General features: G+C 36.7%; 4 protein-coding genes across 4 annotated transcripts; 1 reads left to right on the forward strand and 3 right to left on the reverse strand.

Moving 5' to 3' along the window:
* Nucleotides 1-4,220: 4,220 nt before the first annotated feature.
* LOC129946177 (kelch-like protein 26) lies at nucleotides 4,221-13,872 on the reverse strand. The gene is made up of 3 exons (XM_056056262.1): nucleotides 13,695-13,872; nucleotides 4,905-6,114; nucleotides 4,221-4,846 (listed from the first exon to the last, which is right to left on the reverse strand). Exons 1-3 carry the CDS (start codon nucleotides 13,821-13,823, stop codon nucleotides 4,383-4,385), a joined length of 1,803 nt encoding a protein of 600 aa, XP_055912237.1. The 5' UTR covers nucleotides 13,824-13,872; the 3' UTR covers nucleotides 4,221-4,382.
* A 3,712-nt stretch (nucleotides 13,873-17,584) lies between these two features.
* Nucleotides 17,585-19,825, forward strand: LOC129944145 (aladin). Its single transcript, XM_056053344.1, has 6 exons — nucleotides 17,585-17,849; nucleotides 17,926-18,248; nucleotides 18,321-18,447; nucleotides 18,538-18,689; nucleotides 18,747-19,120; nucleotides 19,353-19,825. The coding sequence occupies exons 1-6, from the start codon at nucleotides 17,733-17,735 to the stop codon at nucleotides 19,688-19,690; spliced, it is 1,431 nt and encodes a 476-aa protein (XP_055909319.1). The 5' UTR covers nucleotides 17,585-17,732; the 3' UTR covers nucleotides 19,691-19,825.
* LOC129944144 (maestro heat-like repeat-containing protein family member 1) lies at nucleotides 19,702-41,288 on the reverse strand. The gene is made up of 13 exons (XM_056053343.1): nucleotides 40,846-41,288; nucleotides 29,802-29,979; nucleotides 29,571-29,739; nucleotides 29,313-29,502; nucleotides 26,588-29,255; nucleotides 26,395-26,533; nucleotides 26,210-26,334; nucleotides 25,944-26,148; nucleotides 25,231-25,886; nucleotides 24,851-25,163; nucleotides 20,518-20,652; nucleotides 20,345-20,447; nucleotides 19,702-20,268 (listed from the first exon to the last, which is right to left on the reverse strand). The coding sequence occupies exons 1-13, from the start codon at nucleotides 40,901-40,903 to the stop codon at nucleotides 20,126-20,128; spliced, it is 5,082 nt and encodes a 1,693-aa protein (XP_055909318.1). The 5' UTR covers nucleotides 40,904-41,288; the 3' UTR covers nucleotides 19,702-20,125.
* A 2,565-nt stretch (nucleotides 41,289-43,853) lies between these two features.
* LOC129945861 (protein CWC15 homolog) lies at nucleotides 43,854-44,870 on the reverse strand. Its single transcript, XM_056055802.1, has 3 exons — nucleotides 44,608-44,870; nucleotides 44,126-44,543; nucleotides 43,854-44,063 (listed from the first exon to the last, which is right to left on the reverse strand). The coding sequence occupies exons 1-3, from the start codon at nucleotides 44,736-44,738 to the stop codon at nucleotides 43,929-43,931; spliced, it is 684 nt and encodes a 227-aa protein (XP_055911777.1). The 5' UTR covers nucleotides 44,739-44,870; the 3' UTR covers nucleotides 43,854-43,928.
* Between the last annotated feature and the right edge of the window lie 27,219 nt (nucleotides 44,871-72,089).

Genomic DNA, 72,089 nt, shown 5'->3' on the forward strand with positions numbered 1-72,089 from the left:
CTGTCGAAGAGGTTTTAAAAAGGTTCTGAGTAATGGAAAGTGGGTGCATGTTGCTTTAACGATAAGTTTTGGAAGCATTCAATTTCACTCAGTTTCTTATTTCCCACTGTACAATGCTGCGTACGTGGGAATTAAATGAGCTTAGTATATTTTGTCTTTACAGTTTCAAATTCATCCCAAGCAGAGGGATGTAAATCTGAAAACGCATATTAGACACTAAGAGTACAATCTTCAGCGAAGCAATAATTGGAAACAGGCGATTAGTTTTAAAAATAATTAAGGGCACAAATTGAAGCCCTGGCATAAATCAGCATATTATGAATCTTAGAATTGAATCCACGCTAAACAACGCATATTGAAAGATTATAAGCAATTCAAGCGTAATTGATTCCAACCAAACTAAATGAGCTTAGATTTTTATATAATTTTTTATTTATGGCCGATTAAATTTTTAGTTTTCCGTTTTTGTTTTTCCGTTTTTTAATATTGTTTTAATTTTTTTTTTTAGAAAATAACACAAAAAATAACAATTCAATTTGAGTCTTCAGGTTAGCACATTTCACTTCATTCATTTTTTTTAAAGCTTTTAAGCTTTGAACTTATTTCTTAACTTATACATTTTGTAACTAAAACATAGTTTAATAAATTTAATAGTGTGTAGATCCTCCCTTGTTGAAAATGACCTCATAAATTCGATTAGGAAGCTACTCGTACAATTTTTCAATATAATCCAAGGAAATGGATGACTAAGAGCGTTTAATGCCTTCGATTAGTTCTGGTTTGTTGGAATATTGTTTCTCAGACTCATAAACTTTACGAGCAAGCAACCCCCACACGTTTTCTATTATATTAATGTCAGGTGAGTATGGCGGCCACTGAATTAAACTTACATTTTGTCTCTCAATCCATGTCTTAACGACACGGGATGTGTGGAGCGGAACGTTGTCGTGTTGAAAATGCCATGGTAAGATTCCAAACAAATTTTTGAAATGGGGAAAACCATTTTCAAGTACGTTTTTGTAAGTACATACTTCCATTCATATTTGCTGTCAAAAGTTGTAAGTCGCACGTACCATAGCAGGAGATGGCTCTTCACACCATCACACCCCCCACCATCACACCCCCCACCCGACTATGAAGGCGATCCAACTGGTGTTCCTCCTTGCGAAGATCGTGAAAGTAGAATTGTATCCGTCTGGACCTTCTAAATTATTTTTTTTTTCATCAGAAAAGACAACGTAGCGCCAATCTGAACTCCAGTGAACACATGTGCACTCGTGCAAAATCCAATGGCATTGCCTTTCGTTCCCCATAAAGTGGGGGTATCTTCTTCAATTTAAGTCGTTTTAAGTGTCGAGCATTCCATATCACACTTTATTGTTGATAAACTCGCTTGAACACCTACATTTGCTCTAATCTTTGCTGCCGAGTTGTGAGAGTTGGATGCTTCTCTCAAAGTTGCTCTTTTATCAGTCTTAGAAATCACTATATTACTACCGCCTTTATTATTTTTTCCATATCCTGACTTATTAATCAAGAATTCGGATATTACTTTTCGACTTCTACCGATTTTTTTCGATATTGAACTTATGGACAGCCTTGAATCCTTGTAGGCTTCAATTTTAGCTTTCCCTTGAACAGATAACGAGTTTCCTCTACCCATATTAATTTTAATACACCACTAAAGCAGCAACAAAAGTGCGGTTAGCCTACGCGTTTAACTCTTTAAGATAAACTTAAAACAATTTGCATGTGCTAACCTCATGACACTAAATAAACGTCACTTTTACATAAAAAATAACATAAACAGTATAACAGGATCGTTCCATTGCATGTTCTTTTTGCCAGTGAGAGAGTATACAAAGATGAGAAAAATAGGATACACAATGTGAGCTACATGTTGAAAACAACAACGACCAGATCAGTTCTATTAAGCTTATGAGGGATGTGCCAACCTGATGACGAGCAGTGTATTACGTGGACGAAGCAGTGATCCGTTTTTTGTTTCAATTCGTTTAATCTTTCAATACCGTGTTTCATTTCACGTTCATCCAGTTTGTAATTTGTGAAAACTTCGAAGATGCCCGCAAGGCTATACAAAAGTATATTTATGATTTGTGGGAAGAAAGTTCCTTGGAAATGGAACCCTAATATATTTTTTCCAAATAGTACATACAGTGGCGAGCAAAATAATAGCAGTTTAATGGGCTAGAACCTATAATTTTTCATAAATCAATAACACAGCCACTTTTTTGCAACAGTACTGAATTTTCGCACTCACAGTAATTATGTTTACAGGTGCAAGTGATAATTTAACGGTAAATTCTCGTTGCTTTGTTTAAGTGGCGCTTTGTGTAGTGTGATTCATTATTTTAGGCGAGCAAAATAATAGCAGTGATTTACAAATTTAATTTAAATAATTGTGTTTTAATTTAACTTTTGATTTCAAAACTGATAAAAAGTAAGTCCTGTTATTCTATTTTATATTTCCAATAAAATTGTAATAAAATTATTGAATTTATGAATTTAAACTGGGTCGAGGCAAGCACTGCACACTGGAGAGGAGGGAAATTATAAAGAAAAAACTTGTTTTGGAAGGCAAAACCTATAAAAAGATTCAAGAACTTCTTTACTGTTCGGCGAAGATGATACGAAACGCCATAACTTTTGAAGGAAAAGCAGATTCGAGAGGACGGAAGCAATCTCTTACACCATCTTTTAAAAAACGTGTGGTTCGTGCGGTGTGCATTCGGTGAGGAGAATACTAAGGGAGCATAACCTAAATGCTCGCAGTCCAAGAAAGGTTCCTCTTTTAAAAGAAAAACCATGTAGTTAAAAGGATGAATTTTGCGCGCGAGCATTTAGGATGGGCTCTTGAAAAGTGGTAAAGGATCTCGACAGTTTGTGAGAAGACCCCCGAACATGGAATATAACCCCAGTTACAAAAAAAAAAATAATTAAGCATTAGGGATCCAGTATAATGGTTTGGGGATGCTTCTCCTATTATGGATTTGTCACAATATACTGGATCAAAAGCATTATGAATCAGCACTCTCACGTGGATATCCTTAAAAACAACATGCTACCATATGCCGAATACGAAATGCCACTCAAATGGGTTTTCCAGCAGGATAACGACCCAAAACATACCAGCAGCCAGGCAATGGTTCTAAGATAAAAGGATTGAGGTCATGAAGTGGCCTGAACAGTCTCCTGACTTTAATCCCATTGAGAATCCTTGGGCAGATATTAAAAAGGAAGTATTCAAGGCAAAACCAAAAACTAACAGGGAGTTATGGAGCGTGGCTGTGCAGGCTTGCCAATCAATAACACCATCAGGTGTCAGGGACTTGTGGAGTCAATGAATCTTAAGGAGTTTTACTTAAAAACATTTCCAACACCAAATCTCATTTTATGTTTTATTTAAAATAATTTTCCTGAGGGTCTATGTAGTAATACAAACCCTTATTGACATGTTCTTTTGATCACAACGACTCTAGTATACTTCTTTAAAAGCTGTAAAAAGAAAAGAGGACAATAATATTCAAGTGAAAAAAAATCGTTTAAATTCTCGTCCGGAACTCTCGTACTCTAAGCTTCCTCATCTCAGCCATCTGTGAAATACAAACCTCTAGTTGGAATATCTTGGTGGCTGTGGTTACCCAAGATCGTGAGGGAATATGGCAAAGTAGTGGCGTCTGATATACCCTTACTTCACTACGTTCAGAAAAAAGCTAAAAAATTAACAAGCCACTCAGATTCCTTGAAGAATTGTTGCTTTAGTTCTTCGGAAAAGTGTTACATCCAAAATGAATATTATATCCCACAGTTAACGGAATATTGTCAATACAATCGTCCTCTTGTTATCTGCATCTCAACAAAGCTACCATTATCACTCTCAATTGCAAAGAAAAAGCATATTCAGTGAATTTTCTTAAAGAGGTTTTGCATTTTAAAGCTTTTGAGGACAAAAACTCAATCAGATTGAGACGAAAACGCTCTATTTTCCATTCAGTGACTATTTTTGTTGACCAGACTATAGATAGAATTCGCTCCTCAACGAGGGTTGTAGGCATGCCTTAACAGGTCTGCAGAATTTTATTGGGATGATGCTATACACAGTTTAGAATTTTAACGTAAGGTTAGCGAAAGACGAGTTTGGAATAGACTATTTCAATCCATTCAAAACTGTAGGTCTCCTCCATCCCTGACATGACATCTTTTTAAAGTATAAATACAATTAAGATTGTACATAAAATATTTATAAATATTATTTACAATAACACAATTAATTTAAAAACAAACCATAAAAGGCAGCTATAGTCGTTGTTTTGAAAAAAATACCTACTCTAATATATACTGAGTATTTTCTATTCTTTATTTTATATACCTTCTCGACAACGTGGTACATAAAATGTAGCACACGTACACTCCCATGTGGGTTTGGCTCCTTCCCATTCTGTTAGTGTAGACCATTCTTTGGCTAAAAGATCATAAGTTTGAACGTTCGAAGAGCAATTTATTGTTTCGTCCGATAGCAGTCCACCAACAAAGTAAATTTTATTTCGTACCGCCGAAATGCCAGCATGGAACGTAGGAACTGGATTTTTAGTTTCCAAATACCAGCTGTCCGTGCCAACATCATAAACATCGATATCGTCGATTAGAACCCTCGTTCCGGTGTTCGGATCTTCAAACCAACCGCCGCAGGCATAAATCTTGTCATCAATGGCCAGCATTACATGGTCTGCTCTCGGCTTTGGCATTGGGCTCATTTGCTGCCAATTGTCACTGTGGGTGTCATAGCGCCAAAACGAAGATAACACCAAATGTCTATCAATTCCACCTGAAATAGAGAAGACCCAAAATTAGGCACTTACAATATGATGGTGTTTAAAACTTACCTGATATGTATAAAAAGTGATTCTGAACAGCTCCGGCGTGTTGACTTCGATTTTCTCTCAGTGGCTTTATGTACTCCCATGTATTAGCTTCTACATTGTATTTCTCACAATTCGACTCTCGTCGACCTTCGAGCCAAGTGTCGTCCGCTCCCTCGATTTGGTCACACACTCCCCCAACTGCGTAGAGGAAATTTCCAACTGCGTTCAACGAAAATCGACACCTTTCCGACTGTATGGGGGATATCGTTGACCACTTGTCCTTAGCAGCACTATAGCGAAACCCAAACCCGTGAATGTACTCCTTCAGACAGACATCGTACGAGCCACCGACAACGAATAGATCATTGCCCAGAACCGCAGTTCCATAGTTACATTGTTCGATGTGCGGAATACAAGTGAGCTGATGCCACTTCCGCTCATTGGGCAGAGCAAAACTGAGTTGATTGTGTACTCCATTTATATAGAAACCTCCAATTTTGACTAGCGCCAATTCCATGCCTCGAGTATTTGTCAGAATGTTGCTTCTCAGGAGATCACAGTTAGAATACTTTTTTTTGCAGGACTTCTTTTGCTGAAAACCCGCCGCCCGCATTACATTGAAGTACGGCAAATGCTTATCCTCATCAACAGAAGGAAACACCGGCCAAATCTTAAAATCAATTGTATTGATTTGATCGAACCGGATTTTTGTGAAGAGTTTCGTAGCATTTTCTAAGGAAACTATTTTCTTCACACAATACTCGGCTACAATATGCAGAACTAATTCTTCCGAACAATCAACAGGATAATCACAGCTAAGAATATACTCAAGCTGTTCGCAGCTTAGATTATCCATGTCTGGAGTTTTAGCGAATTCCCACAGATGAGCACAAATAAATCGGTAGGTTTTGTGTTTGAGATTATTCAACGAATAGAGATCAGCTAGTGTAGCTATGTCGACACAATTCTCCATGTCTATTTGAGATTCTAGGTAAGTGGAACAGGAGTGAACGACGGCATTCATTTGAACATGGGTGGCAGCTGCTAGGATATCTTGAATATTATTGCGATTTAAATCTAATTTCGATGTGTAAGCGTACTCGAGTAAACTGTGCATACCGCGGACGGGTATGTCGATAAGTTTTATTTCGGATTGTTGGGCTTCTTTCATGGGATCTGTGAACATGGCGGCGAAATAGTCGCTGCATGCCGCCAGGACAACTCGATGAGCCTGCAATTATTAATAGAAGAGTATTGGTTATTGAAAAGAACTGCAAATACCTCATATTTGAATCATGCTAGTCGATTAGACCGAAATATTTTACATACAATTTTTAATGGGATGTGAAGTTTGATTATTTTTTAAAAGCTTAAGAAATCTCAGCTAAACTTTTTCACTTTTAATTGAGTTAATTTATTGACCGACTTGTGTAATTATTGTGATTAGTGGAAATATAGTTTTAAGTCGGCTTTTCAAACTTTTTTTTATTGAGATTCTAGACTTTCGTCTTAATGAAAACAGTTTTCTTCAATACAAAGACACTATCTACAAACAAATGTTTGGGATGCCAATGGGCAACCCACTTTCTCCGACTATTGAAGATCTGGGTTTTGGACCACGTTTAAGATGAAAATATTTTGACGACATATTTGCAATAGAGGATTAAAGAAACATAGACAAACTACTAAAAACTCTAAACGGATTCCACCCACAAATTCATTTCACAATTGAAAATGAGTTTAACAAAACAATATCGTTGTTAGATGTAAAAATCTACCGTGAAGAAAATCGTTTGCTTTTCGGCTGGTATCAAAACCAACAGCATCTGGAAGACTAGTAATTTCCGATCAATCCAAGCAAGGCATATTATCATCAATACTGCGTCCAAGAAAAAAAGTCATCAAAATCTTAATGGTTATCCTTCTACCATAATGCGAGGTGTCCTTTTAAAACACAAAATGCAAATTCCACGAGAAAATATTGATGAACCCGTTAGAACGCAAAACAAAACTTTACCGACTGGGTAGTTGGGTCGTCGCAAAATAGCTTTGTTATTGGAACTGCCTCAACAATCTTTAACCACTATCGCAGGTCTAAGGATGAAATAAGTGATGCAAAAGTCGCTAAAATATTGGAAATAGCCGATTCTCTGGATGCAAGAATGCTCAACGGAAGCTGCAATAACGATAAAAATGGCGAGTATACATTTATTTGAGCAACATCGTGCTCAGCAAAAGACTATTGGTTTGTGTTTGGCAAATGGAATACAATATTGTCAATGATTTTGGGATAGCTGAACAGACTTTTTCCGAAGATACAACCAACAAAAACAACTGAGGCTGCTTCCCAAGCTGAGATGGAAAGACAAATTTCTTAACATTTATCGTTATAATTTAAATTCGGAACTTGCATCACATATGTTGCATAACCAATTACAACTAAAGGACCTGACTCAAATGATACTCAAAGCTGTCCCGGCAGGTGTAGAATTTTTTTTTTTTTTTTTTATAATAAGCGCACACTCAAGGGGATATATTACCCTTATTATGTAGACACAGTGTGAGCACTAGGAAAGGGAGAGAGGGGTTGAAAGGAGATGTCGGTGTACATTGGTTTTGAATTCCTGAATATTGCAATAGCTGGGAAAGACAGAGTGTGGTAAGGCATTCCACATTCGCATAGTACGGCTAAAGAACGAATCTCTATACTTGACAGTACGACCGAAGATGGGCTCGAGGGTATATTGATGAGCATTCCTAGAAGCGCGAGTATTACGGTTGAACTGTTTAAGGGGAGGAATGCAGCTGGCTATTTCTCTAGAGCATAAACCATTAAAATAACGGTAAAACAGGGTGAGACAAGAAACATTTCGACGATGTTCAAGTGACGTAAATGATGTTATGATGGTAATATCACCAATCAATCTAAATGCTCTACGTTCAATACTATCCAAGAGGCTTAAGTAAGTTGCAGGAGCACCAGCCCAGATATGGGAGTTATACTCAAGCTTTGGACGTATATAAGACTTGTAAATAACAGCCAGATCAGAGGGGGAGAAAAACTTCTTGCATCGCTTTAGAAAACCCAAACATCTTGCGGCATTTTTGGCGACATCGCGTATGTGATCGTTCCACAAAAGGTGGTTGGTGATACACATACCAAGAATATCCAGATGTTCAGTTTCCTCGATGCAAGTGCCATTTATGGATAATGGCAGCGGGGGTATATTTCGCTTTAACGATACAAGACGGCATTGCGTTTTCGAAGCATTAAATTCCACGCGGTTTCTTATTCCCCATTGTACAATGCTGTTTAGGTCGAAATTTAATGAGCTTATCATATTTTGTCGTTGCAGTTCCACATCCGAAGAAGAGGGGTGTGAATCTGAAAACGAATATGAAAAGCTAAGAGTACTATCGTCAGCGAAACAATGTATTGGATTAGATGTTGCAGACAGGAGATCATTAATAAAAATGAGAAAGAGTGTTGGAGATAGAACAGAGCCCTGGGGCACACCAGCATTTATTTTGTGGTTTTCAGACTTGAATCCATCCAATACAACTTGTATTGAACGATTCGAAAGGTAATTACTAATCCAATGAAGGAGGGATTCATGCAAACCGAAAGCACGCATTTTCGATAAGAGAGCCTGATGCCAAACCCTATCAAATGCTTTTGAAATATCAAGTGCAATAATCTTACTTTCTCCAAAGCTATGTAAAGATTTGTTCCACTGTTCGGTGAGATGAACCATGAGATCACCAGTGGACCTATTGCTACGAAAGCCATACTGTCGGTCATTAAGAAGCTTCCGTTCTTCAAGATATTTCTTGAGCTGATAATTAATCAGCGTTTCCATGACCTTGGAAAGAAGGGACATAAGTGCAATCGGTCGATAATTAGACGGTGAGGAAGATTCGCCTTTTTTGGGAATAGGCTGGACAAATGCGGTTTTCCATCCGCTCGGAACGAGACCTGAGGAGTAGGACAGATGAAAAAGCTTACGCAGTGGTTTTGCCAGCGATGAAGAACACCTCTTCAGAACAATAGCGGGGATACCATCCGGACCAGCAGATTTGTGTATGTTAAGATCTTTTAGGACCCTCGCTACGGTACGAGTGCGAAAAAAGATTTGCCCACTCACTGGCAGAGTTGAATTGGCGGAGAACTGCCTAGCAAAGAGATTTGCTTTCTCTAAGGAGCTAACAAATGGAGTGTCATTCACAACGAGCGTAGGGACCGAGGAAGAGGAAGAATTCCTCATATTTTTTACAAATGACCAAAAATTTGTACTGCCTTTGGGACATTGCAGTATTTTTTGCCGTAATTTTTGGTCATGTAAAAATTTGGTCCGTCGAATATGGGCGTTGCAGGCCTTCCTGGCTTGCTTGAACTTATTCCGGTTTTCCTCAGTTGGATTGGCTTTAAAACAACGGAAACTTACCTTCTTAACCCTAATAACCTCTTTACAGCTCGCATCAAACCATGCGTTTTCCTTAGGTCTGATGCTTTTAACCCTATTCGGGATAAAAGTTCTCATTCCTAGGAGAATCAAACTTGTGATCATATCAGCGCTGGCGTCAACGTCACTATCGAGGAAGCATAGTGACCAGTTAAAGATCCTAAAGTAATTATTGAGACCGTCCCAGTTGGCTTTCTCGTATTGCCAAACGGTTCTCTTAGGAGCTCTTTCTTTAACTGGAGAGTTTTTACACGAGAAATTTGCTGATATGACACAATGGTCAGATGTGCCTAGAGGAGATAGGACACTAATAGTGTACTTACCAGGGTCAGAGGTAAGAAACAAGTCAAGAGTGTTTTCTGCTCGACCTACCACGTCCGATATTCGAGTGGGCTCGTTGACCAGCTGAGTTAGGTGGTTTAACTCAGCGAAGATCTCAGCACACACTCCTTCTGGTGTTGACTGGCCCGAATGTTGAAGCCATGAAGAATTGTGTACATTGAAATCGCCCGTAACAACGATTTCAGTGCGAGGATAGGACGAAACAATTCTTTGGATGGAATCAGACAAAGCATCAAATTCACGAGAAGTTGATACTCTGTCTAGATTTGGGCTTCGATAAAGGAAGCAATAGTGAATGATTTGCTTATTCACGGAAAATTTAAACCACATAAAATTGAAAAAAGAATTTGTGCAGGGACCATATTGTGGCAAAAACTGATAAGCAACTTAAAGCAGTATGGGAGTACACAGAAAGAAAATTCGATCTAAGCCCACGAATATTACAATAATCTACCCTGAAATTTCCAGCCATTGCAAATAAAAGAAACACAAAAACCAAAACAGACGAAGACTATAAGAAAAATATTACTGCGTTGAACCACAGAATGCTATTCGATACACGCCACTACTAGTGTTATGCCTTAGTAGTGACAAGAATCGAATCCGGCCCTGTTAATTCAAAACAGTAAAATTTTTGTTGTCAACAATCTGATATCAACGATGACGTAGTCTGTGTATCAATTGCATTAGTTATTAAACACAATGCAATTTGATACACAAGCTAAGCCATGCGACTGTACGAGAGAAGGGGAAAGTGAAGGATGGTAGAATTTAAGGTTTATAATATTTTTAGGCAGGAATGGTTTGACGATGACTGCCTAAAAGCAAGAACTAAATCTTTCGCTTTCTTTAAGCTGCTGAGGAAATTCAACATATCTTTTTTCAATATAATGTATGCCAATACAAAATTTGAACAACTCTGCTTTGAAAGAAGAAAAAGTCTGGAGCGTCAAAACATTAACGTTTTAAATACGACAAAGTCATCCGCAAAATTTTGGAAAGCCGCCAAATCTATCAACGGAAGAACCAATTTAATTGCTGTATCACTGAAAGCTCTGAACTCCGTATTTATTTCGCGAAATTACTCAACGCGCCGCAATTTGCACCGCTCCACAATACGCAGCTCCGTATTTCAAAGATGAATTTCTTGATGCACCATTGTCGACTAATGAGCTAAAAAATGTAATTGAAAACGCCAAAATAGGTAAGGCTCCGGGTGAAGGCCGAATTCCAGTTAGGTTTTTTTAAGAACTGTTCCATATGTTCAACTGTTCCATTCTTATCCGTATTTACAGAGGAGTTCAACAGGATTTTTGAGAGCGCAGACGTCCCTGAAATCTTCAAGAGGTCATTAATATACCACTTCCACAAAAAGTGGGTCTTATGATGTACCGGAAAATTATAAGGACATCTCCCTTTTAGTACTCTATATTTTAAAAGGCTTACACATTGCACTGAAGAAAAGAAAATCTTAATCCATTTCAAGCAGGATTTAGAAAGAGCTATTCGACTATAGACCAAGTATTCAGTTTGATTAACATTGCAGAGGACTTCAAAAGAAGGAAACAAAAACTTTACACCTTTTTTGTAGATTTTCGGGCTGAGTTTGTTTCATTTGCCGGTATAACGCTTATAAGCTTTATAAGCTTGGAGTATGAAGTAAAGTCGTCACCCTTGTCAGGGCGATGTATGAAAGTAATGTGCCCTACGTACGGGATGGGTAGAATATATCTGAAGAGTTTACAACAGAAATGGGAGTTAAACAAAGCTGTGTGTTGAGCACACTACTATTTGTTTTGTTTATTAATGATATCTTGGGGGAGGTCGGAGGAGGAATCCAATTCGGAAGTACTCGGATACCAGGACTGATCTTAATGATATTGTTTTTTATCTGAATCGATGGAAGGAATGCAGCGTATGGTGAACAGACTGGAGACATACTGTGAAAATTGGAATCTGTCAGTTAATTTACAGAAGTATAAAATTATGATATTTCGGGGCGGAAGAGGAAGATATTCAAATAATGAAAAGTGATGTACAAAGGTGAATATGTTGCAATTGTTCGAGAGTACAAATACTTAGGGGTTTTAATAACATCTAACCTCAACAGAAAAAAGCATTTTGAGTCCAAGCTAGCGGAATCGAAAAGAGCAGTTTTTTCTTTGTGGAAACGTTGCATCGTAATAAATTTATCGAGCATAGTTCAAAGCCAAACATTTTTCATGCGATAGAAGCTTCTATAATGCTTTATGGCGTGCAAGTTTGAGGGTATTGTCAATACGAGGAGGTGGAAAGATTCCCCAGGTATTTCTTAAAGCGCATTTTTCGGCTACCAATTTGCACTCCAATTTATATGCTACATTTGGAAACAACTGAACCTCCATTGTTCTTAAGGACCTTAAAGCTGCATTTTGACTACATTATTAAGGTGATGGAAATGGACGAAGAAAGATTGCCGAGACAAGTACTCAAAAAGATTTTGTCATCCATGGGTAATCTAGTCAAAAAGTGGGAGGAGTTGGCTCTTAGCTTAGGTGAAAGCATCGAATTTGTACCCGGTATAAGCCCTTCGGATCTAAAAAACAATTTTAAAACAATAATAGAGAAGTTAAGCCATGTCGCGTATAGAAGTTTCATAGAGGAAGCTCAATCTTCGCAACATAGAATGATTCACAGACAGCTAAACTTAGATCTCCTCCTAGATACCTCCTCAACCGTTTCCTCATAAGTATGATAAATGTTATATTTAAAGTTAGAGGAGAACTATTAAATTTAAATTACAATCCACATCGACCAGATCTGCCGATCCTATGCGACCATTGCAATCTTAATGGCAATCTTAATGAGAGATGTACACCACTTCATTGCAAGATGTCCTCTTTTGAAAGAGTTTCGTATAAAATATTTTTGGGGCAGCTGTGGTGGAATTGGCCGAAACATTGGAAGTTCTGAATGGAAAAGTAGGCTGGAAAATTGTATATAAATATATTACAACCGCTTTGCGCTATAGACAACGTATCCGCGAAGGAGACTTTTAATTAAACAACTAGGTTAATTATACAAACAACTTTAATACATTGTCAATCTGGTAGACGGCCAATGGCCAAACCATATTTAATGTGTTGTTAATTATATAACCATTTTCAAATGGCCAGTCACAGCATTGTATGCGGTCATTATCCAACTTTGAAGGCGTGGAAGTTCTACAGACAGAGAAACATGTTTCGAAACAAATGTTTCAGTAAAACAATGCTGAATTATAATTTTAAAGTTCTCTGATATCTGTTTAGTCTACTCGATGCAAGCACTATGGAAAAAGGAATTGGTAGCAATTTAAATCTTTGATCCAAATAACTATGATTTTGTTGGGTTAAATAAATGTTATCCTTTGTAACCATATCTGCAATATAGTCTACTTCCCTACGTGACTAGTTCAAGATTCTGTAGATCCCAGTTGGTTTTCTCTTATAACCAAAAGGTTCTCGTAGGAGTTTTTGATGTGCCTAGAGAAAATAATACATCTATCGCACATTTATCATGATCAGCGGTAAGAAACAAGTCCAGAGTGTTGCCGGATGCACCTGCATCGTCAGGTTGTTTACCTCAGCAAAAATCTTAAAATACCATGAAGAATTATATACACTGGAATCATAATAAAATGATCTTATTGCGAAAAGCTAATAGAACTTTCCACTTATAGGAGAATGAATGAGAAATGTGGACCAAATCTAATACAGCTTTCATTCATCCAAGAAATATCTAAAAAAGAGACCAACAATTTGTAATGTAATGATTTCTTCAAAAAGCCTTTATACTTAGGAACTCTTCATAGAACAACGAAGAATAATTATTGGTAGGCAACAGTAGACCAAAATTCCCTTTCTCTTTTATGAACTTTTATTACCATAAATTGGCAAAATATGTTGACCTAATTACCAAAAAAAACTTTGTCCATACCTGTTTATTTTTTTGGTAAACCTCAATTTCATCTCTACTAGAAACTCACCTTGAAAGATGAACCTTCAACCAACAATGTAACATCCAACAGTTTGTCGGCCTTCCGAAGTTCATTTAATCCAAGCATTAGAGCCTTTGAATGCGTCACCGCATCAACTTCATCGTTCATGTCCGCCATAGTTCCTTTTTTCCGGCTTTTATTATGAATCTAGTAGGTAAAACAAATGGAACACAATTAGCTTTCTTGATCGAACCCACAATAAAACTCACCTAATTGTTGTGAATCAGAGGTAAGAGAAACAATTGACAAAAATATTTTTTAATATATTTTGAAGCTCAAAGCATGGGCACATTCCAAAGAAACTCCAATGTCCGTCTCTTTCACCTGCACTAAAATAAAAATAAAATTAGCCCCAGATTCTAGAAGTAATAAGAACACCAGACATCAAAAAACAAATAAAATAATAATATCTATCAATAAAACCTGTTTAATTACCAGCCGACTTCGTTGTTTTTTATTATTATTATTTTTCTTTCCTTTTCTTCTCTTAGTCTTAAATTTGTTTGGAATTGCGGTCTGCTTTGATTTGTTTTGAGATAGCACAGAAAATGGAGCAGTTACTGATTGGAGGAAGGTCAGGGAATCCGTCTTATCAATTTAGCGAGTTGATTCACACATTTTTAGTGTAAAATTGATAATGATAAGCTTGTTTATTTTATAAAATGCAAAGTACAAAATAATCTTTCTTGGGTTGTTGATATGTCCGTCCAATTCCAAGTGAAGTGATGATGGATGTTGATGTAAATGTGGATGACCAGCAGCAGCAGCAGCTGTTCACTGATCACTCACATTTTTCTTATTAACAAAAAGCCAAAGAAAATAACCCGATTATTGGTGTACACACCTGAAAATTGGTGATCAAATGCAACAAAAGAAATACAAGAAATAACAATATGAATTATAGAGCTTTGGAAGAAAGTATGAGTAAACAATAAACAAGGAATGTAAATTCTTCAGATAATTTTCTTTATTTAATTGTTATCGAAATGCAAGCAATAATTTACAAAACTATTCTATGAATTAAATTAGTTTTTTTGTTTTTGTTTATTTGATATTTGATATGTTTTGTTTTGATAATAACGTAAGACGTAACGTAGTAAGGTAGAAAACAAAATATATATCATATTTTTATAATTCACAAACAGGTGGCGCAGAATAGTAATAAATGGCCACGTTCACATAAATCCAAAATGGCTCTATTTGATATTCCTCAATGCAGAAATGGCTTATAGAGGGTTGTTAAATTTTAAGGCCCGATGTTGATTTTGAACAAAACACAAATTATTTAAATATTTATGGTAATTTATTTTTATTGTGATAACATTACTTACTTTACTTTAGTTGGTGCTACACTGCATTGTGCACCTGGGCCTCAAGTAATAACTTTCGCTAGCTTACTCGATCTCTAGGTTGCTGCCTCCAGTTTCGAATACCAAGTTGATGTGCGTCGGCTCAACTTGATCACTCCACTAGAGATGAGGCCTGCCTCTGCTTCTTGTTCCCACAGCCTTGGCGTTGGATATATTACGGGCTGGAGCTTCAATGTTCATTCACTCGACATGCCCTAGCCATTTTAAGCGTTGTACACGCAGTTTTTTGACCAGCTCTTATAACTCCTGAATAAATCTTCTCTGCCATATGTTACTTTGCCTGTCGACACAAACCAGACCATAGATCGTACGCAGAACCTTCCTCTCGAAGATACCAATGTGATCCTTCATCCAACTAGGAGAGGGTCCATGCTTCTGCACTATACAGCAAAACTGGTATGATTAAAGTTTTGTAAAGTGTCTCTTTGGTACTCCGCGATAGGGCCTTATTCCTCTACTGCTTACTAAGGCCAAAGAAACAGCGATTAGCAAGGGTAATTCTGCGTTTGATCTCCGCTGATGTCATTTGTAAAATTAACAGCAGTGCCCATATAAACAAATTCGTTTACCACCTCAAAGTTGAACCTGTCAATTGTCACATTTCGACCAAGTCTACGGTGTGAATCGACTCTTTTTGACGACAGTAAAATTGTCAGCGTTTTAATGTCAAGACCCATTTTCTTCGCATCAGACCCTACATTAGAGAAATAGTATTAGTATGGTTCAATTATGTATGGAACAAAATTTCAGCTAAATGGCGGCACACCTCCATCCAATGGTTGAAATTTTAAATGATGCTGAGGCAGAATTGAGTTGCTACGCCGTTGCCACCATTCTGACCATTGATGAAGCTTGAAATGGTCAAGAGGCTTTAGTTATTGATTTAATTGCACCTTTGTAAGTGTGTCTATGCATAATGTTCACCAACGACGAGCGAGAGAGGTGCAATTGTTGGGCACGACGGAAAATTGGGGTGGACGGCTCTTCAGTCACACTATCGCGAATATTAGCAATATTTTCCTCAGTCCGAGCCATTGTTGTTTTCACATCTCCTACAACCCTTGCACGATTTTTTTGATTGTAAACATATTTGGACGATTAAATTTACTGACATAATCGTCATTGTTTAAATTGAAATAGTCTAAGATTTAGAAATGACAAATAAGATGCAGAAGAAAACTTGAAGCATAGAAGTGGTTCACATTCAACATCGGCCTTTAAAATTTAACCACACTTTATAATTAGTTTGACAGTGAATACATGCTTCTATACTTTGTTAATTTTAAAATAATCAGTCTTTTTGAAAACGCCTATTTTATAACTTAGGCAACTCGTTGTGGTTAGATGAACAAAGGATCTTAATCGATTTCTTGTCTTCAACATTTTAAGCTTCATCAGACAAATGCTAAAATGGAAAGAAATCAGTTTTCAAATTTGCTTTCCTTAATATTTATAAAACGATTTTCTAAAACCTCATTTGAAGTTGGAAATCGGGGAACATTTAGTAGAATAACGAATTGGATCTTTCGATTTTTTTTTTAAACTGTTATGGAAGTACATTTTTTGGCCAAAGGCTGGAAATAGAAAAGGTATTGTCCGTTATAATAAGGTACAGAGATTAAGCATGCGAGGGCACCCCTATACAAACGGAAAATTTCAGAAGCCCTTTTCGTGTCAAGAAGAATACTAAAAGTAGATATATTCGGGGTTGAATCTTCTCAAAAAAATTGTTTTCACAGATAAAAATATTTCAATTATAAATACAAATACATAATGGATATTATCTGCTAAAAGAAAGTAAGAATAGTATTAAAAATGGTGTTTTATTTTTCAACAAAAATATTCTGAAAACGTCCAACTCTTCAATTTTTCTATGGCTACTTTCCTGGTTCTATCTGAAGTTTGGCGAAAAAGCATTAACTAAATTTTAGTTCGAGTTGAGTATTACCCTTTAACCTCAAACCATGGTCATTTAAGTCATCGAAATTGGGGGCTCTAAGAAATATGATTTTAACATTGTGCTAATAAAATCATTCATTGCAATTGATAGTCAAATTTTTGCTAAGTCCCCTTTAACAAGTTTGACACTTTTTAAAGAAAAAACACAAACAGCATGTATTGGATATCATCGGGTACAACGCAATCAGCTCTGAACGCTACCCAAACTATATTCAACTGAGCACTGCTACCAAAAACACTCTATATAAAGATATAAATCCTCGGTAGACATCTTGGTTTCAGCCTCGGAAATCAGCCTCATAAACTTTTTCATAGTATGCGTGTAATTTCTCCTCTAATTTATTAAATTTCCCCAAAAACCTCAGTAAGTGTGTCTATGGATGCGTGAAAACACGTCAATTTTTCTCGTTGAATTCGTCCACATTACAAATACAACAATGTAAACAAATGGGTTTTGGAGGGTGATACGTACGAAGGATTTATATCTTTACTAGAGTGTTTTTGACTGCTACAGGAAATTCAAAATGCGCGGTTGTTGTTTGACGTTTCTTCATTATCTGACTATTTTAGTTTTAAATTAAGCAGAATTCGCCAAATCGTTAAAATCATTAAAATCTTTTAAAGAATTTCGTAAATTTTCCTTGATATATTTTAAGTGTGATTAAATCAGTAAATACTCGATTGTTTTCCCTTTGCGATGGTTTCGCTTCAGGACCTCTCAACCTTGGCCTCGCCAGGAAATGTTTCTGTTTGTGAAAGAAGCGGCCGGCTTTGCTCAGTGCCACAAGTCGAAGTCAAAGGAAATTCTTATGTGGTAAGCATTTCAAATTTTAACAAACCACGAAAAATTTATTACTTCATCACGGTGTCTCTAAAATTCTTCCTTCAAGTTGGAATATTATCCAGAAATCAATATCAATTGTGAGATCTTTAGTGCATCTGCTGTAAAACCAGTTGATTCATACCGATCTGTGATGGTGCCAGTGAATGAAAGAGTAATTAAAAGAATCACAAGAACTTTCTTCGAAAGTGGCTTCTTGGAAGCTCTCAATGAAGCCAAAGATCCGGCTACAGCTTCTTCAAGTCCAATTATATCATCAGCTGCCGAATACACTTGCCGGGCGTTAGACTTCTTTCGGAAAATCAAACTTATGATTTTTCCATATCTCAAAGAGCATGGCATTTCAAGCATTGCTAAGTACTCAGAGACGAGGTAGGTAGTAGGTTACATACAAGTCTAATGAGATATTCAAAAATTCTATGTATTTGTGTATAATTTCTATAGAGACTGGATCAGAAGTTGCATTCGATATATTGTTTGGCATCCAAATTGTTTTAAGATCGCTGTTGCCGGATCTGATGATGTTATTCGCATTTATACAGACGAACCAGCTGCAGTTCCTGTTCTTAAAGTAAGTTTCATTATAATTAAACTAAACGTATCATTTTCTGGAAGGATTTCCACTTGATGTCTGATTTGTAATTTCCTTTTCTCATTGAAGAATCCCCTTCAAAAAGGTATCACTTCAATGGCTTGGAGGCCATACAGTGCTGCTGAATTGGCCGTTGGTTGTCAAAAAGGGCTCTGTTTATGGACCATGGACAGTAATATGCATATAACTCGATCTTCATCACAAGCAGTGTTCCTTAATCAGTAAAAAAAAACATCAAAGTCCACATATGAATTTTTCTAATTAATCTCTTCCAACAGTCCGAATCACAGCCCAATAACTTCGGTTCAATGGAATTTAGATGGTACTCTGCTCGCCACATCCAGTATTGGTGATACTGATGTTGTCATCTGGAATGTCGACAAATCGAATAGCACCACACTCAAACGTGTCGGTCCTCCATGTTCTATTCTCAAGTGGTCTCCCGACGGTTCGTGTTTGTTCTCGGCAACAGTGGGAAATGTTTTTCGTGTTTGGTCAGCTGACAAACACTGGGAACCAGAACGTTGGACAATTTCCAGTGGAAATATTCAATCTGCCTGCTGGTCACCGTGTAGTTCATTCTTGCTGTTTGTCACTTCTGAAGAACCAACGCTCTATCGACTGCAATTCTTCGAGGAGCAGTTATTTGCAAGTGAGTAAAAAAAAAATAAATGGTTACATCTATCCGGCTGTTATTTACTATTAGCACGAAACCTAATGCTTCTTTTAGTAAATTAGAGCCAAGAAAAAGAGGCAAGATACAGGTGAGATATTTCACAAGCTCAGAAATATCTTGTATAATGCTGCCGACAGGTCTAACTTTGATTCTATTCCAGACTTATCTTTCAGAGAATCCATGTAATAACGTTGCTAATCCATTTCAGCTTCAAACTTACCCAAGCAAGCTCTACCTATTGCTGATTTGACAAAGTTCACAATTGGCCATCGTGAAGTTGGTGGTCAACCACAGTCGCTGGCTTGGGATCCCAATGGTCATTTTCTGGCTATAACATTCAAGGACAGTCCATGCATTGCGATTTTCTCTACCTGCATCACCAAACACAATCTTAGCATTTCACCGTCCTGCTTCTTAACCGGAATCGGAACCGAATATCCTTCGTTTATTTGTTTCCAAAGCAAGAACCGCAAGAATTCGGATAGTGTTTTGACCATTGGTTGGTCTAGCGGCCGCATTCAATACTTTCCATTTGTTAATATGTAAAATGCATCGCATTTAAATAATTTTCAGTTTATTTCATTTTATTTTATCACTTTGTGTATACATAAATAATTTTTGTATTTCTTTTTTTTATATATATAGGTTTTTGTTCTTAATTTAATAATATGCATAATATATTTAATTTTGTTTATAAATAAAATAATTTCAACAAAAAGATTAATTGATTTTTTTTACAGCTAATACACACACAAAGCTCATTGGCTTGAGCGCGCATATTATAAAGAAGCTCTACTTGGGTTGTTTTTGTTTGTTTTAATTTTTGGTCAACAAAGATTGTGGGTGTATAAATTTGTTTTTAAATTGCTGATTTTAGCATTTTTCAAATTCGAGGTTAATTTTATTAATGAGGGTAAATACTTTACATCACATCTAGTTTTTGTTTTAATAGTTTGCCCTAAGTTCTAACTATCGTAAAAATTAAATTTCTCCATAAAAATATCCTAAGGCTGTTGCTGCTTTAAAACGAACTGTGTGATTTTCATCCTTGAGTAGGATGGCAATTTTATTGCCAACAGATTCAGTTTGTTGATTTTTATCAGTTATGTAATTATGAAGAATTCCTAAAAAGAATTTGTTTTAATAAAATGAATGACATAAACGACGTTAAGTATAGAATTCTTGTGTTATTGAATTTACCAATTATAATTGCTGCATTACCACGAACTTCAGGCCATTGACTACGTAGTTTTGGTATACAAGACTCGATGAAGTCTTGGATAGAATCTGGTAGATCTGTAGCCTATAAAAAGTACAAAAATAGATAAATTCCATCGATGATAAAGATGTTTTTGTTTATATTTTGTACTTACTATGACTTTGACAAAGTCCAAAATAAAAACATTATAATTTAGTTGACCATGATCGAGTAAATGCTTTTGAGCCATCTCGTTGACTTTGGGAGCATTTAAAAGGGCACCAACCTTCCTTAGAGTTACTTTACATGCCTAAAAGAAATTATAAAATTTGACTCATATTATAAATCGGACAGTTACTAAGGTTGCAGTTTAATTTAAATGCTTGCTACGAACTGGTAATGATGACGCCTTCTCAGGTTAAGACGTTAAAATCATCCTTGGTGACTACAAAGCCAAAAAAGGTCGAGAGACAATCACCCTTATTTTGAGATTCGTTTTCGATCGAAAGTTCGTTTTCGAATTCGAGAAGATTTTATTTTGAGATTCGATCGATTCGAAAGTTTGCTGATTCAATCGAAAGTTTAGTGTGGTCACACTAAATCAAATCAAAATGTCAAATCATTTAGAACAGCTGATCTCCAAAATTTCATTTCGGTTCATTTTCTGCAATAATATTTTTCATTCGAATCTTAAAATAAACAAAATTCATTCGAGCGAATAAATCTAGTCACTCGAATCAACGTTTCGTTCGAATCTCAAAATAAGCATGAATACTGAGGCAACATAGTGCCTTCCACAGCTTACAAGAGAACACTAATTACAATGGACTTAAGTAATAGAATCCCATAACTTGATTGTTGCCAATTCCGACTGCGATATCTATTTGGTATAGTGTTCCGAGGGCGGATAACACATTGCATGCGCTCCTCAGGATCCAATCAACACGGTTGCCCTGCACCATCAAAATACAAGCAATAACTACAAGAAAGTGCTAAGATTCGCTTTTTAAGAGCTCAAAGTGGAGAACAGAGTAAGCCCTGAAACCCGCATGCCGAGCGTAGAAAAGAAGTGGACAAGCCTTTAAAATAAAGTCATTAAATAACAAATAAATTGGGTGGCGCAACAGTCCGTTGGGAACAAGGGCCTAGTGACTAACAACTCTCAACCATTCCTGTGTGCGAGTACTGTTGTCAGGAATGGAGGGGACCTACAGTTTAAGACCGAATCCGAACGGCTAATTTAAGAAAGCACTTTTTCATGACAAGAATTACTCTTGGAGAATTTGTCAATTCCTCGCAAGAGGCAGCACCCGCGAAAAAGACTTTAGATGGCACAGGCAGAGATCGAACCCAAGACCTTTGACATGACAGTTCATCGCACTAACAAACATGACACGGGTACTACAAAAATAAATAAAATAAATTAATACTCCCGAATTCATCTTAGGCATCAATTGCAGGGATCGGAGAGAGTAGTGGGATGAATAAAATAAACTAACAATTGAACTTAAGAATTCTGCATACCAAGGAATGTACAGACGAAAGAAGACTGTAATCGTTGTTAAGGGTGATTTCAATGTACACATTTTTTCATGGCTCCAACATTCGGGCCAGACAACATCCGAAGGAGTGTGTGCTGGAACACCTAACTCAGCTGGTCAACGAGCTCACTCGAATATCGGACGTGGTAGGTCGAGCTAAAAACACTCTTGACTTGTTTCTTACCTCTGACCCTGGTAAGTACACTATTAGTGTTCTATCTCCTCTAGGTACATCTGACCATTATGTTATATCAGTCATAACGTGTAAAAACTCTCCAGTTAAAGAAAGAGCTCCTTAGAGAACCGTTTGGCAATACGAGAAAGCCAACTGGGACGGTCTCAATAATTATTTTAGGAACTTTAACTGGTCACTATGCTTCTTCGATACGGTGACGTTGACGCCAGAGCTGATATTATCACAAGTTTGATTCTTTAAGAAGAACTTTGATCCAGAACAGGGTTAAAAGTATTAGAGCTAAGGAAATCGCATGGGTTGATGCGAGTTGTAAAGAGGTTATTAGGGTTGAGAACGTAAGTTTCCGTTGTTTTAAAGCCAATCCAACCGAGAAAACCCGGAATGAGTTCAAGCATGACAGGAAGGCCTGTAACGCCCATATTCGACGGACCAAATTTTTACATGACCAAAAATTACTGCAATGTCCCAAAGGCAGTGAAAATGTTTGGTAAATTGTAAAAAACATGAGGAATTCTTCTTCTTCCTCGGTTCCTACTCTCGTTGTCAATGACACTCTATTTGTTAGCTCCCTCGAGAAAGCTAACCTCGCCGCTAATTCAACACTGCCAGTGAGTGTTATGACTCCACCTGTCATCGATCTATGGGCAAATCTATTTTCGCACTCGAACTGTTGCGAGTGTCCTAAAAGATGTCAACATACATAAATCCGCTGGTCCGGATGGTATCCCCGCTATTGTTCTGAAGAGGTGTTCTTCAACGCTGGCAAAACTATTGCTTAAGCTTTTTCATCTGTCCTACTCCTCAGGTCTCGTTCCGAGATGATGGGAAACCGTATTTGTCCAGCCTATCTTAAAAAAAAAGGCGAATCTTCCTCACCCTCTAATTACCAACGATTGCATTTACGTCCCTTCTTTCCAAGGTCATGGAAACGCTGATTAATTATCAGCTCAAGAAATATCTTGAATATCGAAAGCTTCTTAATGACCGGCAGGACGGCTTTCGAAGCAATAGGTCCACTGGTGATCTCATGGTTCATGCTTTGGAGAAAGTAAGATTATTGCACTTGATATTTCAAAAGCATTGGATAGGGTTTGGCATCAGGCTCTTTTATTGAAAATGCGTGCTTTTCATATTCGTTTTCAGACTCACATCCCTCTTTTTCGGACGTGGAACTGCAACGACAAAATATGAAACGATCATTAAATTCCGACCTAAATAGCATTCTACAATGGGGATTTAAAAACCGCGTGGAATTTAATGCTTCGAAAACACAAAGCTGTCTTGTATCGTTAAAGCGAGACTTCCCCCCCTTGCCATTATCCATGGATGGCATTTGCATCGAGGAGACTGAACATCTCGATATTTTCGGTATGTGTATCACCAACCACCTTTTGTGGAACGATCACATACCCGATGACCGATTTCGCCAAAAATACCGCAAGATGTTTGGGTTTTCTGAGGCGATGTAAGAAGTTTTTCTCCCCCTCTGATATAGCTGTTATTTACAAGACTTAAATACGTCCAAAGCTTGAGTATAACTCCCATATCTGGGCTGGTTCTCCTGCAACTTACTAAAGCCTCTTGGATAGTATTGAAAGTAAAGCATTTAGATTGATTGGTGATAATGCCATAATAGGATCATTTACGTCGCTCATCCTCCTTTACCGTTGTTTTAACAGTTTGGGTCTAGTGAAATAGCCAGTTGCACTCCTTCCCTTAAACAGTTCAAGCGTAATACTCGCACTTCTAGGAATGCTCATCAGTATACCCTCGAGCCCAACTTCGGTCGTACCGTCAAGTACAGAGATTCGTTCTTTAGCCGTACCGCGCGAATGTGTAATTCCTTGCCAAACTCTGTCTTTCCCAGCCATTGCAATATTCAGGAATTCAAATTCAATGTGCACCGACACCTCCTTTCAACCCCGCTTTCCCTTTCCTAGTGCTCACACTGTTTCTTTACATAAAAAGGGTAGTACTATCTCCTTAAGTGTGTGCTTATTATAAAAAAAAAATAGGAAGACAGCCCAGCGAATGACGACTCTGTCATCAAGCATTGAATAGTTCAAAAAAAAATCTGAGACTGCACATAAATGTGGGAAAAATATGTATGATTTCCTTCATCTGCCGGAAACGTTGAGAACCTACCAGCAATTACAGCAGGAGCGAATTTGAGGTGGTCCAATAGTAGCGGCCGATAGTAACAAAAAAGAAGAAACACTTGGGCATCTGCTCATAGCCAACAGAGCCAATCCTATCTTATCAAGACTCTTTTAATCCAAAAATCTCTATACACTATAGTCCTAACAGTACTCTTTTATCTATTCGAGACTAAGGTGCTCAGTCAAAAAACCTTTACCTCTTAATTGCGTTCCAAGGAAAATTCTAATGGAGAATAGTTGGCCCTATATATGGAAAAGGACAATTCTGGAAAACAAAATGCTTGACAATCAATGCATATTCCCACTCATTCAAGATAAAAACCAAACCTTTCGGAGAACACGTCATTGATGGACTGGTTCACATAAACTTTTACAAACTGAGGAATGTTTTAAAATTCATCAAAAACCGAGGGTTCTCAAAAGATTTCTAGCACTGACTTCCTAGCTCTCTCCTCTAACATTTTTCGCTTATGCATTGGGAAACAAAATTGATTTTTTAAGCGATTTTCATAGTAATAACGTAGCCCAAGAGGTGATTAAATAACGGTAAATATTTCACTAAAAACTCCATAGAAAAAGAACGAGTAAAATATGTATAATTATCTTTCTTACCCTTATAACTGTAGGTTCGCTCTCACTCAAATGCAAAATAAGTGGAAATAAGTTAGCAAAAAGTTGTTCTTTCAGGGCTTCAGATGAATAATTTGGTGTCATGCTGCCATCATTGATGCTCATCTTCGATTCACACAAATCGCCAAAAAGTATAATTGCAGCCTCTCGAATTTCAATCGAATTACTACCGAAGAATGGTCGAATCCGTATGGCCAAGGATACATGGAAAGATTCAACTCGATCGCTTGGTAGCATTTGAAGGATTCTCGAAAGACCTCGTTTACTTTCCAGAGGAATATTAATAAGACAATCACTAGAAAAATAAAAACCAAAAAGTTATTAAGAGAATTTTAAAAAATAAATGTTTTTAACAATCTTACCTATTTGTATCATCGATTCCTTTTAGGAGAGCGGTTATTGCTGTTTCGGTATACTTATCAATATCATGTTCAGTCAAATAGCCAACATAACCCAGCCCCTGTATACTCAAACCCCTAACAACTGGGTTTGGGTCACTCAGTGCCGAACTCAAATGCAGCATTATCACCGATGAGATTTCTCCACATGGCTTCAGCGGCACCAATTTCGAATAAAGACCAATCGAGGCTATTCTCTGGCCATCATAAGGACTTGAAACATACTTGCTCAGTGATGTTATGATTTGCTTCATGGAACTCGAATTGATTGAGAATTGATTTGAAACGCCAATTGCCATGGGAGTCAGTAATTCTATGAAATTTTTCAAATCAGTGCTGGTCGATAAATTATTGCTAATAGTCAAAACAGTCGATATTTGTTCCATTTCCATATTTTTCAAAAATGCCTGGAAGGTCTCCAATACTATTTGACATGGATTTAATTTGATTGAATCTTTGTTGGGGATGAATCCGAACTTATTCTTTCCGGTAAGTGGTGCTGGAGGCTTTCCCGTTGTGGGGGAAGCTTTTAACATTAGCATTGGTGGGGCTAGGTTTGTATAAGTTGCCAGAGAAGTTAGGAGCATTGTAAAGATATCGGGAAACTTTTGTTTTAACTCCTAGAAAAAGAAAGAAAGAAGAAATCAAAAACTCCAGCTTTTAAGCTTTCTACTCACCTCATGAATTTCCTTACAAGGAAACATTTCCCGCATTGCACAGAATATTGAAAATGGCGGGACACTCGCAATTTTCTGTCTGTCACTGGATCCCTCGTTAGGCTCGTATAAACAGGATGATGAAAGAATTGTCAAGAAATTGTCCAAGATCAATCCTGTGAGGTCTGGATCGAGGCATATTGTATGCCAATATTCAACGACATTTCTTTTAGAAAAACAACCGTTAATTTGAAAACAATATTTTTTACCACAAACAAGAAACTTACTCCTCAAAAGGAAGTTGCTGGGAAAGCATTTCAGAGCACACTAACTTCGGATGGTGTTTGGTTAATGCAGCAATAGCTTTGATCACGCCGGACTTAGCTCTGGAAATATCACAAGCATTGACAGCCTAAAAGACAAGACATAAAATTACACTTTCAGAAACAAAAATGTATATAATATAAATTACCGTTAAACTTTCTTTTACAAGATCAGGAATCGCGTGGAATAATTCGGAACCTTTTTGCTGTATAAAGAACTTCAGAACTACAGAAGCACCTATTGCAGAACTCTGTTCTGGATCCTTCAAGCAGTTAAGAAGTGTTTTGCTAGAAAATAGTACACCTCAGTTAGTTTGAAGAATTCAAGCCCTTTTAACTTACCAAAATTGTAAATATTGAAAATTTGACATTCTCAAGGCGATAATTTTTGCAATATTACCAGCCAAATGGTAGATCTTCTTGGGATCATCTGTGATTATGTTCTCTTTGACCATTTCAATCTCCTTTACCCAATCCACACTACTATCCGCTATTGTCAAGGTCTCATAGATGCAGGATATCTCAAGAGTCTTTTGCAGAATCTCCACGGACACCTGTCGAACTGTCGCATTCGAATCAATGCATCTGGGCACAATCTTTCCCAGCATCGATCCGGTCTGATTGAATTTCGATGGAGCCTCGCAGCCCAGTCGCATCGATTTTATGTAAACTTCCAATGAATTATTGAGAACGTGACTCGCACAAATCCGCACTTCACTATTCGGTTCCCTTGTCCAGCATTCAAGGATCGATATTATTAGATCGAGGGTTGCTGGCGATGGGTCGTTCTCGATGATGACCTTTACCAGGGAATTCAACTCAGGCAGAGATTCATTCAGGTGCATTGCTAGGAAACTATTTTTGTTATCTTCTTCGGTGGATTCAAATTTAGTCCGCAAAAATCTGGCACAGGAGAAGAAATTCTTGCAAGCGATCTCAAAAATTATCCCACCATCAAATTCACCGCCATTTGTCGAATCGATTCGCACAAAACTGGTGCCAAGTTTAAGAATTGTCGGCAGCAATGGCAGCTCATCGAAGGGCGCTTCGATTTGTATACTAAAGACCGCGTCCATCATGGGCTTACGGAATTTGAGGGGATTGGTGTAGATTTCCTTGTATCGTAGAATCTGGCTGCAAATGCAAAGCAGTGTCCTCAGGGTCGCCTTTACCATGGTGTGATCCTTTGTTTCGCTTATCTGTTGAATGAGGAACGATAAGATGGTGTCGTCAATTTGAGTGCTTCCATCTTCGTCATCTTCCATCATGTGGCCGTAGGCCTTAACTAGCAGAAGATTCGTTTTGTACATATCGATTTCCTTGTGAGTGTCCTTCATGAAATGCAGATTGCTGAAGAAACCTGTCGAATGCTTTCTTGCACCCAAATTGGCCAGTTCGGTAAGTTTTCTAATTACTAGAGCCGAATGGGCTTTGGAAACGTAGCCCAAAGCTCGAGCAGCATTGCATATTTTCTGTTCATAGTCCGCATGTGAGACATGCTTGTCGAGCTTCTCCTGTTTCCCGCATCCAATTATCATGTCAATTTTTGCCAGAACAGTTTGTTGCTCCGTTATGTGACAGAGAGTCAGTCCGATCGCTTTTAATACCATGCCACGTTCCTCGCTCATTGATGGAATAAAGAATTCGTGAACTGGAACTTGAATGGGATAGTTCAGCATCTGATCAGACATTTTGTTAACTAAGCGCTCTGCGAAGTTATTATCGTTGAGCTGCAGGAACTCAACGGTTTCATTTATGAATCGGGTTAGGTAAAGGTAGAAAGTTTTCTCGACTCCTATGTAAAGGAGGAGTTCAGGGATCTTTTTATCCCAAAGACTGGCAAGTTCGGGATTGAGATGGGGATAGTAGAACTTAAGGAATGCCAGGACGTTTGTAATACGCTTGATATTGGTGTAATTTCCCAATAATGCAATACACCTGGCAAACACTGTCTCCGGACTGGGAACGGTGATTTTGGATTTTTTATTTCCAACTGCCTCTTCGTCTGGTTCATCGTTTACTTCGAACTCTATGTTAGGATTCTTGGCAAACAGGCTGGCCATGCATTTGGTGATGTTGGAACAAATATCCGAATAATCCAAGAGCACGAAGTAGTTTAGTAGCTCACGTTTTAGGAGTTCATCCATTGTGCCAACAGTCGAGGATAACATGAAAAGGGAATTCTCACAGGATTGCATGAAGTCCTGATGTTCTTCGCTGGTTCCATACTCGCTATTTATTTTGGTGTACCTGCAGGAATGCCTCACAATATACCAAACGAATTCTTTTTCCTTTATGAAAGACTTCTGAGCTAGGGCCACAATTGCCTTTAGAAGAGTCATCTTCATTTTAATTGCCTTCTCTGTTAGGATCATCTGTTTCAGGACTTCCATGAAGCCAGGAATTTTGCTTTCAACATTCTCCGGAGAAGCGTTTGTCAAGTGTGTTAGAATGAGGAGTGATTTGATTCGCTCCCGTTCACTGTTGTTTCGAAGATGAACCAATAGCATATCCATGATTTTGGCTGCATAGACATTGGACAAGAGGTGAAGACATCGCAGAACCTCATAGTGACCCTTGACTGTTTGGGGTTTTTCATAGTCAGGATACACACAAACCAAGTCAAAAAGACTTGCCACCAAAGAATCCGCAATGGGATCGAGAATATTAGGCTGGATTTGAATGGTTGTCCGCAGCACGGATGAAAGGAATTGTGTCACAGAATTTCTCTCAATGGATCTGCGGTATAGATTTAGAATGCTGGGGATTAAGCGTTGTGATTGGTCTTGGATTTTCTCTTTTGGCAGGAGGGGATACATGCTCGAGAGTGCCTGAAGTATTTCAACGCAAACTTTTGGCTCACGAGATTGAAGCCATTGATTGAAGAGCACGTCATAAGCGACAGAGATTTCCGTTGAACAAAGGACATCTGCTGATTCAGTCTCTGTCTCAGTATCGGTTTTGTCAACAGACGTTTGTTCGAGGAGAGCTTCACTGAAACGGCCAATCGCTAAAAAGAAAGATACATGTTAACTGGTTTCAGAATAGAGTTAATAGTTTGATTTACCAAAAGCATGTGCTTGTTTGACATGATCTTGTTTGATTCCACCCATATTTGGAAGGATTGAGGATAGAATGGGTTTAATAAATGGAAGGGTCCCAGAGACATTTGCTGTAGCAAGAGTACCCATACATTGCATGACCATGAAATGAAGGACAGTTCCTTCTTTTGCATGACCCATTAAAGCTTCCATAACCTGTACACACAAAGAACAAAAATTGTTAAAATGTTCGTTTTTTAATTAAAATGTTTCTCAGAACTCACCATTTTACAGTCTTGTCTTCCAATAGCAACAAGAATCGCCAAGGCGTGTGCTTGTATCGATGGTACATTTTCATTTGATTTAGTAAGTTCATCAATGGCAAATGAGACGATCTTTTGATAGGTTTCTGTTTTAATCGTAACATCTGAACTTACAACAGTTTCAAGAACTCTGTAATTATTTACAAATATTTTATTACATCATTTTTAAATTTTCTAGGGTGTGATAATTACCTTAGTAGAATTGCTATAGATTGGTCACTTAATTTTGGATGTTTTGATCTGTAGTCAGCTAAGATCTCAGTACAAGCATCTGGTTTTTTTTCATGAACTTTAACCAGAGAATTTTGAACAGCTAGACGAACAGCTTCATCTTTGTCGGATAAGCAATCAAAGAGATTTGTTAGAATGCCTGGAAGAAAAAGTGAAACATTATTATTTATTCAAGGGATTTAAGTATTTAGTTTCTTATACTGCTATCTCAATCGTAACATTATACAAGGTGCATCAAAACACTGTAGAGAAAAGAAATTAAAGCATTAAGAGCATTTTGAAAGCACAGATGCCTCTCTTAAACCCACAGACATATTGAGTTGGCTGATAAGCAAAGGTTTAGTAGCTTGAAAAGCTATTCAGACAAAACATCCCATTAGCCAAGGTCAAAAGTTTCTTTTTAATTTAAAAACAAAAAAATCATAACTCTTATTTTGTTACAGCGTAAAATCCGAAATCCACCCTCTCGGTACATGATTTGGATTTGATTGTCATCCACCTTCTCCAGATTTGACTGCACCAATCTTTTTTTGGTAATAAGTAAGGCTTGCAACCCAATTACTCAATTTACCGTTTCTATTGTACAGTGTTTCAGTATGGTGGTGCTTTAGACAGATGTTTTAAAAGCGACGAACTTAACAAAGTCCAAATTTAAGCTTGCCTATATACTCCTGTAATCCTTCGTGAACTTTAAGATATACTTAGCAAACAAATAGCTGCAAGCTCTGTTTTTCGCCTTAGAGCTTCATCACAGTTCACAAATAATAGCATTTACTACTCCGTTGTTCTTAATTATTTAGAATCAATTCCAAAAATTGAGGCCTACCACTCAGAAGGGTATTCTATGCGGAAAATTGCCAGTAAAATAGGACGAAGTGATAAAGCAGTTCGAAATTTTTTATCAAACCCTGCTACCTACGGAAAAAATAATAAAGGAAGGACAAAAACAGCCTTAACACCAAACGAGAATCAAAAAATAATAAGAATTGCCTCAAATTCAGCACACTCCACAATGAAAATCAGACAATTAGCGGGAGTAAGTGCCAGCAAATCAACGGTTCGTCGAGCAATTTTAAGTGCTCCACACTTGAAATTCAAAAAGCTAACAAAAAAACCACCACTAAACGCTGCAAGAAAGGAACTAGGTTAGAATTCGCGCGTCTTCACATGACATGGGATACACAGATTGGGAACGTTTTAAATTGAGGAAATGTGGTGTTTTCTGATGAGAAAAAGTTCAACCTAGATGGTCCTGATGGGTATAATTTTTATTTCCATGACATCCGCAAAGAGGAATGCTTTTTGAATCGAAATCATTCCAAGAAAGGAGGAGTAATGGTATGGGGGCCATTTCATACTACGCCGCCTTTGAGTTGGTTTTTGTCTCTCATAAAATGACAGGACTTTCTTATAAACCTATTTTGGAAACAGCTTTTCCAGCCATAAGAGAGCTTTTTGGACCAATCCAGTGGATCTTACAACAAGACAGTGCTCCGATCCACAACGCGCACGTAGTAAAAGCATTTCTCGCTAGTGAAAATGTGGAATTGTTGCCGTGGCCACCATACTCCATACTTGGGGATGGCTGACCCGTCAAATTTATGAAGGAGGCAAACAGTATGAAAGCTGTGAGGAGCTTATTGCCGCGATAAAAGATGCCTGGTCTAAGATTTTCATTATTAAATTATTTAAAATAGGTATATGAATCTCTTAAAAGCAGAATTTTTGATGTCATTTCAAGTCGTGAAGGTTGTACAAAGTACTGAAACTATAAAAAATAATATAATAATAATAAAAACGATCAACTTCTTTTTTTTTCAAACTTTTAACAGGTGCGTCTAATCAAGTGAACCGATTTATTTGAACTTGTGGGAAGAAAGAGATCAAAATAACCGTTAGGTGTCTCTCACTATTCTTGAATTTAGGTTTTTTTCCAAGAGAATTTAATAACCTTTAAAATAAATGCATTGTTTGGTAGTTCATGAGAAGAACAAACAGAAAAACTACAATTTATTGAGGAACAAAATATTGCGGCTAACCATGTGAACCGTACTGTAGCTGCAAGCTCTGTTTTTCGCCTTAGAGCTTCATCACAGTTCACTAATAATAGCATTTACTACTCCGTTGTTCTTAATTATTTAGAATCAATTCTAAAGCACACAGACTACACCACTACCAGCTCAGAAGAATTTTTTTAAAAAGATCTAAACGATCTTATCGTTCATCGTTTTTAACACTAGTTTTAAAGATACACGTCCAACAATGCCGATGAAAGTATTTTAGCAAGAACCGAATTAATAAAGCTACACCTTAGTAGATAAGCACTTTAAAGTTATTGTCACACGGCCAGCGGCCAATTTCGGACTTACCCCAACCCATTTTTACTAAAGACAACGAAGCAAACTAATTCTACGAGAATGCAACGTCAAATTATTCAAACTAGTTATTAAAATAACTGAACACACTTATAAGTAATAAACCAATAATTTTAATACTTTATTTTTATGACTCACGAATGTTATCAGCATAATTTATTGGGTTTATAAGATTTTATTTCTTGTGATTTGTCTCAAAGATAAGAACATACAAATAATGGTCCATGATATTTTATGTTGTCTTTAACGTAGGAAATAATTATTTAGGTCTTCTGCCACTTTTATTTTCTCAAAAAATGAGACAAACGTATTTTAAAAAGAAAACAATTTGAGGTATAAGTTCATATTTTTTTCTTTTATTATAAAATTAAATTCTAATTCCTTTCTATTGAGCTCAGAACTCAAAATTATTGACCTTTGGCAATGGTTTCTAATTAAGAAAACTGATAAGAATGCAACTCTTATAAGACAATTCATAGAATGATTCACAATTGTTTACATCACCTTCATACATGTATTCGTTTGAATGAACAATTTGTATTCAATTTTAAATTCTTATCAATTAATAGAAATAGCATTGATATCTTAAGAATGGCTGAGTCATTTTTGTTTCAGTTTTTCGTTCGTTTTTTTTTTTTTTTTCAAAGCACTGACAACAGTAAAAATAAATGGATACTGCCCGGAATACCTAGCGCCGGGTAACTTAGGTCATAATGGCGGTTATGATGAGAGGATATAAATGAGTTAAGCCAGGTTTTTTATTAACTGCATCGAGTGGCGCTAATTGAAAGAATTAAATCGATTCAATATCATTTGCGATAAAACATCTCGAGTCATTTAAACTGCAAAAAATACACAAGATAAAACTTAGTTAAAGCTTTGATCGAAAGATGTTTAGAATAAAGGTTTTTAGTCAATCGAAAATCTGTCCACTACTAATGGAAATGGAAAACAATACCTATCAGACAAATAGACACAACTGTTAAGGTTGTAGGGGTCTACAACTTGAGAAATCGAATCATAAAATTTATATTCTAATATTTTTGACAAAAAAAGTGAGGAACTTTGTTTATATTTCTGAGATACGGAAATATCTGAGATTTAAGGCTAAAGCTATTTAAAGATCTTCCAATATTGGCATATTTTTCGCAAAACATTTTAATCAATTTTATATCAACAATGGGCAGGTTCAGGCGACATAAGGGACTTGAAATTAAGGAAGTTTCTAGCCTCTGATTGGCCAGCTGCCAAAAAATTACCTTCCAATTAAGATAACTTAAATGGAAAGTTGATTGGAAAGTTAGTCAAGAAAAATCTCCCTAACTATTAAGTCAAGTATAATTCTATCAAAATGACAGTTGATAATGCTTTTTCATTCAACTGAAAGCTGAACTTTATTCTATGATTTATTTTCTTTCTGCACAACTCCATTTAATGTTTTTAATAAATGGTTTCCTTGTCCAATTCGGAAAAGAAATAAGCAATATTCTTTACAATACAAAATACAAATCGTGATGGACTTGTAGCTTGCCTAAGGAGTGTTTTTAAGACAATAATGTTTTTGGTAGTTTTTGTTCTATGAACATTAAGTAGTGGTTTGCGAAGTAAAGCTCTGAATTTGAAATTCATGACACTTGAAAAAATAACTAGTTGCCATGGTCAAAATTTACGTTCAAAGAATGAAGTTGACTGCAAATGAAGTCCCTTATGTTGCCTGAACCTGCCCAATGTAAACAATCAATTTTATCTGTCAAAAATGACAAAAGAATGGGCAGTAAAATCGTCTGCAAATTTTCTATACAAAAATTGGCCGATTTCTTACAATCGTCTAAACACCCAATCTTTTGTATTTTCAAATAATTGGACGATTGTCCACTAATGAGATATTGGATGATGTTCTTTAAAAACAACATTATTCAAATTTAATTGGCAGAAACAAAAGTTTACAGGATTTTGAAAGAATTTGAAAAATACGAAAATCGAAAAAACAAGATGTCATCGTTTTGGCAAAATAATGAAAAAGAAGTTATACAAAAAGGTTGAAAAGGATGTTACGATTGACAAAATTTTAAAAGATAGTATCATAGACTAACTAATAATAAAGACGGGACACTTCATAGAAAGAAAAATAAACCAATTTTAGATTGCCTCCACCGAGATTGCCTCCACAGCATACATGTTTTGTTCGAAGAGCGATAATTTGTTTGTTGTTATGATTAAAAGTTGCAAGTTGCAATGAATGATCGAACCACACACAGGTCAAAATAAAAAGAACACAGCGCAGACGCAGATACGTACATATTCACTTTCACAGTTCGATCCGTCAACTTCACAACAACAAAAACACGCAACGAGCTCTGTTTTCTGCATCTATTTCATTGTGCTATCACAGCGCAGACGCAGATACAGACATATTCACAGAGTGATGTACTCCTAGGTATCAACAAAAAAAAAACACGCAGTTTTTTTTTCAGTTTTAATTTTTGTTGTGTCTTTTTTTCAAGATTGCGATATGCCTTTTTATTTGTTTTATTATTCATTAGAAATTTGTTTTCAATTAATACAAAATAATTTTGTATTATTTTTATTTATATAAGTGGTAAGAAATTACAAACATATCTGATTAACAATCTTAATTATTGTCAAGACATTGGGCTACGGGTCAGAAGTTAAAATGCGATCAAGGTTCGAATAATAGAAGGTGCTTCAATTTTCTAGATATAAGACTAGAAAAGCCGATCTTTTATCACAACTGTCAAGGAATTTTCGCGTTGTATGACCCTTGTCATCTCATTAAAAGTGTACGCAATACATTATTAAAAAAAGAGGCTGGGATGCGACCCACACTGATAACTTCCCATCCCGTCTGTCGATTTGTCTTGCTTAAAAGTTTGTCTATATGTACTCGTATCAATTTTTACCAAATTTGCGTACTATTTTCTGTAGATTTTATTTTTTGTGGAAAAACGGACTGTTGGATTTTTATATAAAAATTACTGAATATTGAAAACAATATTTTTTGTGAAATAAAATAAGTTTAAAGCCAATATTTTTAATTTTTGAAAAACTATTTGAGTCGAAAGTAAATTTTTACCAAGTTTTAGTATTTTTTTTAGAGTTTTATTTTTTGTAAAAAAACTGACAATTGGATTTTTTTCAAAATTTTACTGAATGTTGATAACAATATTTTTTATAAGATAAAATTAGTTTGAAGCCAATATTTCAAATTTTTGAAAAGAAATTTGAGTCGAAAATCAATTTTAACCAACTTTTATACATTTTTTTAGGTTTTTATTTTTTGTAAAAAAACTGTCAATTCGATTTTTCTCAAAATGGTTCCTAATGTTTAAAACAATATTCCTTATAAGAAAAAATTAATTACAAGCTATTACCTCAAAGTTTTTTAAAGATATTTGAGTCGAAAATAATTTTTTACCAACTTTTGTTAATTTTTTTTTAGGTTTTATTTTTTTGTAAGAAAAACTGTAAGTTCGATTTTTCTCAACATTTTTCAAAATGTTGAAAACAATATTTCTTATAAGATAAAATAATATTGAAGCCCAAATTTCAAGTTTTTTAAAAGATATTTGAATCGATATTCAATTTTTACGAACTTTAAATAATGTTTTTTTTTTTAATTTTTATTTTTTATAAAAAAAACTGTCTCAAAATTTTATCAGATGTCAAAAACATTATTCTTCGTTGCACAAAATTGTTTTAGAGATGGAATCATATTTCAGTCGTAAAATTTTAGAGGTGACAAATTTTTTTTTCAATTTTATTGAATAATAAAAAAAACCGAGGAATTTTTGTCAGAAGATGTATTTTCCCAATCAAATCCTGATAGTAGTTATCAAAATGATAGAGAAAATCCAAATTTGCCTGGAGAAGTCATAGAAGAAGGTGAAGATGAAGACGTTGACCTTCCAGAATTTAATATTATAGAGGAGGATATTTTGATAGAGGACCTTTCTCTAAGGTATTTCATCGGCGCCGCAATTCTTGTAAATAATGCCCAACTGATATGAAAAGATGTGGGGAATCTATTAAAATGAAAAAGTCTTCTGAAACATTTTTGTTCCACAAAAATTTCTCAAAAACATCAGATTTCGGCAGCATAACTGCTCCAACTGATCTTTTCTTTGAAATCTCTAAGGTTCATGTACAAGTTTTTTAAAAAGTCATCAGCAGCACTCCACATATAAAAAAAATTAAATCCACAATTACAAAAATGTGTATTCTAGAAACTAATAGGATTCCAAAACGTTTGCAGTTCTCACCACATTGTAATTCTAGATTATATAATTCTTTGTATGCTTAAAAAGTTTAGTGTTTCGGAGAGTGCAAAGCCTACAACGTCTAAAAAGGAGCTGAAGCAACACCGGAAGCTAAAAATATTACAAGCATAAGAAGGCTGAAGGGATTTTCTTCAAATTTGGTATATAGTGTTGTTTGTCTAATATGCCCAGGCGTTTTTTTTATTTTTTTTAGGACCAAAAATAACGGTACCAGCCATACAATTTTGTTTCGCTAAAAACGAAAATGACATTTTTCTCAAAAACGGGTCCGAGGATTTTGTTAAAAAAAATTCAAATGAATTCAATAAAGAAATGCTACTTTTTAATTACGTTTTTATTTTCATGAACTTAAAACTTTGGGTACCTACACTCTACAGTACAACCCTGTTTTTTGATATTTTTTTCAAAATGACTTGGTCAATGTTTTTAAAACTAGGTCTAAGTTACTTTTTTATTATTTTGCAGACAATTTGAAAAAAATATGTTTCTTAATCCAAAAACAACGGTACCTCCCATACAAATGTTGAAAACCGTTAAAATAAAAAACTTACTTTTCTCAAAAATGCCTCCAAGAATTTTTATAAAAAGAAGTATTTTTATTTTTAAAGTTCTTGTTAATACTTTTATAAAAAAAAATATTCATAACGATTACTACGAGACCTGTCATATAAACCTATTTTTTGGTTTTCAAATTTCTCGTCAACGGCTTAACTGATTTCAACCAAAAATCTTATGCGAGTTCTCCTTTACCATTTAAACAATTTTGCATATAAAAATTTTCAAAATTTTTTTGGATTTTTAAACAATATTGAATTTTTTTTTGTGAAAATTCAATTTCTTGGAAAGGGGCCAATGAATATTTTTTGTATTGTATGTAAAATTGTATTTTATTAAACACTAAAAGTCTTCAACAATTTTTGAAATTATTTTTTCTTAAATTCATATTTATCAAACACATCAGATGGCTTACTTTATTTTTAGCTCTAAGGTTTTAGCCATTAAAATAACTTAATCAATTTATCTAATTTTATTTCTTATTTTTTTTTAATAATGTCACAATATTTTTGAACAAATTAATATGTACTTGTACATCATCAAATTCTAGCTGCGTTAAAGTTGTAAGTTACGAGAGCAAGTTTGTGCGGTCCAGTCGTGCCCATTTTTTATTATGTTGAAGAGAACCTTTACAGCTAACGAATGGAATTTAAAAAAAAGACACAACAAAAATTAAAACTGAAAAAAAAACTGCGTGTTTTTTTTTTGTTGATACCTAGGAGTACATCACTCTGTGAATATGTCTGTATCTGCGTCTGCGCTGTGATAGCACAATGAAATAGATGCAGAAAACAGAGCTCGTTGCGTGTTTTTGTTGTTGTGAAGTTGACGGATCGAACTGTGAAAGTGAATATGTACGTATCTGCGTCTTTCTATGAAGTGTCCCGTCTTTATTATTAGTTAGTCTATGATAGTATCTATTGCTTGCTTCATTTGCTTTAATATTTTATATTTTTTTATATGTTTTTGCACGACCTGTTTCCACTTCCAAATTAATATTCATATTCAATGTCATCTGTCAAGAAATTGTCTTCCAATGAGCCTTTCAACCGTGTTACCGGTTGGAAAGATACAAAACTGTCGGCAATTATCTGCCGATTTTTAACAAATATTGTCTTATATTTGTATAAATTCAACTATCCGTATAATAAAAACGGACATTTTCCACTTAATAGAAAATTAGAAATTACCACCTACAGTAAGTGCCTTTAACATTCGTTTTGTGCTTCGGGTCGTTATCCTTGTAAAATTCATTTGGTTTGCGCCACACCGTAACTCTTCCATCCGATCCAATGAGTTTATACTTACTCTCGTCAGCAAATATTACATCATCCCGAAAAGTTCCATCCTTATTTTTGTGTTCCCTCGGAAATTTGATCCGAATTTGCCTGTTGCACATATTGATAAATGGCTTTTTTCGGGCAACTCGACGATTGTAATTATTTGTCTTTATGGTTCTTATGGTTCGGCGTACCGTTGATGCAGATACTTTCGCATTCCATTAACACTTCTTCCACAATTAAAAATTAAATATCTTTTTATAGGAAAAAAATTGCCAATTTTTTATCAAGTGAAAACTGTCCGTTTATCGGCTTAAAGAATTTCCAGGAGATCGAGACATTTGCCGCTCGTCGACTGGCTGCATTTTGTTTGTTGTCGTCAACCTATTGCCAAGTCGTTTCATTAAGTATGGGTAGTTTATACAATTTATACTTTGGACAATCTGTATCCCATAAACATCCTCTGTTCTCGATCTCCGAGACAATTTCAAAGCTTATTATTATTTTCCATTTTTATAATTTTTCAATTTCTTCGAAATCCTGTAAACGTTTGTTGTTGTTTCCTGCTAAAAAAACTTTCTGACAATAAAAGATTTGATGATGTTTTTTGCAAAATATGACATCCAGTTAGTGGACAATTGTCAAATTATTTGAAAATACAAAAATTGGGTGGTTAGACGAGCTTAAACGTTTGCAAGAAGTTGTACAGTTTTTTTTTATAGAAATAGATTGATCAGGTTCAGACAATATAAGCGACTTTATTTGCAATCAACTGCATTCTTTGAACTTAAATTTTGACCAAGGCAACTAGGTAGTTTTCAAGTGTCATAAATTTCAAAGATGGAACTTTACTTCACTAACTTCTATCGTCACGAAAACAACATTATTGTCTACAAAACACTCCAGCCAAGCTTCAAGGCCATCACGATTCGTATTTTGTACTGTTAAGGAAATAACTTCCAATTTGACAAGAAACACTATAACACAAAACATTAAATGGAATTGTGCGCAAAAAAAAATGAATCATAGATTCATAAAGTTCAGCTGTTAATTGAATGAAAAAACATGACTTGACATGATAGTTAGGGAGATTTTTCTTGAATAACTATCCAATAAAGTTGCTTTAATTGTAAGCAATTTTTGGCAGCTGACAAATCAGATGCTAGACACTTGCCCTGCTTTCAAGTCTCTTCTGTCGTCTGAACCTGCCCATTGTCAAAAGATGAAAGCTCCAAAAGTGACGTTTGCCTAGATAGCGGCATTATCACAATGAAACCTCTTATTGGAGAACTCCATATTTTGGAATATCTGTGTGATTTTAATACCGTTAACAGAGGCAACAAGGATTAAAGTTATAGGGATTCGAAAGAAAGGACTTGGCTGGAAATGGACGTCAAACTATAATTAAGATTAAACAAATGAAGAAAAAGAATCGGAAATACAAAAATGAATGAAGGGTTGGTTTGTATTTCTGTTGATGGGAAGCAGCGGCATGCTGAGGTAGTCCTGCTAAGCTTGCTAAAATAGTGGAAGATCTTGTTCCTATACAAGACCTCATGCAAAGCTCACTTCATGCCGGCTTCGTTCCCTATCTGATAATGATTCTATAGCTAATCCGGTAGATGCTCGTATCGGCGGTAAGCCAATAAGTGTCGTACGATTCCCATTTTTTTTATTTTAGATTTTAAATTTACCAATGAACATACCAGCTACTCAACTGTCGGTTGCACTTAAACGGCAGCAGTCGAATGAAGTTTTTTTTTTTTTTAAGTATTGAGGTTCATCGCTTTTGGTTCTGATAATAGGTTGGTAAGCATTTAATTTAACCTTGCACCCGAAATTCGTTATTTTTTTTTGACTGAGATAATGTCAAATTGTATGTAGGCAGATGAGTAAACCTTATCTCTGCTTGCTTAACCGAAAAAACAAGAAATGATAAAGTCGGCGACATACATTTTTGTTGTTGCATGTAGAATTGTAGACACTAGATATGTAAATGAAGTTTGATGACGTTGTCACACAAGTCATCATGGTAAATCTAGCTTAGTTCTTAGTTCATAGCTAAACTAAACTAACTAAACTAAAGATACAAAAAAAAAAAAAAAACATACAAGAAAATAATCAACAAGTCGGTTATTTTTGCTCTACACGCATCCGCGAAAACTTAAAAGAAAACAATAACACTATTTGAAGCTTCGATAAAAAAAAAAAAACGAAGAAAACCACACAAAGCAAAATATTGAATGCAGATCGCTTGGCAATCAGGTCAGCTTTTAACCAGCTAACCATAACAATGATAACCACCCCTTAATAATTAAATTACGTATGGTACACGTAGCAATGTAGTAGCAATTGTGCAAGTCTCAAATGTATACCAATGTCCTTCACAGAGGTGGAAGATATTTCAAACAAAAAAAAAATCACATATTCTATCTATTTACAATTGTTCTATAAATGTTTTGAAGTCATAGTTATGAAGGTAATGAGGATAACTTGCCTTCCAAAATTGAAGCCTTTTCGGCAGTTGAAGTAGTTGAACTTGTCGATTCCATCATGATTTTAAGGATATAACAATTGTCACTGTTTTGTTTTTATTATTAATTCAGTTTGTTGTTTAAAAAAAAAGGAAATTCACAGAAGCTTCAAACTTATTTCTCCTCCCATTTATTTTTTACTTCAGAAACACAATTTTTCTCCGTAAAACTTAATTTGCGTTTCAGAAGAGACGTTTTTAATTGAGAGTTTTATTAATTTTTGTTTTATTAAACAACACCTCTCGGATTGAACGTTAATTTCACAAGAAGAATTAACAAATTCTTTTGTTACATTTTTTTTTCTGATTAGAAATTTTGATTTTTCTTATTCTTTTTTTCTTCACGGTTGTGATGAAAAGATAATTACAAAATTTTAAGTACGTCGCACAAAGACGGCACCACGAAGTAGACAAAAAACAAATACAAAAATTGTTGTGTCAAATAATGTTGACAGCTGACAGAATCCATACATGACTTGTCAAATTTCGAAACTGATGGTGTCGCCGTCTAGTAGTAAGAATTTGAAAGAAAATAATTTAAAGGATTGCACACACTTTTTGTTATGAGAAGTTTTTCAGAGTTGATATTTTGTGGTGAGTTAACAAATACATATTAATGGTGTATATGTTTCTGAACTTCAAAGTCTGCAGACAAAGAGTATGTGAAATAATGAAACCACACTGGTTGGATAGAGATAGAAGATTAGAAACGTAGGCGTCTCCAAAATGCATATCACAGAAAATCGAATGAAGATTATCAGGCCTATTCTGCTATTCATCGGGGGGAATTTTACTTTAATTTTCACTAATCATTATTCTGCTATTCATTCGAAGTGAATCTGTGAATGTCGGTAAAGTCGGTAATACTGCGCGGTATTTTTCTATTCACGTGAAAGCATTCATTCTATACAATTCAAATCCGCGTATAAATTGCAGCGGATTTTTCAGTTGATGTCTGGTTTGTTAATATTTGTAAGCAAAATGTAATTGAAAGTTAATTACTTGCTAAATTTAGAATATTTGTTTTATAAATAAAATAATATTAACATTTTTAGGGGAAGGAAGACACTTTTTAACATTTCTCCGAAGCTCTCTGTTTGAGGATTCTCTTATTCTTTTCTATTCTTATGCTCACAATTTTAATAAAAAGTCCAATACTGCCCATTTCCAAAAATTACACAAATTATTCTGTTTAGGTGGTTTGATTAAACTTAATTTTTGTATGAATCAAAACAATTTATCAAATATTCAAAAGATTTTTACTTAAACAGCTGTTTATTTGAATGTCAAATTGGTTTGGGATAATGTAGTTCACCCGATGGATAGCAGAATGCAAAGGCAGTGTGAAGGGGAATCGAATGGATGAATCGAATATACGATCCACGTGAATAGCAGAATAGTATATTGTATAGTGAAGAACGAGTATTTTCAACTTGCCACTATGTTGTTGCAAGTGTTCCAAAAGCTTGCCTATTCTTCTTTATTTTTAAATTTTGTTACTTTTATTTCGTTTTGTTACACCTTTTTTCAAGAGTTCCATTTGAATTTTCTTTTATTTGTGAGGTTCATCCAACTTATTGCAAATTTTTTCCTATACTGTACAAAAATGTAAATTATTTTATAGGAAGTAAAGAGAGTTGCCTTAGGTGTATCGTCTCCCACTTTTTAAAGTATGTATCTGCTTCCCTCTATTTTTCTGCATTAAAATAAATGAATACACTTTAATCATGCAAATCTGCAGAAGAGGGGACGCAAAATATGGCAATCACATTAATTGGATAGACGAGCAAACAGAGCGCTTATGTGCAGATTATAGGAAGTACCATAATTCAGGCCTGAAAACGAACACACACGCTTTGTGCAGTCCAAACTTTTACATATTCGGTTATTGGTCATAATATCAATCCCGCTTCACTTATATCCATAATTGTAAGAGCCCAGAGATAGAATCGGCAAAGATAATAAGTGACAATCATATTTTTAATAGTCATTTTACTATAACTGAGCTTTCATGATTGAATTAAACAGTTTTTGATCAGAATTGTCAAAATTCATTGGAATTGTTTGACTCATTGGCTAAAACCTCATATGAATCGGTTTAAAATTGATAAACCACGAATTATATTTTTTTAATAATCAACGATTGAAAATAACACAATAAACAAATTGGCAAATACAAATTTATAAAACCTAAATAACGACCATAAAAATGCACTGTCAACATAATCTTGGAAGATTGTGTTTCCTAAAAATGAAAGACGCGTTTAAAGAAAACGACAATATAAGAATTTTGTGCAATTAAAGAAACAACCAAGGGCAACCATCATTAACCCGCTCTTCAACATCATAACCAATTAATTAATTGTCAAATTGGAAATTGAAAAATCGTTTAATCACCTTAAATCCCGTAAGATAATTTGGTTTCTAGAGGTGATGAATACGTTTTTCTTTTCTTCTAAATGACTATAATCTATAAAAATTGAATACATCTCATTTCTGGGCAGGGCCTGCATCAACCTAATTTACTAAAATCTCTTCGACTTTACCTTATTAAAACTTAAAAATTCAAAGTATTAAATGAGTCGATTAAAAAACATTCAATTGATGAATAAAAAATCTGATGAGGAAGGGCTTCTGTCATTTAATTATTTTGAGACTAGTTCCAGCCATGGGTTTAAGGTTTTAGTTGTATTTTTTCGATCTGAAATTGAATCCATAATTTTTCCAACAAAAAAGAAAATGTTTTGGAACAACAGCTTGTCCGTTATTAAGAGAATGTTATTTATAACTAGTTTAATGTGTCAAGATGGAAGGGGAACTTCGATTTCTTGATAATTTGAGAACAAGGAAAAGCAAATAGTACTCCTCGAAGAGCCAGTTCTATACTTGTTTTGATTTCCAAAAAGCATTCACTACAACAAATAGTTGTTGTTTACGTTTAACAAAAAGTGTCAACATAAAACGAATATTGATTACAAACAAAAAATATTATATTTATTAATTAAGAAATTGTACTTAGTAAAATTGTCATAATAATTCTTTAAAACTTATTTAATGTACTTCTCCATGAATTTCTTGTGGAATTCCGATCGCAACGAGTCATTGATGAAATGTGATTTTTTCTCTGGTTCAGTTCGTGCGCAATTCTTGAAGACAACATCGTCATCCCACCTTCGTTTGACCTATAAAAATGAATAACAGTTATTTAAGCTGCTTCTTTTCTACTATGCCCACAAATGTGTACCTTTAAATCACCAGTAACCTTAGTTCCAGCTGCATAATTAATAAGTGGATTACCAGATAAAATATTTTCCATCCGGATACGTTCGTCTTCTTGTTTCTTTTCTTGTTCCTTGCGGGCATTCTCTTGCAAACGTTCTTCTTTGATTTTATTCAATTCGGCTAGAAGTGTTGCAGTATCATCTTCTGAATCGGAGTCCTCGTCGGAACTGTCATTATCAACGGGATCATCGGCGTCAAGATTTGCAGGAGCAGCATTGTCTAATTTAGCGCGTTTATTGCTGCTGGCATTATTTGCTTCGATGGCTTTGCGAACGATTGGTGGTAGATTCTTTGATGGACGGGCTTCACGTTCTCGTTCTTCGAGTTCTTTGCGGAAGTCACGGTTGCGGAGTTCTTCCGATGTGCCTTGACCTGGTTCTCTTTAAAAAGATATTCAATAAGATTTTTATTAATTTATTTATTACTAAAACGCAACCAATTTACCTGTATTTAAGTTTTGTGTGTCCAGGTAAATCTCGACTTGAATATTGCTTGCTGAGGGCACTCAAATCTTTTTCGCCTCGCCCTGTGCCACCACGAGCTGGATCAAAGGTAGGACGAGCAGCTGTAGTCATTTTTGTTTTTGGAAACTATCAATTTGTCGAATTTAAATTAATTAGTTTGTTTTATGTGCTTTTTTTTAACAAAGAAAATTAAACGTTTTCTTGGTGTTGACAAAAATAATTCTATTGAATTGAAATTGAAACAAGAAATAAAACTAAAATGACGTCTGAAAAATGTGAAAGGAAGTGTTCAGAAAATACGAATGTGTCATTAAATGAACGCATTCAGCCAAAGCTATGTTGCCACACTTTTGCCTTGGACGCACACAAGCAATTGGTCGCATACGTTGATTCAAATTGCATGGAATTGTTGTTTTAAATTTCATGTATAGGAATTATTTTAATTTCATTATTTTTATCATTGATATAAATTCTATTAAGTTGTTGTTTGAAGAAGGTAATGTTTTTTTTTTTTTTGGACAAACAGCCCTGACCATACAATTTGTTATGGCTTTAAAATTAATGTTTTTCAGTTCCTAAGATCAAATTTAAAAGCTTAATTTTCTACTAAAATGCTTCATTATATATAATTCAAAAAGTACCTTATAAAAAGATACTACTGAAACTGCAAATTTATAATAAATATTGTTTGACGTTAAGAGCGTCATTTTGTTCTACTGTGATTTTTTTTTAATTTAAAATGTGGCTTAAAATGGCTGTTGGTTGGGAAGTCAAACACACTTAGACCAAAGTATGGTCCATTGTGATACCACATGGATCAGTTGATCAGCTTAACTCGTCGAACCAATTGGAGCTCCGAATGAAGCGTAGGAGACAAATAAGTCAGAATTTTTTAGATCTCTGGTATCGTTGAAGTAGTAGTCTCAAAGGTGGATTCTACGTCTTTGTGATAAGGCGGGGCATGTGCACAGAAGATGAGAGATTGTCTCCTCCTCCTCCTCGTCCATGCAACTCCTACAAAAATCATTACCAGCCTTCCTATTAAGCAGTGCCCAGTCAGGACACTTATAACGTAGCTAATGTGCACTCTACACAGAGAGATTAATTGTTTTGAGCGCTTGGCGCTAAGATAAGGCCAAATTAATTTTAACATTCTATTGTATTTTAGCCAATTTGTTCTTATTGGATTTCGAGAGATCGGTTGGCAAGGTGGTTTATTTATAAAGTTAAATAGGATGCATCTTTGATCAGAAAAGGAGTGACCTTGTTGCGGACACCTGGCGAACTGCCTCCTACACATATAATGCAAAAAGAAGATTAGTTAGAAGAAAAAAAACAATGTGAACATTCCCTGAGGGGAAATTTCAAAACAAACTTACCCGGGTGTGACGAAATCCATGGATGAGGAATTTTAGATGCTCCTGCCACGGTATGGTAGTTTAACTGCCTCATCGACTTATCCTAATTCACGCTCCTCTCCCCCCCAACTAACCAGCAACAAATTGGCGCCCAACGTTGGGACCTTCTTTAGGAATTTTGGCTTTGGTTGTAGAATGACCTGGCACCGCAGCCCTACTACCTCCAACTCGCAGTGTTGTTGTGTCTTCACAACTGCAACGCTACAAGATAAAGGTAATTTAACCAGATTATCTGATATTCCACTGGCGACAACAGGGCTGTGAGTGTCCATAGCCATGTCAGCACCAGTGCTAGAGGGATGAGCTGCAGACAACTTTGCGGTCGTACTGCTGGCCGGTTCGGTCTTTGAATTTTGTTTTGTTTTCAATAAGTTCATATGAATCCCACGAGTAGTGGATAAGGGGTTGTCAATCTGTACAGAGATAAGGCTGAGCTAGTTTTTTAATTGGGCCCTCAGTCAGGCTGATCATCGGCACGGGTCGTGTAACACCTTAGATCCAGCCCAATTGGGAGGTAGATTGAGGGAAGAATCATTGACCCTACTCAGGGTCTACAACTCGACAAGTTCGACGCTCGGATAAAGGTTGAGGCCCCGGCGAGATATGAACTCACGATCTCCTGATAGATATAGATTTTATTGCATTAAAGTAAAACTTACATTACACAAAAAACAAATAAACATAAAGCTCTTAAAAAATGATTAATCTTTATTAAAATAGTTGGAAGTGATACCAAACCATCTTGTGTGAAATGGAAAAACTAATGGTTGGATTACAAAAATAAATGCAAGCATAAAGCAGGATTTTGTTTTGCGGTTGTAACGTTTGATCAATTTAGTTTTTAAAAGATAGATTTGTGTATGAAAACCATTAGTGCTACTTAAATAAAAAAAAACGTTAAAGCTAAGCACAAAGCTCAGCGTCCTACAGTGACGATTAAAAGGTTAAAATTGACGTCCAATATGTGAAGTGATTAGAAGTGTCAATTTTGAAATCATGGTCGACAATACGAACAATTTGACATATAGATGATGGAAACATGTATGCACTGGGGCTATCGTATTTCCGAACCGTTGAAAATGCCATAAAATCCTACGACCTCAATCACAAATTGACTCTACCGAGAGATTTGCATTTCTAGAAAATTAAAAATACACCGGGTGATAATTTCTTTTCGTAGATTGAAGCCAAATTTTTCATTCTTGTTGCATTACTAATCACTTTCAACACGAGATACAGTTGCGGACCAATCGTATTTTAAATTTCTAAATCAATTTACTTTTTGAACGCAAACTTTTCTTTAAATCACCAGGTAAAAATAATTGCATTAATATGTGAAGCTCTAGAACCAATAACCAATGTAAAATTCCCATTTTCATTCCTTTTGCTAAAACTCTTCACATTATTAAACAAAATTACAGAATAATTTTTCTTAAATACTAAAAGCGCCATAACGCACCGGATATTGACAATTGGTCTTGTCAGTCATGATTGACTTGACTTCCAACTGCCATAAGGAACAAAAAAATTCTTTGAATGTAAAAAGAAGCAAAACAAGATGCCAAAGACGAGAAGATATCGGAATTTTAATTGACTAAGAAGAACAAAGTTTTAGGTTTTTCCTATAAAAAAACTCTTAGTTAACTTAGTTAAATTATGAAATCAACACTTCTAACCTCTAACCTAACACATTTTCGGTTTATGATGGCTCCCAAATATACGTCAACATACCATACATATATTTATATTTTTTCCAGTAGGTATATTAATTCCGCATATAATTTAAGAGTTGATCAAATCAGCTCTCAGCATCCAGCAAATCCAGCAACAGGAGCAAATTCGCATGATTATATTTGGTTAAAAGTGTGAAACCACAAGAAAATCTCGGTAGCCATGTTTTTTTTAGCTTGTTCTTCTTGTATCGCTGGCCCTTCAGATTTATCACGGATTTGATCCAGAATTGTATTTTTGAATGAACTTCACTTCCAGCAGGTTCTTTGATGGAGATCAGAAGTTGATGGTAATTCCTTTCAATTTTGCATGTTGAAGTGTGGATATTTTTGTTGTTGTTGTTGTTTTTATTTTCACAGAAGATTCGGACAAAACGCGTATATGAGACGCAATCATCATTATAGCTACGTGCTCTACGTGTGCTGCGAACTTCGACATGCCAGATTCGTATATATGTATATTATTGCTAATGGACGGCAGGTTAATATGGAGCCAAGCAGATCCTTTGTCAGAAGTCAATTATGATGAGAAAATTGAAAACAAGAGCAAAGGTGCATGATACATAGTTTTAGGAGTGTTGTTTTTTTGTTGATTTTTTTTGATGCACTTCTGAATATCTGATTAGCTTCTTGATCTTGAGTCTGGTGTATTATACATCTATCCGTAGGTATGTATTGTACTCATTTAAACGTCAATTTTTTCTCTCTATGCCTAAGATTTTTAAGGAGTAATAAACTTGAAGCTTTAGTCAGCTATAAATATGTATATGGTGTACTGTCAGATTTCAGCATATTTTTGTAATTCTTTTTATCAGTGATACTAATTTCAATTTTTAAAGCAGATACATTTGTCTCTCCTAGTTTCTAGAAAAAATATGCTCAAAAGTTGTCAACTAGTACAAAAAAAATCACAACGTACCGTAAGGATATCACTAACTTCTTGAAAATGGCGGAAAATGTCAATTCCATTTTGACATTTGTGCAGTATTCACATCAGCACAGGCATTGGGCAAGTTCAAACAACATAAATGAGTTCTTTGAACGTAACATTATACCAAAGTAGTTGAATAGTTAATTTTTCGGGTGTCATTAATTTCAAATTTTGAAATTTACTTCTGCTCTAACACAAACTTCAATTTCATGTGGTTAAAATTTACGGTAAATAAGCACATCATCCACGCATATTTTTATATCGAATCCAAATCTCGACAGAAATTCAACTTTTAACGAATTTGATGCTCTGTCTGACTCCATTCAATGAATTGTTACCCATTATCCTCACACTGAAATCGTCGTTGCGGGCGATTTCAATGTACACAATTCTTCTAGGCTTCGTTTTTCTGGCCAGTCAACACCGGAAGGAAAGTATGTTGAAATCTTTGCTGAATTAAATCAATTAACTCAGCTTGTCGATGAGCCAACTCGAATCCCTGACGTTGCAGGTCAATACGCCTACAACCTAGACTTGTTTCTTACCTCTGACCCTAATAAATACACAATCAGTGTATTACCGCCTGTATAGGCACATCAGACAATTGTATCGTATCTGCAAAATTCTCATGTCAAAAAAACCGAGTGAAAGAAAAAACTCCTATGAGAACCGTTTGGAAATATGAGAAAGCGAACTGGGACGGTCTCAATGAATTCTTCAGGAACTTTAACTAGTCACTATGCTTCCTCGATAGTGATGTGGATTCCAGCGCAGATGTGGTAACAAATTTAATTCTTTGTGGAATGAGAAATTTTATCCCGAATAGGGTGAAATCTATCAAACCCAAAGAGAACTCATGGTTTGATTCGAGCTGTAAAGAGGTTAATAGGATCAGAGATGTGACTGAGGAAAACCGGAATAAGTTTAAACAAGCTAGAAAGACCTGTAACGGTCATATTCGACGAACCAAATTTTTGCATGATCAGATATTAAGGCAAAACATACTACAATGTCCCAAAAGTAGTAAAAATTTCTGGTCATTTGTAAAAAACGTACGAAACACCACGTCATCCTCTGTTCCAACGATCGTCCCCAATGACATTCCCTATGTAAGCTCGATTGATAAAGCCAATTTGCTTGCAGCACAGTTTGCTGTTAATTGGACGCTACCGGAAAGTGTCATAAGTCCTCCTGTTCTTGAGAGCTTAAATGATTCTATGGGACGAATCTTCTTTCGCACTCGTACAATTGCAAGAGTACTGAAAGACCTTGACATACATAAATCCGCTGGCCCGGATAGTATCTCCCCAATTGTTTTGAAGAGGTGTTCTTCATCGCTGGCAAAACTACTGCGTTAACTTTTCCATCTTTCCTACTCTACAGGTCTCTTTCCGAGTAGATGGGAAATAGCATTTTTCCAGCCTGTCCCTATAAAATAGGCGAATTCTCCTCTTTCTCTAAATATCGTTCAATAGCACTCACGTCCCTTCTTTCCAAGGTCATGGAAACGCTGATTAATTATCATCAGATCTCATGGTTCATCTCACCGAGCAGTGGAACAAATCTTTACATCGTTTTGGAGAAAGTAAGATTATTGCACTTGATATTTCAAAAGCATTTGATAAGGTTTGGCACCAAGCTCTCTTATCTTCGTTTGATTAGAAATTACCTTTCTAACCGTTCAATACAAGTTGTATTAGATGGTTTCAGGTCTGAAATTCATAAAATAAATGCTGGTGTCCCCCAGGGCTCCGTTTTGTCTCCGACTCTCTTCCTTATATTCATAAGCGATCTTTTGCCTGTCACTTTTAATCCATTAAACTCTTTTGCCGACGACAATACCTTCAGCTTTTCATATTCGTTTCTAGATTCACATCCTTGTCCTTCGGATGTGGAACTTCAACGGCAGCGTATGATAAACTCATTAAATTCTGATCTTGACAGAATTGTCCAATGGGGAATCAAAAACCGTGTAGAATTTAATGCTTCGAAAACTCAATGCTGTCTCCTGCCGTTAAAGCGAAACGCACCCCCGATGCCACTATCTATGAGTGGCACTTGCATCCAGGAAACCAATCAACTATCAGTACTCGGTATGTGTGTTACAGACCACCTCTTTTGGAATGATCACATATTCGATATCGCCAAAAATGCTGCCAGGTGCTTAGGATTTCTCCGACGATGCAAGAAATGTTTCACCCTTTCTGATCTGGCTATAATCTACAAAGCTTTCATCCGTCCAAAGCTTGAATATAATTCGCATATCTGGGCAGGTGCCCCCAAAACAAGTTTAAATCTTTTGGATAGAATTCAAAAAAGGGCTTTAAAAATGATAGGCGACAGAACTATAATCGAAACATTTACATCGCTAGAACACCATCGCAATGTTTCATGCCTTTAGTTATTTTATAGATATTTTTACAAACAATGTTCTGTCGAATTAGCCAGTTGCATTCCACCCCTTAAACAAGTGCCGTAATACTCGCACTTCTAGGAATCCTCATCGGTTTACCCTTGAACTCAATTTCGGGCGTACAGTCAAGTATAGAGATTCTTTCTTAGATCGCACATCGAGAATGTGGAATTCCTTGGGCCAACTCTGTTTTTCCCTCCTATTTTGATGTTCAGAACTTTAAGACGAATGTGCACCGGTATCTCCTTTTAAATCCTAACGCTCGCACTATGTTTAAATATAAACATATAAATGGTTTTTTTGGCAACTAGCCTATTAGAGACTAGAAACTTTCCTTGCATTCATGTCCCCTATGTTCTCCGAACCTGGCCAACATGATGACAACTTTTGCTCAAAAAATGTTAACTCTTAAAAAGAAAGGTGATAGGGATTCGATGTCCCCGATGAATACGGACTGCTTTTTGACATTTCTACTGTCAAAATTATTAAATTTATTAAATACTATTGTTAACACTTTATAACAATAATTATTAAGACTTAAAACTCAGTATTGATGGTTTTGTACATTATTCCAACATATTGTACAGAAAGTAATGTCCACAGTAATGAATCAATTTTCTAGACCAGCTAGAACAACAATAACTTCCAGATGCTGACTTGTGTCTAATGTACGAGTGGAAGTCTCCTTACTTGTGCTTCTGGTTTTTGGTTGCGAAGTTTCATTTGACTTATACTCAGCCATAAAGACCATCTACTCCAAGGGTGAACAGAAAAAATAAAAAAAAATAATCTTCTTTGCAAATGCAAACTATACACAAAGTGTGTCGTAAATGTCAAAAGACTCGAAAATTATTACGCCTTTCAATGACTTTCATTGCCTTTCGTGTGTTTATTGTAAATTGCCCACTAGTTGCTTATGTTGCTTCTGTAGACATCTATGTTTAAAGCTTTTATTTAAACACTTGCAAAATGTATATGTAGAAACAATTCTCCTATATGTCAAATGAGGAATTGACTTACACTGCTGACTTTGTTATTTGAGTATAGAAATCCTATTGTGAGTATGAGAACTTACCACCCATGTTACAAGTACTTATGTTGCCACCTTGTGTATAGTAAAGCAACCCCTCTCAGTGACGGATTACATTATGATGGCTGTATAAACTAATCTGTATTACACAGTTAAACTTAATTGAGCCTTTTAAAGACTTAAAGTGGTTTAACTCTAAGGGTGGTTAGGTTACACGCTCGACTCAACAACATCGCGCCCTTGACTTGACGCTGATATGTATTTTGTATATACTAAATATGTCAATGGGTGTGGAGCGTGTAAATATGCCAGAACCATGCGACGTCCCATTGCCATATTTAATAAAATTGCCTCCATCCACCGCACGAGGCACCACCCATCCAACGTCCACCGTCCACCATCCACCATCTATGAAGTTGGTTTATTTTCAGAGCCATGGCTCTATTATCCTGTCGTTAAAAATGACTCCTGCAACAAAATTGCGAATCACTGATGGTGTGTTTTGTGTTGCAGGACAGCTTCCGATGACTACCGAGAGAAGCACATGTTGGAGGTATAAATGATGATGGGAGTTTTGTTGGTCGACTAGCGATGGCGATGGCGATATGGTGGTAGATTCAGAGCTCTTCGCTTGAGTTGTCTGGCTTGCCTATGCGAGCACCATATATACTGCCGAGAAGCAGTTCGCTGCCAGAGTTGCTATATTATATGAGCAAATAAAATTTAAATATATATATATTGTTAATACCTCCTCAACTCTGCCTTCAGCATCAGAAGCATAGCCAGAAGCCATGAGCCATCCTGGATGTGGATGATGGTATAATGCAATGGACATGTTTTTGTTTTGCTTGTCGGTCATGGTGGTGGCGTAGCGGGTGTGCGTGTCGGATAGCCCATTACATATGTTTCGTGGGCATTATTTGGTGGTCAGCCGATGTTACATGATAGTTATTTGTCACCTTGCAAAATCTCTGCGATAGTTGAATAAAATTTATAAAATTGGCTACTGAATATTTTTATATGGAGAGACCATCAGCAGTAGAAAATAAAGAGAGACAAAAATGTTCAATTTTACATTTTTGTTTATAAATACTTATTTATGTATATCAAATTTTTTTTCTTCTTATATTGACGCAGAATTCAGAAGTTTTAGCCTTGCTTCAATTTTTATTTTAATTAATTAATTTAAACGAATTCCATAGCTTAGCAAAAACTTATTCTTTAACAAATATTCACTTTAATGAAGTGTTGACCAACGAGAGGTCCCCTAGCTACTTGTAAACATATGCTAAAGCAACTCATTTCTGTTGGTATTTTGCACATTAGATCCATTATAGGTGTCCTTAAAGGATAATGCTAAATGGGTAGGTATGCTTTTCGACTTAGAACTCCTACAAACGATTGTTGCAGAAGCACTCCTATACTTTCTAAACCGTATACAAAACCGAAACCCTCGAGTAGCAGTGCAACTTGAGGAACCAAAACACCATCGAGGGCAACCTCTCTGAAATGGTGTTTTCATACACTACATCAAACAGTGAGAGACCTTACCCTAGTTTTGACTCTGGCGAGATGCTCAGGGGGTATACGGTAATCAAGTGTGCGGACAGGTTTTCTAGGGATTTCCTTAGTGAAAGCATTGCTAAAGTTAGCAATGACTGGGAGGGCTCGTTGCTCAAGCTTATCCCAGCATCGCTAGACAACCGAAGGCTCGCATTTGGTTGCCGCTCATGAGCATAAAGCCAATCGGACAGGATCTGATCCGCGGTCTTCAGAGGCAAAATCCGCTGGTCCCCATGCACGATTGGGCTGTAGTAAGGGCAGAAGAACCGTAGAAGACCAGCGCCTCTTACTTTCTGAGAATTAGCGAGGAAAGCCTAGAGGCTCTCGAAAAGGCCGAGTACAAACTTAGTTTCAGCATAGGGAATGCCAAAATTAAAATTCTGCAGAGTCAGGGAACAGACACCGACAGAGATGATGACGACGTCCAGGTTGACGATGTTGTTAGTGGAGTCGAGGTCCCCAGTGAGTTGCCGGGCCCCGGCTCTGCAGCTAAAAATAATTAAAAACGCGCTGAAGGTCATCCAGATTAATCCTGATAACCTAAGAGTTTTCCTTAGGGAGGAAAACTTCGACATTGGCGGTATCCAAGAACCGTGGAAAAACGGCCTCAAGGTTCGAGGCCTCCAAGACAACCAATACAACCTCTTTTATAAAACCGCAGATCAAGACCAAGGTAATCTTAGAACTTGTATTTTAGCTAAGAAACATTTAAAAGGTTTTTTATATCCAAGTTTTAGCACTCTTGATCTGACAGTTGTCAGATTTGAAGATAAGAATACACAGGGTTTGCTGTAGGCCTCTTTTTATTCTGCCCATAATGCACCATCACCTCCGAAGGAGGTGTGCAAAATCATAACCGAAGCTAAAATCAAAAAGGAAAACCTTCTGATCGGAGGCGACGCAAATGCTCGGCATACCCTTTGGGGAAGTTCTGAGAGCAACGAACGAGGTGATTTTATTATTGAACATAATATGACCATTTGTAACAGAGGCCATACTCCCACTTCCGTCTTTCCGAGCTCGGAAAATTATAATGGATGGGAGGATGTGCTTGATGTTACTTTAGTAAATAACCGTAATTTATTAGTGGAGATGGCAACAAAACACTTGAGTAGGGGAACACCCCTTTCGCCTCTTCTATGGTTTCTGGTCATGGATACAATTCTCGTTAAATTAGAGAGATGTGGAGTGAAGGCGGTAGCCTATGCGGATGATTTGGTGCTATTAGTGTCAGGAAAGTAAACCTCTGTGATTAGTGAAATCACGGAGTCAGCTTTGAAGAAAGTTAGCAGCTGGGCCACTAGTTGTGGAGTAGGAGTTAACCAAAGTAAAACTGAACTATTGCTTTTTACCACCAAAACTATAGTACCGCCCTTCACGCTACCTCGACTCAACGGTCAAATCCATTATCTTCCAGTGCAAAATATTTGGGAGTTATACTCGACCCTAAACTAAACTGGAAATTAAATATTGAAGTACGGGTTAAGAAGGCCTGTGTTGCCTTCTACGCCTGCAGCAAAATTTTCGGCAAAAAGTGGGGACTTCAGTCGAAGATGATTTTATGGACTTAGTACGTCCAATCTTAACATATGATTCGATTGTGTGGTGGCCTGCTCTTAGCAAAGCCTATAATATTGATAAGCTAAAGAAGGTTCAGAGAACAGCTTGCGTGGGAACCACAGGGGACATGCGTACTAGCCCAACGGACACCTTAAACGTTATTTTGGATCTTCTGTCAATCGACCTTTTTATTAAATAATAGTTTCCTGCAGCGCTATTAGGCTGAAGGAATCAAACAGCTTGTTGTCAAAACCTTATGGTCACAGCAACACTACGAAATTGATTCCCTCAGATATTATATCGGTAGACACTGACTACTGCACTCCTACTTTGAGCCTTAGTAAGGGTTTTAAGGTTATTTTCTCATCCAGAGAAGATTGGGAAGATGACATCGTGTCGATAGGTTTCGACACAACCATCTTTACTGACGTCTCAAAGATGGAGTGCGGAGTTGGTTCTGGGATCTTTTCTGAGTCCCTAATTGTAGCTAAATCCTTTAAGCTTCCTAAATTTTGCTAGCGTTTTTCAGGCTGAACTGCTGGCATAGTGGTATCGTGGGAAAAGAACGGGCTGACGAGCTATAGCCAGGCAAGGATCGGCCCTTCATAGCTCACTTGCGGAAATGGTTACTATTTCTCTTGGTGCTATTAAGGGTAAAATCTTTTCTATCTACCAAACTGAATCAAACCGAAGGTGGAGCAATTTACCCAACTGCATTACATCTAGGAAGATATGGCCCACCTTTAATAAAACCCGTACAAACGATCTTCTATGCACGATAAGGCAAGACATAGCCAGGATTGTTGCGGTTTGTACCGGACATTGGCCTAAATGAGTTCATGCAGAGAAGTTGGGTATCTCTTACAACACCTTTTGCCGTAGTTGTAGTGAGCAAAGAGAAAGTGAAACGATAATCCATTTCCTCTGCAAATGTCCTGCTTTGGCAAACACTAGAATAAAATACTTTTGAAAAGCATTCTTCCACGAACTTGATGAGCTATCTGAGACAAAGATTAGAGACCTAATCTTTTTTTCTAAATGCGACAAAATGGCTCTAACATACTCGCTATAAAGCTTCTCTATAAATCTTTCCCTTTCTATCACAGGTCAAACGAGTTTTTGGTATCTACAGCGCTAATTGGATCTCAGGATCTCATCGCCATTTTTACCTACCTACCATGTTAATGTCCTGCGATGTACCGTAAGGCGAAGACTTTACCTTGGAGATCAATTGTCTCACACGCTTCATAGCTAGTTCTAACTGATTTAACGAGTAAGAAAGATAAGACAGATCTTTAAATATATGTGATATCACAACATACCAACTATTGGTCTAAGTGTGTTGCCTTTTTCGTCAGCAGCCACCTAAACCTTACCTAGTATCCATGACAAATTCCCTTGTTTAAGGATGTATTTCCTCGATAATATCACAAATTTCATCTTCAAGGTCTTGAATCGATCAATTAAAGCATTGTCCTTCTTCCACGTGGCTCCAAAGAAAAATGTCTAAGAGTTAAGTCAAAAGATCTCGGTGGCCAATTATGATCACCACTTGAAGGAATAACACGGTGGGGAAACTTCGAGTGCAACTCTTAACTGCGACTGTATGATGTTTAATTGTGTATAGTTCCAGTTTTAGCATTGACGTAGTTCTGACTTGTCAAAGGAAAACAGCTTCAACAGCTGTTTAAATAGCGAGCTATTCAAAATAAAACTTCTTTTAAAAGGCCTTTGTTGGGGATTTAGCTTTGAAGTGTAATAAAACAAAAACAATTTTTTAGGGGCATGACTTTCGAAATATATTCATCTGGCATTATAATTTAAATTTGATTTTTGGCACATGGCACCCTCCACATCTCCTGCGCATCGTTGAACGTTCCAGAATCGTTTTTAAAGAATTACGGAATAATTATCCCATCAAAGCATAAAGCCCATTTTCATCAATTTGAATACGGTTATTTTGTTTATTGACCAAAAGTGAGCCTTATCAATAAACTGAATACGCTTATGAGAATAAAGACATACGGCAACCTTGTTTTGTGCCATTAAACGAAATCTACACGTTGAAATGCCAAACAAAACTAAAACCAAATCACTTGACAGTTGAAAAAATGGCCGCCAGGTTAAATAGAACTGCCAACTTAAAGTTCTTTGTGGAAGTCCAGATGTCAATTTATGATGATCAATTTTTGACGAACAGACGATGCATGTTTGAATTAAATGTTATGTTTAAATATTCTGATTTAAATTTTCATTTTCGCTTTTATTTAATTCCAAATCGATAAAGATGGAAAGTTAATTTGCCTTCAACACGCTACCACATTACATATAAAAATATTCTTCTCATGAAGGACGGATTTCTGCAATACAAGTTACATCAATCATAAAGCACTTCAAGAAGAAAAATATACCTGCGACTTTTCACCGATCTTCTTACCTTCTCTTCACCACCGCACATGCACCTCGCGCCAACACCATCAACTCAAACTGCCATCCAGTCATCCAAGACGAGGACCGACGGACGATTCACGATCTTTGCCATCCCGGTATCTTCCTTTTCCATGCAAATTCATCTGAACCTTTATTTAGTTAATTTCAGGTTCAAATTGAATACGCGCGCGGAAGCTCTCAATTGCCCCTTGATGATTGCGCTTGTGCTGCTGCTGTTCTTGCGTTCACAATAAACAACGAACACACGATGCAATTCTCGCTCGGATCATCATCAATTTGATTGAATTGGGAATTGTTGAGCTAGTATGAGCAGCTTTTCGTACATTAAACTCACTGATGTAATTTACTCCTTCGATCATGATCATAACTGTGTGGTAAATTATGTTTTGCCAATTTCACACCTTGAAATTGAAAAAATTAAAGAAATTTTGTTGCCAACTCATTGACGCCTCATTCATATTCGCGCATCGTCTCGTCGTTCGACTCGACAGTAAATCAAATCCAACGTCAATAAATGGGTCATTTAACACTTTGTAACAAAGTAAAGCTTGCCTTCTGGTTTCTTCAGAGGAACCTCTGGATGGACGCATAAAATCTGTCAACATAACTTTTCTCCATGCTCTGCTTCCAACCTGCAAACGTAGAGGAAGTTCGAAATTAATTTTAATTAGTGCGGCCTGCATCTTTTGTAAAGAGGATAGGGATAGGAAGTTAGGCGACCACTGATGATGGTGATGGCTCAAGAAGTAGGTGTATGTGGTTTTGTGGGCTGTCCAATATATTGTTGTAGAGCAAGATCACCATTCCATCAGAACAATAATGTCTTCTCGATTGATTGTTGTAGGTTGTTGCTGAAAATAAAAAGAAACGCATCGGCATAAGGTGTGTTGTAAAAAGCTGAATGAAAAATATCTCTCCTTCAGGAGGACGCAACTTAATAGTTTTGGTATATGAATGGGGACTACACGACGATCGACGCATTGCTGAAAGGTTTGCGTTGTGTTCGAATTACAAAATGCGGTTCACCTTCTACTGATGGATTTACGATCACATGAAGAAATGTGATAATGTTATGCGGTAGGATCGTAAACATTTTCTTGTGCTGGCATTTGTCAATTATTTTAGAATTTCGGTCATGAATGACAAAAAATTCTATGAATAACAAATGAAATGATATTTAGTCCAGACTGCCAACTCACTAGTTACATTGGGCAACAAGGCTATGTAGCTATGTATCAATAAAATAATACTTTTTAGAAGATTTTTGATGACCTTAGTTCAAATCCAAATTCAAATCATTCTATCATATATCAGACTTTTGAAATACAACCTTAAATTCATGGAGTGATTTTTAAATCAACAATTCCCTGCTTTAATATTCCGTTTGAATATTTTCAGTTTTTTATTGACTTTTCAAAAAATCCTCATTAGCTGTGAGCTTTTACTTACCATTCATAAACGTTGAAAAATGTATGCTAAGACGGTTATTGACAGCAAAACGCAAAACAATATAATAGCAATTTTGTTCTTTTTTCGTTTTCGTAAGATTATAACACCAAGTATTTTTTGATCTAATGAGAAAATATAAAAATAATGTTAAAAATTGGTATACCTGAGATTTGAGCACATAAGAACTAACTCTAAAACGGATTATTCAAGGCTTTTCAAAACCATATATAGAAAGATTCAAATAAAAATTCATATGTCATCTCATAAATAATGATAAAAATTTCAAACTAAGTTACATACTAAAATGATTGTAAATGTATTTTTTTCTTTGTAAAAACATCGTACATATCCTCAGTGTAACTGAGGAAAATATCTAATCTTTTACGTAGCACCGTGTCTAAAAGTGTTAGTAAGAACAGAAAAATATTCTTTCAACTATTAATAGCAAACTGCAAAAAATTTGAGCATTCATGACAATTTTAACAATGTCCATGCATTATTTTATTATTCATTGTTTCATTTTTATTAATCGTAGCTTAAACAAGTCAAATGTCAAAAAACGATAGATTCAAAAGTGACAGCTATTTAAAATGAAACTCTATTGGCTAAACCATAACCACTTGTTAGGTCTGTCAGGCTTTTGACAGGCTTCTTACTGACTTTACGATATTTTAAAATATCATGTGCCACAAAGAGCGTTGAGAAGAAAGTTCACTTAAGTTTGCTTACTTACTTAAGGTGGCGCTACAGTATGGGGTGGACCTGGGCCTCAACCAACATGCGTCTCCAGCCAGTTTGATCCCTAGCTAGCTGTCTCCAGTTTCGCACGACAAGTTGGTTGAGGTCCTCTCCAACCTGGGCGCCACATGAGTCGCGGTCTTCCTCTACTGCGCCATCCCTCGGGATTGGATTCGAAGACCTTCCGGGCTGGAACGTTGATGTCCATCCGCTCTACATGACCTAGCCATCTAAGACGTTGGACTTTAATTCTGCTAACTAGGTCAGTGTCGCTGTACACTCCGTACGGTTCGTCGTAACATCTTCTCCTCCATTCTCCATCTATGCGTACGGGACCGAAAATCACCAGAAGAATTTTTCTCTCAAAGCATCCTAAGACGCTCTCATCTTTCTTTGACATAGTCAAGGCTTCAGCGCCAGAAATGAGAACCGGGATGATGAGTGTCTTATAGATGCTGATTTTAGCTGCTCGAGAGAGGACTTTTAATTCTCAATTGCCTTCTAAGTCCAAAGAAGCATCGATTTGCAAGAGTTATTCTTCTTCTGATGTCGTTGTCTGAGTTTATAGCAGTGCCTAGGTAGACAAAGTCCTTAACTACCTCAAAGTTAAAGCTGTCCATGGTGACGTTTTGTCCACGACGTCGTTGTTCAGTGTCCTTTTTTGATGACAGCATATACTTGGTCTTGCCCTCATTGATCACTAAACCCATCTTCTTCGCTTCCATCGCAATGCTCAAAAACGCTCCACTGACATCACGCTTTGACCTTCCAATTATGTCAATATCATCTGCGTATCCGAGTAATTGGATGGACCTTTGAAAGATTGTGTCTTAAGTTTTGACGGATGAGTTTTGCACAATTCTTTCCAGGACGATGTTGAAGAAGTCGCATGACATCAAATGCATCGGTGAGATCTTTTCCGACCTTGACAGAGCAGCGTTCATCGTCATGCTGCACAAATGGATAAGTTTGACAGGGATGCCAAAACTAGATATTGCTTTGTAGAGCTCTTCCCTATAGATGCTGTCATTCGCGACTTTAATATCGATAAAAAGATGGCGGGTATCGATTTGAAGTTCCTGGGTTTTTTTCAAGATCTGTTGTAGTGGGAATATTTAGTCGATAGTAGACTTTCCTGGTCTGAAGCCACACTGATAAGGACCAATCAGGTTGTTGACGAATGGCTTCAGACGTTCCCATAATACGGCAGAGAGGATCTTATACGCAATGTTAAGGACACTGATGCCTCTGTAGTTAGCGAAGTTTAGAGGGTCTCCTTTCTTATGTATCGGGCACACTATGCTGAGATTCCACTCATCGGGCATGCTTTCTTCCGACCATATTTTGCAGATGAGTTGGTGCATGCTCCCTACCAAGTCATGCCTGCTGCTTTGAATAGTTCGGCAGCGATGCCGTCATCTCCAGCAGCTTTGTTTGACTTAAGTTTAGATATAGCTATCTTCACTTCGTCAAGGTCTGGTAGTCGGAATTGTTGATCTGCGTCGCCGAGGTTGAGTGGTTCTATCTCCCTTACAGCGGAATTCGGTTCGTCATCGCCGTTATATAATTTGGAGAAGTAGTTTTTCCGTATTCTCAACATCGACTGCGGTTCTTCTACGATGTTCCCCTGATCGTCTTTACAGACTTCGGTTCGTGGCTGGTACCATTTGGAGGTTTTTTTTACCTTTTGGTAAAATTTGCGAACCTCATTCCTGTTGTGACATCCCTCTATGTCGTCGATCACACGCTTCTCATGCTCTCTTTTTTTCTAGTCCTCTTGTGCAGCGCTGTTTTGTATGCCTGCTGTTTCGTCGTCAAACCAGGGGTTTCGCTGTGGTGGCCGTGTGAAACCTAGCACTTCAGAGGCGGCATCTCTGATGGCTGCAAGGCAATGTTGCCACTGGTTTTCAATGCTTAATGCAGGAAGCATAGGACTCCTTACGAGGTTATTACAGATTTGATCGGAAAAGGACATGGCAGTCTCTTGCGATTGTAGCCGCCTAACGTCGAATCTTCTCACAGTACTTCCTTGTTTTGGCTTGGATCGGGATATCCGTAGCCATACCTTGGCTACAACGAGGTAGTGGTCCGAGTCAATGTTAGCCCCTAAGAATGTTCGGATATCCTGTATACTAGAAAAGTGTCGTGCGTCGATCGCAATGTGGTCAATCTGGTTGCCGGTTGATTGATCAGGAGATTTCTATGTCCCCTTGTGGATATTGAGATGTGTGAACTGCGTACTAGCTACCAGAACGTCTCGACCCGCAGCGAAATCGATCAGCATGAATCCGTTGTCAGAAGTGGTGTCGTGCAGGCTGTACCTCCCGATTATGCCACCAAAGATGTCTTCTCTTCCTAGCTTGGCATTAAAATCTCCAAAGACTATTTTAATGTCATAGCCTTGTCCAAGAGCTCGAAGAACATGTCTTTGGTGTCTTCATCTTTCTCCTCTGTTGGGGCATGCGCGCATATTAGGCTTATGTTGGCGAATTAAGCATTAATGCGAAGTTCGTTGTCCTTATTTCGTTTGCGTGGGTTGTCAACAGTGAATCCATCCGTATTAGAGGCTTGTTGGTGCTTCACAACTAAAGGTATTGTTTGCGTGGCCAGGAAGTCAAGAAAGATACTATTGCTAAACACAGATTTTGAAATAAAACATACAAAAGTGCAAGTACAATACAGTTGCAGCTTTCAAAGCGCGCAAAAATAGATCTAGTAAGGCGTTGAGCTCGAGGTTTAGCTGTATACCAGTGTACAATATTCCCCGCTTAATTGCACTGGCAATTTTATCAAATTTTTCCAGGTGGTTCAATAAACAGAATCAAGTTTAATTGACTAACCTGTTCAATTAAGCGAAAACCGCTGATTTGCACCAGTTGGTCAATTAAGAGATAAAATATTCATCTCAATTCATGCCACCGGCTACGCCACGATCAAAACTGAAATTTCAATGACAGAAATAACAAATAACAGTGAGCTGTCATTTTGAAATTTGTTATGAAGTGATAAGTGCTGCCAATTTCAGTTCTAAGCTACAAAAACTTTCTAATATTACTGAGGAACAAAATTTTCTGAAACAAAACTACTAAGTAATAATAATTTTAAAAGAATAACATTTTTTGTAATTAAAACAATATAATTTTGAAAAGTTGGTAATGAACAAATTATGTGCTATACCAAACAACGGTAGCCATCTTGTTTTTTCTTACAGCGGTCACCAAAAGCAACAAGATAAAAATCAAAGAATTTTACGGTTTCCATTTTTCCAAAAGTCTTAACGATCAAATTTGATGAAATAATACTAATAGTTGGTAAGACCAAAAAAAGAACAAAAAGTTTGGGTAGGGGCCAAAAGAAGGAAAAATGGTTTGGGATAGGGTCTTTTACCCCCTAAACTATTTATAAATCCTATTTTTTTAATTTTATTTTTGAGGTATTGTGATGTGCTTGAAGTGTTAAATACACTTAAACACTTCTTCATATCTGTAGTCTCTTTTATTGTCTAAATTTACCAGTGAAGGGTTTTAATGTCTGTTACCATAAGTATTGATCTTTTCAAAAGTTGGAGTTACCATATTGTACTTACTTATTGACAAATCCTTCAAGACTAATTCTTGTCATGAAAAGTGCTTTCTCAAATTTGCCGTTCCGATTCGGCTTAAAAGTGTAGGTCCCCTCTACCCCTGTCAACATTACTCGCACACAGAAATGGTTGAGAGTTGTAAGTCACTAGACCCTAGTTCTCAACGGACTGTTGCGCTACCTAATTTATTTATTTATTTTATATTGTACTTTACAATACTGAAATAAGGCTAATACAGATAATTTTTAGAAATAAGAACAACGAATTTTTACGTGAGTATAAACCCTCTGATCGGAGGCGACGCAAATGCTCGGCAAACTCTTTAGGGAAGTTCTGTGATCAATGGACGAGGTGAGTCACTTTTTGATTTTATTATTGAGAATAATATGACCATTTGTAACAGAGGTAATACTCCCACTTTCGTCTTTCCGAGCTTGGAAAATTATGATGGATGGGAGGATGTGCTTGATGTTACTTTAGTAAACAACCGTAATTTATTAGTGGAGAATTGGAGAGTTTCCCCATTGAATTCGTTTTCGGATCACAAGTGGATTCTTTTTCAAATTAATTTCGAGTCAAAAAACCCTCCACCTTACAGAAATCCCAAAAGAACTGACTGGACGAAATTCAGTCAAATTGCGAAGACAAGGCTGGAGAGAATACTGTCAATCAATCGAAGACATAAAGGACTCCGCAAGGCTCAGCAAAGTTTTATCGAAGGAACATTGTAATCCTTCATTTCTAAAAAAGCCTGATGGAACTTGGACAGCCTCTCCAGCCGAATCTCTTGAGCTACTGATGAAGACGCACTTTCCGGGTTGCGAGAGTGATAACCCCGAATCGCTTGAAACCACAGAGCTAAACGTAGCTCATATGGAGCAAGTCAATTCCGTTATAACCAGAGAAAATATTTTGTGGGCCATCAATACTTTTTCTCCATATAAATCCCCAGGCATGGATGGCATACTGCCAGTTATGCTTCAAAAGTTGCATGATGTGGCAGCTCCATGGCTGGAACAAATTTTCAAAGGGTGTTCCCTTCTCAAAAATGTGCCCATGCCGTGGAGACAGGTCAAATTAGTTTTTATCCAAGAGACCAATAAGCTTAACATCTTTTGTGCTTAAAACCTTGGAGCGCATTCGTGATTACCATATTAGAGAAATTCTAGTTGGACGACCTCTCAGCAAGCTTAATTAAGGGCAAATCTACAGAGACTGCCTTCCAGGAGGTAGTGCGTACTGTAGAACAAACAATCCATTATAAAGAATTTACTCTTGCCACCTTTCTAGACATAGAAGGTGCTTTTAACAACGTCCTCACAGAATCCATAGAAGAATCGCTCGTTAAGTTCGGTGTAGAAGACTTCATTCGAGAATGGATTATTTCCATGCTCAGTGGTAGGAAGATTCGAGCCTCTCTAGGCAATACAATCGCAACAAAACACGTAAGTAGGGGAACACCCCAGGGTGGTGTTCTTTCGCCTCTTCTATGGCTTCTGGTCATGGATACAATTCTCGTTAAATTAGAGAGATGTGGAGTGAAGGCGGTAGCCTACGCGGATGATTTGGTGCTATTGGTGTCAGGAAAGTACACCTCTGTGATTAGTGAAATCACGGAGTCAGCTTTGAAGAAAGTTAGCAACTGGGCCACTAGTTGTTGACTAGGAGTTAACCAAAGTAAAACTGTACTGTTGCTCTTTACCACCAAAACTAAATTACCGCCCTTCACGCTACCTCGACTCAATGGTCAAATCCTATCATTGCCTTCCAGTGCAAAATATTGAAGTACGGGTTAAGAAGGCCTGTGTTGCTTTCTACGCCTGCAGAAAAACTTTGGGCAAAAAGTGGGGACTTCAGTCGAAGATGATTTTATGGACGTACACAGCCGTAGTACGCCCTATCTTAACATATGGTTCGATTGTGTGGTGGCCTGCTCTTAGCAAAGCCTATAACATTAATAAGCTGAAGAAGGTTCAGAGAACAGCTTGCGTGGGCACCACAGGGGCCATGCGTACTAGCCCAACCGACGCCTTAATAGTTATTTTGGATCTTCTACCAATCGACCTTTTTATTAAATACATAGTTTCCTGCAGCGCTATTAGGCTGAAGGAATCAAATAGCTGGTTGTCAAAACCTTACGGTCACAGCAACACTACGAAATTAATTCCCTCAGATATTATTTCGGTAGGCACTGACTACTGCACTCCTACTTTAAACCTTAGTAAGGGTTTTAAGGTTATTTTGCCATCGAGAGAAGATTGGGAGGATGACATCGTGTCGATAGGTTTCGACACAACCATCTTTACTGACGGCTCAAAGATGGAGTGCGGAGTTGGTTCTGGGATCTTTTCTGAGTCCCTAAATGTAGTCAAATCCTTTAGGCTTCCTGACTTTGCTAGCGTTTTTCAGGCTGAACTGCTGGCAATAAGGGAGGCATGTAAGATACTTAAACAAACCCCAAACCAAAACCGAAATGTGGCTATCTTTACAGACAGTCAGGCAGCTGTCAAAGCCATAAACTCGGCCATATCCTCATCTAAATTGGTCCAGCAATGTTGCGATAAGCTTGCGACCCTGAATATTAACCTCGGTGTCACCCTGATCTGGGTTCCGGGCCATAGTGGTATCGTGGGAAATGAACGGGCTGACGAGCTAGCTAGGCAAGGATCGGCCCTTCATAACTCACTTGCGGAAATGGTTAATATTGCTCTTGGTGCTATGAAGAGTAAAATCTTTTCCATCTACCAAACTGAATCAAACCGAAGGTGGGGCAATTTACCTAACTGCATTATATCTAGGAAGATATGGCCCACCTATAACAAAACCCGTACAAACGATCTTCTATGCAGGCCAAGGCAAGACATAGCCAGGATTGTTGCGGTTTGTACCGGACATTGGCCTATAGGAGTTCATGCAGAGAAGTTGGGTATCTCTTACAACACCTTTTGCCGTAGTTGTAGTGAGCAAAGAGAAAGTGAAACGATAATCCATTTCCTCTGCAAATGTCCAACTTTGGCAAACACTAGAATGAAATACTTTTGAAAAGCATTCTTTCAAAAACTCGATGAGCTATCTGAGACATAGTTTAGAGACCTAATCTTTTTTCAATGCGACAAAATGGCTCTAACATAATCGCTATGAAGCTTCTCTACCAATCTATTCCTTTCAATCAAAGGTCAAACGAGTTTTTGGTATCAAAACGGCGCGGCGCACTACAGCGCTAATTGGATCTCAGGCTAGGTTGCCTTGAGATCGCCATTTCTACCTACCTATAAACAGTGAGGTATGAAAGGGCAGTATGCTGTCCCCTGCAAATCCCCAGGATTTGGCGTGGGTATGAGGTTGAGTTTATGAAGTTTCTTTTGCATTTATTTAAAATTGCCCTCTTGCAATTTTAAAAAGTGGAACAAGGTTAATTCTTGAAAGTTGACCTTATTCACAACACCATTTTTGCTTTGATGTTTTTTAAATTTGATGATAAAACAATAATTTGTAATTTTTGTATACTAGTGGTTTAGTTTTTGATTTTTTGTTTTATTTTACATATGAAATATTACCAAAATAAACATGTACTTAATTCTTAGAGTATATTTTACTATAAACAATTTATGTAGGTACTGAAGTACATTTGCGGAATTACATAATTAGCCACCTATCAAAAACATTTTTATCAAATGATAAAATATACAAACCTAAACAAACGATAAGTGAAACCAAAATAAAAAATGAAACAATACAAAATAATAACATTGTCTGTTCGTTTAAATGTGGTTATTTTTGTTGTTGTTGGTTAAATGCGGTTTCTGCGTTTCGCACCATATGAATACAAATCAGATTGAAACGTTCAAGAAAATAAAATAATATAAAAACGTATGTAAAATATATTCTGAACAGACTATGAAAACTAATTATATTCAAAATCGGATGTGGGAAAATCCAACTAACTATATTAACTACTTGAAGTTACGAGTACATATTCTAAAGGAAGTTAATGGTATAAACCCATCGCACACTACACGCTCTCAGAATTATCATGCAGGTACCTCTACCTACTTATATTTAGCATCAGCTCCTCTCCGATCCTAAATTTAACGATCCAGTCAAAAATGTTGCCCAACATTGTGAACGAAAGAACACTTACGAATAAATTAAACAATTTACCTGTTTGCAACACCAACACAGTACAGAGTGCACGATTTTGAAGCAAGCAGACAATTGTTCTTTTTTCTTGATTGTTTCGCAAGTTCTGCGGTTGGTGTTTTACTTTAAAAAATTATATTATTTTAAAAAATATATGCGTGTAAAAAAAAAAGAATGTTACTTAACTTAAATCGTATTTATGCAAAAAAAAGTAACATTTTTATGGTTTGTGGCTTTACTTTTAACCACCAAAACTATATCGTGCCGCCATCTGGCTAAAGGACGACTTCATATGCTGCAGAGCACATATCTTGCTCTACAAAAGTTTTATTCTTTATGAAAAGCCATTTAAATCATGACACCCGGAGGAGTTAATAAACCAAACCCTACAAACATGCTGAAGCTTTACCCTGCGTATATACAGACGAATACGAGGTGGGTAGGGTATACCTACCTACTTACTTGTGAGTTTGAGGTGAACCGACCAAACGACCAAAAGACCGACCCTTAAAGTGTCTTTCAGTGGTCAAGTGTGTGACGTTTGGTCAATCTGTCTGTCATAGTTGAAATGATGAATGTAAAATTTAAAAATTCATGAAGTTTCTTTTTTTTTATTTTTATAAATTTTGTAATACAAAAATATTAAAAATTAAATGGATCAGAAATAGTTGCTATTCACACATAAAATATTTTTGTTTGTTTGTATCATCATTGTTCATTTCAAAAAATACTCGGACGTGGTTTGTATGCAATATTAATTAGACAAATCGGCCGGGAAGCAAAATATTAATTAACCCAGCCAATATTGGACTTGGTACACGGGGGGTGTAAATTTTGGTAGTTCAATCGGAAATCAAAATAAGTTCCGTCAATTATTGGCGTGTAATGTGAATATGATGATGGAACAGTAGTTATGAGAGTATATGTATGGTAGTTGAATTCCATCGCAGTTAACACACTTTATAGAGTTGTATTATTTTGTAGAGGAAATCGATTCGGTGATTATATGAATTGGAAACATATAATGAGATTCATTTGAGGAAAATCTTCATAAGTGATGAAAATTGAGCCATTTAGAAACCCTAATTATCAAAAAACGCTTGACCGTACTTTATGGCTGAAAAACAAACACGCTTCAGTTTCGGCTTTGCCCTACGTTTACGAGTTCAGTCATAGGAATTCAATGCATGCTATCACAATGAAGCTTTGGCCTTACGTTTCATTTGACAATCGTAAGGAAATAATGTAATGTTACGTAATGTGACTCTAAACAGAAGCTCTATTTCAAATTTGCTAATTATTTGTTTTGTCTGACAGCTGTAAAAAAGTCAACAACCAAAATACATTTGCCTTTGGAGGGATTCCCATTTGTTATTGTTGGCTGTGTAAGGTTAGGTAAGGTTATAGTGGCTGTCCAAGATGGAAACGGACACACTTAGGCCAGTTTAATGATATGATATTATCGTTTAGATCGTTAAAGAAGAATTCTCCTAGGTAAATCTTGCGTTTTCGAGCTAGAGCAGGGCATGTGCAGAGAAGATGAAGAACCGTTGCTTCCTCTTCCTCGTCCATACAGCTTCTGCAAAAGTCATTTGAGAATACGCCTAGTCTCGTGGCGTGCTTTCCTATTAGACAGTGTCCGGTTATGAAACCTATTATCGAGCTTATATGCGATCTGCTTAGAGAGAGCAAGCACCTTGAACGTTTTAAATCCAGTGTTGGCCAGATGTTTTTTGTGGCTTGACACGTGGTGATGTTGGTCCACCTGGTGCCTGCCCTCCTCACAGCGTCTTGCATTAGCAACAGTTTACAAGTACGCGTCAAAACTGGTATTTTGGGCCGTACTGTACTGTTCCTGGCGAGTTCACTGCCTTACAGTTCCCTGGAATGTCTCTATGGCCCGGCACCCAGCAAAGGTGAATATTAAACTGTTGTGCCGTCTCCATTAGAGATAATCGACAGTTATGGACTATTATAGAGTTTGTAGAGATAGAGTCCAGAGATTTGATAGCGGCCTAGAGCCTGGCTATCTGAGAAAATACAGATATCAGATGTTGATATCACGTTTTCTTTAAGACGAAAGTTCCGCCTTGAACACGCTACAATGATTGGGAAGGCGGAATGAGAGACTTAATTTCAGTCGTTCAGAGTACACACCTCCACTACCCCCATCTTTTGTTTTTGACCCATCTGTGTAAAAATGGATTGACTCATCCTCCAAGAATGTCCTATCCTCCCAAAAAGATCTGGGATTTATAGAAATCTGGATAATTTCTGTCGAATTGCAGTTGGGGGATGGTGTAGTCTGTGTGGTTTGGAATTGATTATAAATACCTAAGAATTACGCAGTGGCCAATGTTGTTTTTAGTCCACTGCGACAAAGCTTTGAGGCGAATAGAAGAGCTTGCAGCTATTTGTTTGCTAAATATGTCAAGAGGTGTAAGGTAGAGCAAGGTGTCCAGTGCCGCAGACGGGGTCGTGCGAAGCCATCCGCTTATACATAGGCAGGCTGAACGTTGGACTTTATTGAACTTAACCCTGTTTATACCTTTCTCTAAAGCAGTCCACCATACTGTCACACCGTACGTTAAAATCAGTCTGATTACCGATGTGTATAGCCAATGCGTGATTCAGGGTTGTAAACCCCATTTATTACCAATAGCTTTTTTGCAAGAAAAGAGAGCTACAGTAGCTTTTTTGACTCTTTCCTGTACGTTGTCTAAGACAAGACCTAGGTATTTGGCCTCGTCTGAGAATTTTAATTGGATTACTTTAATGTAAGGAGGGTTGACAAATGGAATTTTGTATCTCCTCGAAAATAAGACCAGATCGGTTTTGTGTGGGTTAACACCCAGTCCACACCATCAGCCCAAAGTATTAGTCTGTTCAAGGCATTTTGTAAGAGTTCTTTTAGGTTATTAAGATGCTTTTCTGAAACTGCTATAGCAACGTCGACCGCATAGGCTATCACTCTAAAACCCTCCGCATCCAGACTAGTTAGGATTTCATTCACTACTAGGTTCCAGAGGGGAGGAGATAGAACACCACCTTGCGGTGTCCCTTTAGTAACGAATCGTCTGCTAGAAGAGTTGCCCAGTTTTTAATTAATTATTCTGCTAGTAAGCATTAAATGAATTAACTCCCGAAGCGAACTCTCTACATTTAGAGATGTCAGTACAGATGTGATTGCAGATGTGTCCACGTTGTTAAAGGCACCTTCGATGTCAAGGAAAGCAACCATAGTGAACTCTCTATGATGGAGGGAATATTCGATGGTGCGTACTAAAGTGTGTAACGCTGTTTCCACCGATTTACCCTTACAGTAGGAATGTTGAGACGAAGACAGAAGTCTTGTATCGATACGTGCCCTTAAATGGATATCAATCAATCTTTCCAGGGTCTTAAGAAGGAATGATGATAGACTTATAGGTCGTAGATCTTTAGGATTGACTTGGGAGCATTTACCTGCTTTAGGTATAAAAACAAATTTAACTTCTCTCCATGCCGAGGGAACATGAACCAGGTAAAGACAGCTGGTAAAAAATGCCTCAAGGATTGGTGCAATTATATCAGAAGTCTTTTGTAATTCGGCTGGTATTATTCCATCTGGTCCTGCAGCTTTAAATGGTTTGAAGCTGTTGAGCATTGTAGCTTATCCTTTGTGATCAGACCTTGTGGCTATGTTGTATTTGAACTTGAACGTATAAAACTGTTGCAAGTTCCGGTAAAAGAACTACCAGGAAAGTGAGTGTCCAATAGTAAGTTCAGCGATTCATTACTTGAATTTGTCCAGGAGCCGTCTATATTTTTCAAGCAGCTTGGCATAGCTGGATTAGTTGAAAGAATTTTCCGTAACCTAGAGGCTTCAGAAGTTTCTTCTATCATGCCACAGAAGGATTGCCAAGAAGATCGCTTGGATTTCCTTAGTGCCTTCTTGTAGATTCTTAGGGATTCTTTGTAGGAGTCCCAATGAGGCTAGTCTTGCAGCTTTGGCCCGGTTGAAAAGTTTCCTGCATTTATTCCTGAGCGAGTCAAGCTCCAAAGCCCACCATTGTGGTTTCCTCTTTCCTCTTATGTGTATAAGTTGACAAGCAATTTCTAGCGATCTGTTCATAGTTGAGGTGAGGTCATTGACTTTGTTGTCAAGTTCATTAGCGTTAGAGGAAGGACTAGATAGTCCAGGTTCTAGTAAACTCTGTAATGAGTTCCTGTATGAAGCCCAGTCAGTTTTCCGATGGCTGTGTAAGGTACTTCCGCGATAAATTTAATTTTTTCAATTTCAAAACTTATATTTTTTATATGAGAAAAAATAACAGCTGACAATGACAGAAGTTCCATTTTAGAAATGTCATATTGGAAGTGTCATTCAAAGCAGGCCCAACGTAACGCAGACGAAGCCAAAGCTGTAGCGTGTTTGTGTTTCAGCCATTATTGTTTGAACATCTTACTGTAAACA

The sequence above is a fragment of the Eupeodes corollae genome, chromosome 2 (assembly GCF_945859685.1).
Source record: "Eupeodes corollae chromosome 2, idEupCoro1.1, whole genome shotgun sequence".
NCBI lineage: Eukaryota > Metazoa > Arthropoda > Insecta > Diptera > Syrphidae > Eupeodes > Eupeodes corollae.

Excerpts from the sequence above, each read along its gene's own strand:
- LOC129946177 (XM_056056262.1), bottom strand. The coding sequence starts at position 13,823 with ATGGCGGACATGAACGATGAAGTTGATGCGGTGACGCATTCAAAGGCT. Across the intron at positions 6,115-13,694 it reads TTGAAGGTTCATCTTTCAAG|GCTCATCGAGTTGTCCTGGC; the intron begins GTGAGTTTCTAG and ends TAATAATTGCAG. Across the intron at positions 4,847-4,904 it reads TCACTTTTTATACATATCAG|GTGGAATTGATAGACATTTG; the intron begins GTAAGTTTTAAA and ends TCTCTATTTCAG.
- LOC129944145 (XM_056053344.1), top strand. The coding sequence starts at position 17,733 with ATGGTTTCGCTTCAGGACCTCTCAACCTTGGCCTCGCCAGGAAATGTT. Across the intron at positions 17,850-17,925 it reads TCAAAGGAAATTCTTATGTG|TTGGAATATTATCCAGAAAT; the intron begins GTAAGCATTTCA and ends TCTTCCTTCAAG. Across the intron at positions 18,448-18,537 it reads CTGCAGTTCCTGTTCTTAAA|AATCCCCTTCAAAAAGGTAT; the intron begins GTAAGTTTCATT and ends TTCTCATTGAAG.
- LOC129944144 (XM_056053343.1), bottom strand. The coding sequence starts at position 40,903 with ATGATGGAATCGACAAGTTCAACTACTTCAACTGCCGAAAAGGCTTCA. Across the intron at positions 29,256-29,312 it reads CAAACAAGCACATGCTTTTG|CGATTGGCCGTTTCAGTGAA; the intron begins GTAAATCAAACT and ends CTTTCTTTTTAG. Across the intron at positions 20,448-20,517 it reads TGGACTTTGTCAAAGTCATA|GCTACAGATCTACCAGATTC; the intron begins GTAAGTACAAAA and ends TACTTTTTATAG.
- LOC129945861 (XM_056055802.1), bottom strand. The coding sequence starts at position 44,738 with ATGACTACAGCTGCTCGTCCTACCTTTGATCCAGCTCGTGGTGGCACA. Across the intron at positions 44,544-44,607 it reads CACACAAAACTTAAATACAG|AGAACCAGGTCAAGGCACAT; the intron begins GTAAATTGGTTG and ends ATCTTTTTAAAG. Across the intron at positions 44,064-44,125 it reads AGGTTACTGGTGATTTAAAG|GTCAAACGAAGGTGGGATGA; the intron begins GTACACATTTGT and ends TCATTTTTATAG.